Source organism: Temnothorax curvispinosus, unplaced genomic scaffold, assembly GCF_003070985.1.
Source record: "Temnothorax curvispinosus isolate PA1 unplaced genomic scaffold, ASM307098v1 QBEX01011250.1, whole genome shotgun sequence".
Lineage (NCBI taxonomy): Eukaryota > Metazoa > Arthropoda > Insecta > Hymenoptera > Formicidae > Temnothorax > Temnothorax curvispinosus.
In genome coordinates, this window is record NW_020221030.1 from 647,929 (window position 1) to 714,546 (window position 66,618).

The following is a 66,618-nucleotide window of genomic DNA, read 5'->3' on the forward strand; positions in this document are numbered from 1 at the left end:
AAATTATATATAATTTTGCAAAATGTATTTATATAACTATTAAAGAAAAAACGAAACTAATCTAGGATAACCAGCATGTGACATTACGTTAATACGTTAATTATTATAAAACACATGTATTCAATTAATTCTGCCACGTTTTGTCATAACAACTTTTTCTTGCTGCGCAAAAATTGTCTGAGACAAATAAATTATGAAAGCAAGAATCTCGCCGTCAAGTTCCACTATTTCTAATAACTGGAATGAAAACAAGAATTGAAAACAATCCAAACTTTAGACTCTCTCCGAACACATAAACATAATTAATTCTTACGCGAGATAAATAGCTTTCCATCATGACAATACCTTCTAATTAGCTCCAGCTTCTAATTAGACACGCTTCATATGCTGCCTGCAGCAAAAGCCTACATAAAGTGTCACAAAGTTTTGTTCACAACGTTCGCATTTGTTCGGCTGCCGCTTAACTTCGCGCGGGCGCATTCTCCCACGGCGTTCAGCACGGTCGATTATCGATCATCATCGGCAGGCGGGTGGGTATAGATTAATTTCAAACTCGAATCAATTATACCTACCTATACGGCAGTGGCGGCGGCCGGCGACGGCGGCCGGCCGACCGTACGGGCGGTACGCCGAATCTAATTAGTAATGCCGATTTAGCAAACCCTAATTGCGCGCCAACATATCACCCACAATTTATGCGACGGCCGCGTTATGAATCACCGCGCCGCGGAGCGGCGACCGTGTTTTCGGTGTGCCCTCGTGTATATACACCCGCGCGAGCGATTTGATATTAATTTCCATACTTATTATGCGATCGTTGCCCGTGTAACGTTCACCGGCGACGGCCGGCGAGTACATCCGCTGCCATAACTGCGGATGGGATCTCCCCTCGACATCGAGAGGTCATCTCTCTCTCCTCCGCGACGCGTAATTAATGCCGCGAAGTTATTAAACCGTGGAACGTACATGATACTTTTCTAGCGTAAACAGCCGCGCGAAACACGCCCCGCATAAATCTTATGTCATTATTTGTTAGCTTTGTATTAAGTTATAATTTAACAGACTTACACGCGATTTTATCAATGTACCTATATTACATGTTTCACAGAGGAATATAATATTTTCTTTTATAATTATACGTATAACAGATTATTTATTACTTATAAAATAATTAATTAACTTATTAAATGAAAATTATTATTTTATTATGATATTATTACAAAATTTATTATACAAATATTGGGTAATATAATCGTAATTTATCGTGTTTGACATGTATAAATAATTTAAAAACGAAAGAGAGATATAATACTAAATTGTCAAAATGTGTCAAATCACTCGAAACGCGAGTATCAATATTACTGAATTTTCGCAAATTAAAAATGATATCACGTTTCTCGCTTGTGACATTTGAAGAAGATCACGCGTGTTATCGCGACGTGCCACGCGTGGTCATAAAATCGCAGCATGCTGTATTTATGCACATTGCGCTGAATATTTAAACGATTGATTGAATGTCGGAGTATCGCAAGTGTATCAAGTTTGGTCTTTCGCTGCACCTGGGTGATCAATACGGGCACTGTGCTAATGTTGGTGACGTTGCTAATAAACACCGCACGCAAATCGCTCGAGCCCACGATGATTATTAATTATTGTTTGAGCGTTAATTATGCGACGCCGCCACTTTTGGATGGATCCGCTCGTGCTTCAGATAATTAATGAAATTAGTATCGGAAATACCCGTTATTAATTGTTTACATTGTGTTAATTAAACCTAAACTTGACATTGTATATTCCATGAAATTATATATACATTTATGGGTGCATCTTTTATTGTTAAAAATTATTGCGTTCAATTTACAATTAAAATTATTATCATAATTATTTTATGCATTAAATATAATAATTATAAATAGAAAGAAGAACAGTGAAAGATTTACAGTAAAAGTAATAATAAAGGTGGATATAGACAGAAGGGTACAGATAAAGTAAATAGTATGTATTTTTAGAATTGTTTTTAATTTAATATTTATAAATATAATATTAATTTTATACTTCTATTTTTACTTATTTCCAACATGTTTTATAACAATTAATTAGTGCATTAATAATGTTAGCACAACCTCGAATCAATCTCAATATTATGTCTATGCTTTAATGCTTCATATCAACGCATTAAAATTGCGTGTAAATATTATAACAACATCCTCGCTTTTTTACTATTTTGCACGTAAACTCATTAATTACGTATATATGTGCCAGTGCATCGGCCAATTTGAACAGCTACGAATAATGTGGTGCGCGTCGTTGAATAACAATCATGCATCAACGAGCATCAAAGCAAAAATTATAGCGTGGAGATTGACGTAGACCAAACCACAATAAAGAGCGAAGCAAAAAAAAATTGTCAAAGTTATGTCATTTAAACAAGTAACTTGCACTAAACTTGTTCATCACGACGTTATAACTTTAAGCATATTCTACCCTATTTGGATAGATTGTTGTAGAAGTAGGACTAGAAGTCACTTCTTGGTAGAACTATTGCATTAACCCAATTTTCTCACAAGTGCTAGTTAGTTCTGTTATCCACAACGTTGATTAATGCATCGTTCATGTAATTCGCTTATAATCCTTTTTTTTTAAGTGTATTGATTAAAAACCTCATTCTTATTTAAATTGTTTAACGCTACAATTATTTAACATTTTTCAGAAGTATCAAGCAATGAATTTCAGATATACATCAGCGCGATAATTTTATTCCTTCAAGCAGAAAATTTCAAGTCACGGTAGAAACGCGTAAAGCGAGAAACGCGAATTGGAATAATGCATCAATCTTTCTCAACACTACGAAAAGTTTCAGTTGGTTAAATTAAAAGCTAATTTCACGAAGTAAATTTTTTTATTCAACGTCGTCAAGATAGAAACGAGGCGAACTGCGAAGCGGTTACGTTTTCATCGCGGCCATCTAAAAATGTTATTACATGTCGGATTACACGATTTAACGATAATATTCAGACTACCACTACTCGCTAATTTTCCATAGTAGCCATTGGTTCTCACCAGTTTTCCGAGCCTCGAAAGCTCTCATAATTTCAAATAATGGGAAAGTTTGACAACGGCGAGGGAGAACTTTTCGCAATTCAATTTGCTCCTATCGATTCTCGAGTCTTGGATATTCGCGCGGAAACGTCGTTCAAACTCGGGAGATTATCCTCAAAGCGTCGAACAGGATATTTGTTTATTCGAACATTTCATCGGGGATCTTTGATAGTTTTGAACAATCTTGTAGATTCAGCCCCCTCCGAGAAAGATGCTAATCTTTCAATTTATCTCCTGCGAACTGGGATAAGTAATTAAGTCCTTAGCATTTATGGCGAGAACTAATTAAATATAAATTTTACTTGTGTAAAATATTTTTCTTATATCGAGAAAATTGCGAGATGTACATATATTTGTAATCTATATTTTCTTTTAAATTTATTGTATAATTGAGATTGATTCTTGATAATAAAGTTTCAAATTAAAACAATTGAAAGTAGCTTCTAATAGATATTTAGGTGCTTTATTATTTACGATAACACATTTCTGACGGTAAAACTGTTAACAAAAGATGATCGCGTATCTACGAGTGACGAAAGTAAGAAGGCGAAGCTGCATGTTCTAATTTATCGAGGAACTTGGGAACGCAATTACGGGCGGCAATAATTAGGAATTAATGCCAGCTGCTTCCGATCGATATCAAGAAGCTGCCGACACAAGAGAAGCGATGCACATTTGCATTTAAAGCAGGCTAGGCTCTCGAAGACATTGATATATCCTTGTCTATATCGTAGCTTAGATCGAGTTTATTTATGGCCGTGAGAGACGCATACACGGTTTCGCACGCGCCTCCGAAGAGAGAGAAGACGCGCGGCACGGCAAATCCTTTCTAATTTAAACTCGAAAACCTTATTTCGATGCAAAACTGCGACTGGCACTTCGACTTGTAGGAAACTGGCTCGCATATACCATACCGCCGAAAATATAATCGTTCCCGAGAGTACATCGTACCCGAACGACATGAACTTAACGATTTAGTATATGTATATAACCGAGCGTGATTCAACAACGGTGAGGATTACACAATCTTATTATTATACGCGTTAAAATTCTTATACTTTATCCACGCAACTGTCGCATTGTCACTTTTAATTCATAATCTTTAATCCATAATCCATAAATAAAAAAAGTATGTTTAATATATTTAGTTTTTTTTAAATAATAAATTGTAAAAAATTATATCACATTACAATTATCTTACAACTATAATTATAATTATTCTAACAAGAAAAATGATCAAAATTAAGATTCCACAAACAATTTATTTTTTAGCAGTCAAAAATGTAATAAAAATTCAGTAACTTGATCTGAAGTTTTAATCATGTTGACGCAATTAATTTATTTATCAATAACTCAACGGTGTACATATATATATGTATAAATCAATGTACATACAACAGAATCGGGGTTCTTCACAAGCATGTCCGATCGAAGCATTTCCTGTACTACTTAAGCTACGGTATATCGCGTGCCGACTGCGAACGTCCATTTACTACTTACCGAAGGCGTACCGCGCGTCCGACCATACATTGTGCCCCTCCACTATTTAATCACGACAAATCCATTAGGAAGTACCGTGTACTTCCATTGGATTGTCCATTGACTGGCTATCGGCCGCAATGACGGATTCATCATGCTAGATCATTCACGATATACGGGTACTTATTAGCGGTATTTCCGGGTTAATACGATTATCTGTTGATCCGCGGTGAATTGCTGAATGCTGATTGAAAGATTATGTCTCGCACCCATATTATCGACGAATCGCACATGTTCACATATTGTCAAGGGGATCATTATCCTGTACACGATACACCTCGCCACACACCTAATTCTCTCTTACAGAGTATGGCTGCCAATGTGTTCCCTCCCCTCTTACAATATAATTCAGAAGATAAGAATTAGCTTATATAACTTCACTTATATTAGACAGAAAAAAATCTGCTACAATTTTTCACGGCTTCTTAATTGATTTTTAACGCCACATATTATCTACTGTTAAATTTACTGTGCAATCATTTGTTAATAAAAAGAAAACACGATACAATGACACTTACGACTAACGTATTAAATTATATTTTAAATATTTCAAATTCATTACTAACAAAATTCGAAATTTTCGACAGGCGTCTAAATTCGTTTATCGACCATCCTAAAAAATAATGTCGAACGTTTCCAGATCTACTTTCACACATGTGACACGCGAGAGCTTTAATATCTGAGTTGAATTTCTTCCAGACTATCACGAAGAAAGTTCGTTTTAAACGTTACTCCGGGGAGTCATTCGCTGCCGCCGTACGGAATGCACGGTTGCCCGAGGTGATAAGAAATAAAAATTATCATCATATGTGGATACCGCCGTGAAATGGCCTGTCACACGAGCACTTCGTCTTTGCATTATTATTTCTTTTACTACGCTGGGGGCCGCTTTTATCGTTGACCTTTCCATAACACTTTGTTTCTTGTATACGACGCGATTTCCGCGCCGCAACCGCCGTTTTTCCATACAGACGCGCGTGTCGTTTCTTCAGTTTATCGACATTTCGTCGCCGAAACAATGCTTGCGAGATCGTTTCAACAATATTACATCGTAAAGTCTTTAGTTTTTCTAATAAATCCTTTTTCACATATAAAAAGAAAGCACAAACTTATACTTTTTATTTAGAGATAATAATATACATATAAAATAATTGTACTTACTGTACTTTTTTTTTTAACACAATAGATAAATATAATATTAATATATACAATTTATTTACTTTTATTTGATTACTTCTTTGCAAACTTAATATTGTCTAACGTAACATTTTATGTAACATTATCACCTTCAATTTAAATAAGTATCTTTATTTCTTAATACTATACCTTTCGTCGTTGGTATTGCTATCGCGATCACGTTTTATTGAAAAAAAGAGAACGGTAACTTTCCAATAAAAATAAATATAAATCTTATAAAAGGCGGGAGAAAAATAAGAAAACGTGTTATACACTGAAATCGACACGCGCATGGACAGCATTTAAATGTCCGAGTCGTACCGAGGCGCGGCGCGCCTTAGCGCTTTTCTCGCCTTTAGAAACTTAGTTCATAAACTGCAACGCGATTAACTGGCGCCATCAACGTGACCAGGGCATTCTGCCTCGAAGGCGTCCCGAGAAAATCCGAGAAACAACGGCGATGTCCCGGCTATAATGCGAGCTCAACGTATTTCCCCGACGCCCAACTTCCGCCAGGACGAACGGCCGACATCCGGAGGCGGACTGCGTTTCTCTACAACTTGGTAATTGGCTTAGAACGAGCCTTCAACTCGCGAAATTCCTCTCGTGGAACCGTGGAAACACATATAATGCACTCGTACAAGTGCGGAGTATAATATTGTGGTCGCTTAACAGCGGACAAAGATTGCGCGAATCGTAAGTGGATGTCAAACAAATTCTTGTGACATTTTTTCTTCACGTCAAAAATTGAGCTTAAACATTAAATTGTGTTAAGTAGATATTCTGGTTTAAACCAGATTATCTCCTTAATATAATAACTTTGATAATTTTCCAATTATTTCTATGTAAACAACAATAATATAACAATTGTACAATATGCGTGGCATAATAAGCAAACTTAAAATTGAGCTAAAGATTGCCTGTAAATTTTTTTCTTCTGCAAAAATCCGTAATTTACTAGCTGTTCATTTTGCTCTCTCTTACGTCTATTAAGTAAAAAAAGAAGTCAATATTGATCTTCCATCGAGGAAGACGGTGTCACGATGTTCCTCCGCGCTTGAGAGATCGATTCGAAATGTACTTTTGCCTGGAGATTCTTCATGTAAAATTTCTGCAGGAGCGATGAATCATAGAAACTCTCGATATCAGCGATCCCGTGATGAATTGCCGCCTCGGTTTTCGTCAATAACAGAGAATTCCAGGGTGCCCATTCGTGCTCGCGTCGAAAGCGAGTCAGTCTCAGCTCGTCGAGGTCGTCGCACTCGGAGATGCCTGACCTACCGTGCCAGACTTTATTCACCAGGCGACAGATGACCTTAGCTCCGACCACGAAGGCCAGACTGCCGTAGCAACCCATCCTGGCTTCGAAACGTCTGACTTCCCACAATATCCTCTCGTAGGGCTCGTACACGATGCGAGGGCTTTTCCGGGTTCGCATGGACGTGCAATAGACGCAAGAAGAGGAGCGCAATCGCCGTTCGCGGGGGAACTTTTCCAAAGATAAGAGCCTGCCGCAGGTCCTACAGAGGCGCGTGATGCTGGTGTCTGACCAGTCGAACAGATGCGCGTCTTCCTCAATATCGCCTGAAAGAGACGAATAAAGATTATTAATTTATATTTTAAAGGAAAAGAACAAATTTGTCCGCCAGTGATTATAAACCAAGATATTTTATTTATTCGACTATAGCGACTAATATATCGAATAAATAAAATATCTTAGTATTTAAAGACTAACTTTAGAATTTAAAAATAGTTTTGCATATGTAAATTTTTCGACTTCAAGTTTTTACCCATTGTTTTAATGAATTATTTAAGGAAACTATTGCATCACCATCATAAACGAAGCAAAAGATTGAAAGACCTTGCAGAGTGTTGCGCGCCAGTCTGAGGAAGCTCAACTTCAGTCGATTCCTAAGCCAGTTGAGTCTGCTCGTGTCCACGCGACACATTAAAAGATCCAGCTCTTGGTCGATCAAGTAAACGAGCTCGTGTGACTGGCTGCACGTGTGCATATCGGCGATGTATTTCAGGTCGTGCAACAAGTCAATCCGTTCCGGGATGGACAAGTTCTCGTTCGACAGCGAGGCGTAGACATTCTTGTGCTGGCGAGCTCGCTGAATGCGCAGGGTGTCGACCAGGATCGGTCGACCTCGACTGTCCTGCCAGGTGATCGGTCTGGATAACTCGTCCAGAAATCGATGTCGCTTCTGTTCTCTATACTTGAGACGGACAGCGGTCTTCATGGAGTCTATGGCGCGCAACAGCTCGACCTCCTTCGACAGAATCAGGCCGCAGTTGGCGACCCTCGATGACCCGAGAAGCGTGAGACTCGCTCGCTCGGTCTCGAGGATTTGCCAACGGTCCAGGAGATTGTAGAGCGACTCGAAGTCGGAGCTCGTACGCGGCGGGCAACGATTCAGTATCACGAAATCCGTGGCGCTGTAGACGGACAGCGCCTGAGAACGTCCTGCGTGCTCGGTCACGTTCGCTTCATCACGTTGAGCAACATGAATCACTTCGAGAGCGTTTGCTCTAGCCGCCACTCTAGCTCGATAAGCCCTGCGAACCAATCCGAATTGATAATTGCTTCGAATTTGTTGATCGTATCGTAATTTTCTATAATATATAAGGTGTATTTTCACGAATTAAATTATAAGCAAATATTAGGTTGATAAAAATTAAAATTCTTTTTCTTTAACTTTACATCACTTTTATATTGTTCCGACAAAAGTTAGGAATAGTTACAGAAATACTAAAAGTTGTATGTTTGTATAATTTGGGCGTTCACTCTTTAATTTGTCAAAAAAGAAATTAGCATATATGCATTATAAATATCTTATTCGTAGTAAAATCCGCGTTTACCTATAACATTTCTGTATTTTAACGACGCTGTCAAGAATTCTACTATTTTTCTGGCGGGATGACGATTTGACTTCTTCGACTGACGCCGGCAATTTCCCGAAGGAAGAATTTCCAGGCGCGATAATTTTGTCACGTATATCGGGCAAAAATTGCATCGCCTCCACCTGCACCGCCTGGTCGTGAACGACATCGGTGACCGTGTCCACGACCGCGACGGTCTGCGTGATCCTGCTCCTCGTCCCGCCGTCGGCGCCGCTGCGTGTCTGCGTGCAGGCATTATGATAGATCAAGCCGGTAACGGTATTCCTCCATCCGCCGAGAAACGGCTTTGTCCTTGAGCCATAATCTTGTATTCTCGCAACGACCGCCATGGAGCATCAGCGTCTCATCCCGCCGGGGATCTAACCGCCTATGTCTTACAAGAAAAAGGTTTCGATCAAGAAAGTCGGAAAACAAAGGCATAACATCGCATAATAATGGATAGATTACGTTCCTTCCTTCGCCGCTTCCCCGCTCCTTCCTCTAGATCGAAAATGTAAAGTGAAGAAATATTGGATATCAGGTATGAAAGCTCTGGCGCATTTAGAGGAATGTTACTATTGTAATTTCCGATTATGGTGTATAATGTGAAAATAATGCAGTCTTCGTAGAAAACCACGCTTTAATTTCTCGATAACAATTCTCAGTTTTCAAATTATAATTTTACAGCAAGTGCAATATTATTTCGGCATAAATTACGGTGAAACATATAAAAGCGAAAAATTCCAATGTTTCATAAAATTGTAAAACCAGAGACGATGTTATAAAAACACAGTTTAATATATATGTAAAGTACACGTTTTAGAAGTCATATTAATATAAAAACTGAATATTATAATATTCAACGCATTTACAATGTAATATAAAGCGAGCAGTTTCCTTGTTTTTATTAATTTTTATTTTTAATTTCTTAGATTTGAGCAGAATGAAATAATAAAAATTAGCTTTTTGTTCGCAAAAAAATAAAGAGAAATTACTTCAAGTAGATTTATTCAATTTCTTCGGAGATTATCTGATTATTGTTGAGCGCTTTATAGTCTCGATAAATTAGTTTCTTATCTTTTGCAAAACATCAATGCAAAAAAAATGATATTTACAAGATAGGAAAATTGAGTTATATGCGTTGAAAATAATATATACTCTCTTCTTATGAAAGAGTTTACTTGCCATTATATAAATTATATTATTAAATTACTTGATAAACAATTTGTGACATTTAAGATCATATTGCTCTAAATTGTCTTTACTCTGTTATGTTTGCAGAACTGAACAGTCATTGCACAAAAGGCATGCGTTATTATAAAAGAAGGAGCCCTTTCAAAAATTAAGAAAAAGCTTCAGCAATTTTTGTAATACCAGTTACTTTTCTTCCTAAGAGACATTGCGAATAAAATCCAATCTTAGATTTCATATTTTCAAAATTGACACACTACTTATCTAAGAGAACAAATAATTCAGTTTATGATTTGTTTGTAAAAAGATTGGAACTTTTTTTTGCAATAGCCGATTCAATTCTATCGTCCATGAAGGGAAATATGATACTTTGCGTCAGCTATTTTACGTTACGGTTTACTTTCTTCTTTTAGGTTGGTTGAAACTGCTCGCGATCCTTTATCTTCAGCATTGTAATGCGATGGTGGCCCATCCCGTGGGGAACTCAAACTCCTACGTTCATAGACGAGTAAAAACTCGCCAGGTCCAGGTCAAGAAGGTGGAAGGATAACTGCTGTAGCGACCTGCCGCTGGTATAATGGTAATACCCGACAGTAAAGGAAATTACCATTCTCTCCGTTTAAGCTTTAAGGGATCTGACAGCGTCAGGGAAACTGCGCCAGCTAACACTTTGCACTTTTGCGTGAGCTTTGTCGCAAAGGATGCATATGTATTGCAGTTGGCCCTTGAGCGAGGGCCAACAGGATAAGTATAGATCGGAATATGAATAATTTTTCTAATATATAATCGAATAACGTTATTTTAATCATATTTTAAATATAATTAGAATCATGAAAATAATCTTGAGATTATAATATGCGAAATTTTTTATTGAAATGTGTTTCATATGAGAAATTAAGTAGTATCATATTTTCTATTTCAATATCGCGTAGCCAGAAATTATAAAAAATATAATAATATTACATATTTAAATAGGGTTTTTTTATTAGAAAGGATATTTAACAATTAAGGGACATGAAAAAAAACTTGATTTTACGATATATCGTTCCAAATTCCGTTCCTTTCTTAAAATATTGACCTAAATTTACAGTATCCTGATTGTCAAGAATCGTTGCATTCATACTGTCTGATATCGAATTCTACTTTACGACAATAAAGTCACGTCGTTCTTGGAGAGCGTACCTCTCTATGAAATATTTGTTTTATATATTTATACGATATGCCATATACGCGAGAGAAATATTTTCCGCAAAACTGTATAAGTAAGATGAAATAATATATATTTCACGATTAAAGAGAATATCGAAAACTGCCTGTCGGGGCCTCGCGTATCGCGTATCTTATTATTTAACGCGACAATAAATCTTTTTCGAATCCAGTGTATCTTCGCTTCGAGCCATTATTTCATAAACACATGAATTTATAGGTCTTTGGTTTCGCGGACCGTTGGCTCCTCAGACATTCAGATTTATAGATCTCTTATTTCGCGGATTCCGCACGTAGCATCCCAGATCTTTGACCCCAAAATCTTTCTCTCTCGTTCGAACATTTGAATCCACATATTCTTTTTATAGTGCAGTGTTACAACTGAGTCTAACTTATTTATAGTACTGAGCTTTTATTTAACAGTAAATTTAAATTATCCTCGACGCGTTGCGGCACAACCCAGCATCACTTCGTAACACCGAGAAATGTCTATTGCCCTTTTGATCTCTCAGGAATGTCTGACGTGGCGTGGAAAAGAACACCAAAGTAACACACGAAGGTCTCAGAGAGCGTGAGGATCTATTTTAGATGCTTTTCCCTCTTTCACCGCGACAAAACAAGAAAACACTTTCAGAAAACCCTCGGCGAACCGGCTGAGTAGTCAAAGAGAACGAAAGGCTTGAGCCGAGGAAGAGTGACTTTTGTCGAACAGTGCTTTCGGCGAGTAGCACGCGCGACGACAATTTGCGGGCAATAATTATGAAAGATGTTTATTCCGGTCCGAAGGGAATGAGAAAGAATGAAAAGGGTAGGGTCGACACTCATGTGCAATGCGCGCGCCGGCAAGCTCTCATCGCGTGGCGGGAATCACACCTGGGTACACTTTCTCAGCCATGTATGTCGTGACGCGAGACACATTTTTCTATATTATATATTATAAATTAACGCGGAGATGCCGGAACAGAAGGACGCGCGAGGTGGTGTTGCTAAGAGACGGCACGGCGCAAGCACGGCAAAACTTTTCCGGAGATCGTCACCCGCGCGGAGCGGAGGAAAGGGCACGTATAATATTTATGCAAAGCAAAGGATATCGGGGGGGAGAGGGGCGGGGAGACGGAGGAGAATTTTAAGTTAGATATAAACGGACGCGAAAGTTTGCCGTCGTCGCGACACCTTCCTCTCATCCTCGTCGGCGGAAGTTATGCGCTTCCTCGCAGCGCAACGTAATTCGCCCGGTAAACTCCGCGACAAATATGGGTGAAACGAGAGAGATTAATGATCGCGATAAACGAAGGAGTTAGACCATTGTCGGGCGAGTGACATAAATTGCTTAGATATCGTAGAAATATTCGGAGTTCTTGTAACCCAGGATTTGTTTTCTTCTTTTTTTTACTACGAGCGTTGTAATCATTTTTTCCAAAGGTAGAATATATTAACGGAGTAGATTGTGTGCAGATAGCTTCGATAATCGGCTAGCTAGTGGCCACATAGTGGCCACTAATGGACTATCTCTTGCTCGACATTTTTTTTGGATGGGCAAAACGTAAAAGCCTACAAATGGCTTTATATAACTTTACTTCGATCCATTTTGATTTCACCTACAATATCCACCTGTAATATTTTAAAAAAAAAACAAGAGTAAAGTATTTTATATCAGTATTATAAACATTTAACTTTAGCTTGCGATAAATCTTCTACGCTCTGAGAATAATGCTGTAGCAACATGGGGATGCTATACGCGTATATAAACGTGACTCTAGAATTTCCATTTGTAAGGCTCTATAACATTTCGGAATATACAGCTAGCGCTTTAAAGGGAACGAAAGAAAAGGTCCAGTGAGATACGAAGGATTTTTGATGGAAAGCTGAATTTTATGAAGTACCGCGCCTTCCAGTGTACCCACATTGATAATCGATCGAACGAAAAATGGTTTCATATTACGAGTGGGGCTAATGCTTCTTTAATAATCTGACCAGCCATTTTCTTTTACATCGGGACTCCTCTACGAAGAAGGAGAGAAATAAAAATAAAAATGACGATTGGAAATCGTTTTACATCAGCATTACGCAACGCGTAAATAACATATCAACTGGCATAGCTTTGTTATCGCAATATAATGAAAGAAGGAAATAAATAAACGATTCGATCTCGATTGCGCCTCTCGTGAATGATTTCGCGGTAAGAAATGAGTTTCGAGGCGAACAGAGCGTAGACCGCGAGCAAAGTAATTAACGCAAGCATATAATAGCAAATGCGAAGAAAAAAAGAGCGCTTGTTTTTGCGTTTTTGTAAGAGCGCGCCCTTAATTGGACGCTCGAGAAGAGAATGAGAGCGTCAATGATGGAGATCCGAATATTACGGACAATCGTTACATTCGTCGGATTTAATTGCCGCACGGCGGTACAATTACTTGCGGGCACATAAATATTGATGCATTATATTTTCGTCGATACCCGCCGCAAGCGTTCATTATTACAGAACGGTTGTGTGTCCGCTTGTTATGAATTTATTAACAAAACTCTCAAAATAAATACCTTGGGAATTTACGAAAGAAAATTTATCGAGAGACTTACCTAGGGCAACGCGAGGCACTTCGTCACCCACCGCACAATATCACACGGGGGGCACTTCATAATTTAAGCACAAAATCTTAAAATACTTACTTTTCGTCTAACGGCTTTATAATTTTAATACGGTTTTCGTGTGATTTATTAAAATTACGTTATCGCGCGCCCCGTTACGAGCCCGGAAAAGTGCTTTTATCGCGCGAAGCGATTGCATTTCGCGAAAGATTGAACGATTTAGTCGGATTAAACTGAGTTGGTGGGCAAAGTAGTGCACATCGTCGATCAAATTTTGACACTCGCACGATCCTAGAGGGATAAGTAGATCGCGCGTCGAAGAGTAGCTTTTAATGCGTCCTATACGTAGGTATACTACTCCCATGTGCGATGCGAGACCTCCGCAGCGCGGCATGGGGCATGGCACCTGAAAGCTCAAAGCCTTAAATCCAACGTTGCCAGTGGCAACGTGTGCTTGGTCGATCGGTCAAAAGCCTTCTCTTGTCCATTATTTTTCGATTCTGTGTTCCCCGGGTTCAAAAGCCTCCCGCGCGCGACGGATATATGAATTCAGGACTGGTGTGCGGCGGGCATAATGCGCCCCGGGGCAGAGAATTTTCGACGGCATTCATACGTCTCTGCTTTTCAGCGCGCTGTGCAAGATGCATATATATATAACGCATTCGAGAGCCAAACATGCACCTTGAAACCTCAAGTGTATCAAATCTAATACACGTAACGTTTTCGCGATATATGGTGCGTTCCGGAGCTTTTCTTAATATTATAAGTTAAACATTGTTAAACTAAAACTTTCAGGTAGATTCGGACAAACCTATTTCAGAAATACACAAACCTATTTCAGAATTTCGGTAATTATTGTTTTTTCGCTTTTTTTTTAATTTTTGTCCTAACAAATCGCATTGAACGTAAATAATCGGTTCGAATTATTCGCCCTCGGGACCAATTAAAGGTAGCGCAGCTAACCGATATATTTGCAAGTATAAGCCAGATTGTATTACGGCGATAAAGTGATACGATAGCGACTGGTGCCAGCGCTGGAACAGCGAACAATTTATATCCCGTTACGCAATAACTTTTATAGTGCAAAAACCGCGCCGCTATCGTTCGTCGGTGTACTTTCCTTACGTAAAAGCTTTCACTATCGCCGCGCCGGTTGCATCCAGGAGCGCAATATCGCGCTCGATTCTCGGAGCAACGTTGCATATACGATATGGCCATAAAACATTTTCTGCTATTTCTCCGGAGACTTGAACAATAGGTATATTGGCAGCTCGGAAAAATTCATACACTTCTTAATAGTAAACAGATATACGTACGGTAGACGCGCATAAATATAAAATGTACACATACATATTTGCCAGAGCAATGTATATCGTGAAGATCTATTAATTCTATTAATTTTATCAACATCTCGTTCCTTCAAATAATGAATATAAATAAAAATACTTAAAAAATATACATATAATATAGATGTAATAATATAAATATCAGCACGATGCCACTTATAACACGCAATGAACACAAATTAAAATTAAATCTTAATAACATTAAAAGCACTCTCTGGTACAAATAAATTATAATAATCCTCGACATTGTTCATCTTTTATAATTTCGTTGGACACAAAATTTTTCTACAATCTTGTGCTTCTTGTTACTGATAATATATTTCTTCTTATTCTGATTCATGATCTAAATCTAATATAAATCATCTACAATAAATTTGTAAATAGTAATTGGAAACATTTTTAATAACGAGTGTATCATTATTACATGAGATTAGTAAACAATATCAAGACACAAAAGTGCTTTTATCAGTTATTAAATGTATTTTAAAATATTAAGTATCTCCAATCAATTTCCAAATTTACCGTAGTATACTGTGAAAACATATCAAATTTTTTAACGGCTTTTGTTTCATTTGCTCCATTTTACTTTTTTTCTCTTTACGAATTTATGTGTAGATGTGTATAAACCACACATTTTATTCAGACAATATTTGAACGAACAAAATACAGCGAAATCAAAGAATGAAACTTTTATGTAACAAAAGTTTATTAAATCTCTGACTAATCGCTATACCAATATATAATTCGTAATAGCATCGATTCGATGCTACATTAAAGTTGAACCGATAAAAAAATATGTTACGAAAGGATTTAATCGTTTATTAAAAGTTTATTTAATCGCTTATTCAATCGTTTATTTAAACATTTAAAATATTCACGGAATTTAGCGTGATACAATTCCTTCTCTTAATTTGTATTTTTTAGATGGCTCGTAATTCTCCACGGTTACCGGTGGTTTGTACTCTATCCCATTTTGAATCTTTGAGAAGCGAAAGGATTCGCAGAAATCTTTTTCGAAAATAATCAGCTGTCTAAAAATATATTTAAAAAGTCAGAAATTGTTATACTATTTTGATAAAAACGCGTAAATAGTGACAGAAGCGTTCAAGTACACGTACTTGAAATAATTCTTTGCAATCTGATGTCTCAAATCAATCTGGCTTATCAAATGCTCCGAATATATCGCAGCGAGATCGTCAATGTAATAATGCATGTCGGCTTCGTCCTTCGTCAGAAGAATGCAATTCCAAGGCGCCCATTCGACGTCTTTCTGATATCTGACCATTCTCAGAATAAAAAGATCTCGAGTCTTACTGACTGCCGATTGACCTTGCCAAATGTGATTAACCAAGTGATAAATATCTTGCTCTTGCATCATAAATGCCAAAGCGGAAGCGCTGCCCCGACGTTCCTCCTCAGCTCGCACGCAATTTAATATAAACATATAAGGTTCGTAATCCACATGCGCAATATTACGTCGGCTTAGAGAATTGCAGCCTTAAGAAAACATGTATCTAATTAGTTTTAAAAGTTTATTAGTTTTATATTTAGATATAAGAAATCAAAATTCAAAAATTAAAATCTTATCAGTAAATTTTTAGGTAAGAAGTTTTATTTACATAAATATCTAATACTATGTTCGATACTCACTTTTGCAAATTGATAGCTTCTTCATTCTAGTATGTATTAAAAATCTACGGATGGGGAGAAGCTTTAAACAATTCCGGCAAAGTTTAGTTTCTGTTTCTAAAGGTTCGCGCAATTCGTTGTCCTTAGAATCCCTAGTGACACATTCGCAGCCGCAAATTCCATACATTCTTACAAAATTCAAGTAAGTATCTATAATATAAGATACATTTATTATGTTATTATACTAAAAGCAAGCACGTTGCAAGATAAAATAAAAGATTCTGGGAAACTCTAAATATATAACTTAATTTTTTAATTAAACTTTGTGTTAAATGCAATTTATAAAAATATTAACACTCTCCTTCTTACGTCTTTTAAATTATATTTATCGTTCATGAAATGTACAAATATGTTAGCATTGTCGAGCGTGGCCTATTTGACAGCGCATTGGTCTATTGAGCCAAAGGTCCCGGGTTCGATTCCCGGTAGAGCTAGAAAAATTATATTCGCTCGTTCTCCTCTCGGAAGGCAATGGCAAGCCACCGAGAGTATGTCTTGCCAAAAGAACTTAAAAAAAAAAAAAACATTTGGCAAGTGAATTTTGAAACATTGCTGGATGAATTAATTGCAACACTGTCTGCAATTTATTCAGTAGTGTTTTCGAATTCACTTGCCAAATGTTTTATATATTTTTTCATTTTTCTTTTTTCCATTTTTTTAATTTTTTTTTTTTACCATACCATACAAATAGATATTAATTTCTGTTACTCGTTTTTAAATATTAACAGTGTTATTGACCTCATGCTATATTTTTGTTAAATCACTTGATAAGGACCCGGCGCGAAGCCTGGGTCGAAACGTCGTGTAACTATATGTATGGATTGCCAATTTGTCGTCGAAAGAAATATACTTAATTTTGGTTTAATAACATTGGCGGAACAAACACTTACTTTGTGATACAAATTATTATTATTATTAATATATTGTCTAACCAGTGCTATCAGTTGTTAGTAAAAATAGTTCACTGATAGCATCAATTATTTATTTTTTCAATTTTCGTTATTTTATCATCCGTTATTATTAATAATATATAATATTACATTATTTAATATTATTAATATTAATAAACTTACGCGTTATCCTTTCGTTTAAATAATCGAGCGATAAACCCTCAATCTTTCGATTCAACAACGCGATTTCTTGATCCAGCAAAGACAACAAATCAAGTGCCTCGACACAATTGTGCATCTCAACCGCCTTTCTCAATGTTATCAATAATTTCATCCGTTCCTCCGAACTAACATCGCGATTGTTCAATGCGTTATAAATTTCTCTGAATTCCCGAGCCTTCTGAATTTTTATAGTGATCATCTCCACGAATTTTCCCTTGTAACCGCTCCATCTTATCGGCTTGCAATTCACTGTTAAAAATCTGAGAACCCTTTGTTTCCGATATGATCTCTTGATCGCTTGTTTATGTTTATCGATGTGATTGAGCATCTCTACCGTTTTCTCTAAAATCATACAACTCTCGGCACCCTGACCCGCCTTGAACAGCCGCGACTTTATATCCTTTAAACGATCAATCCTCCATCCTTCGACCAGATTATAAAGCATGTCAAAGTCCGCTCTCGATCGAGGATATATTTGACGAAGAATATTCTGTTTATGCCGCAACCTGTACAAAAAGGATGTAATATGCGAGTTTATATGGCACGAATATAAGATGTGGAATAAGACTACCCGAGCATCCTCAAAAGTGCTGTAAACAAAATATATTCTACGAAAAAGAATATGAAAAAAATTACTCTGATTATATTCTTGAAACTGTGCAAAGAGTTTTTTTTATATATCTTCCTGTCTCCAATATTTTCTAAATATATTCGAAATATATTTGGAAGAGTATATCAGGTTTATTTCTTACATCAAGCAGATATTTTTTTAGTAAAAATTTATTCAATGCCAAATAAACTTTTGGTTTAACAAAATTTTGATTTAAGATTTTATCGCACATTTAAAAATGATAATAAATTAAATATAAAAATACATTTATTTTTTAGAAAAATTAAACGTTTAAAAAAAGATAATAAAAAATGCGGAGGACCCAAGACACTCCAGATAAACTTTGCTAGTGAATAAAGGCTCATCGCGGCATATTAGTAATTATCTTAATTATTAATTATTTTTTAAAATCAGACAATTATTCTTTATTATTATAAATACAGAACAGAGAGTATAAATTATCGTGTTTAAAAGTTTCAATAAACGTTTTCTCTTTCACATTGAATAGTTCATGTCAACTGAATTACTTGTTTGCAATAGCTTTCTCTTCTTCGTATCTTTTACATTTATCAACCATGTCACGATAAGCTTGCGCGCATTCCTTGATGTATTTCCTCCATCTGTATGCTCGATAATTTCTCTGAATTACACGTGCATGCCGATCTAAATTAAGTCGCAAGTGCATGTCAACGTAGCTCTCATAAGACTTTACAGTCTTGTATTTATCCGCCTCGTTAGGTACATAATAGTCTTCTCTAAATTGATAACGCGAAATATTCAGTTAGTACGATTTATAAAAGTTTAAAGCCATTTCTTGACTTCAAAAGAAATTCAATACATATAATTGAGTATATTTATTTTAATTCACTTATTTCTTGCAGAATTATTGTATAGTTTAATTACAAATTAATAATGCAGCTAAGTTAATATACAAAATGTTTAATTAAAACAATAATAGAAAATTATGGTACAATAATTATAAAGATTACATAAAATGGAATTTTATTCTTGCGTCAATAAATAAGAAGGCCTTTATTTTAATGAGTATTGAAATTTTCAATATTTTCTCTCTCCATTTCTCAGTAGGTAATCGACACAATAATTTGTAACTAATTACATATTGTTACAAATAACATATTATAACAATATATATAAAAGAATAATTTTATTATTATTGCATATAGCATGCTATCTCCATAATATGCAATTAGACGCGATGTTATATGCTTTGGAGAGACTGGACACGTCATATAAATTTATTTAAATATTTAGTACCGCCACATCTGCGTCGCACGATGACGCAAGGATTGTGTTGCTCTGTCATTCGTTTGCACACATTGCACCGCCCTGCTATATGCATTCTTCACGGGTCCTCCCTTTGACAAAGGTCCGGTCTGCGAAGTTGCATTTACATATTCTACTCCGGTAATTTTATGTCGCCATCCACCCAGGTAAGGCTTGAGAATCCTTTGTTTTTCTATTCCAACCGACGAGATCATCGCTAAGAATTAGTGGTTACTTAAATCGTTTTTTCTTTTATTTATATCGATAACAAATTTTATAAACACGACGTTACAAACATCCTCTAACTTCCTCTAGATAAACTTTTTTACATTACGATCCTAATCGCGTATATGTTATTTACTGGACTTCATACATGACATTTTCTATTTTGATATAGATTAAGTTAATATACAAGGAAATATATTAACATAATACATTAATAATATTATGTTAACATATAAGAAAATAAAAAATAAATTGTACATTTTCTTTCTATAGCTCTTTATTACTTTCATTTAAAAAAAAGCATTTAAATAAAATTTTATTAAATTATATCAGCAAAAATAAAAAGTAACTTAATATTTTCTATATTAATTTATGAAGAATACGAAGAAAACAGTAGCACAAAAAAGTATTCAGACTTGAATTTGAGACATATAGCACTTAATTTAAAAATAAAATTCCAAAAAGTAATAAATAATATATTATTAACCTTAGCTAACCATACTCATTTTCGAGTCCTTAATTCGCCACAGCCCAGTTCGTGAGATCGCTCGACTTCGTCGCACTGTCATTTTCATTCTAATTAATATTTTTAAGCAAATGTTGTAGAAATTGGAAATATAGCAGAATCGGAATACAGACTCCGAGTAAGATGTTTATGATAGTATCAGGTCAAGAAAATAATTTGAATTTAAACTGAACTTATTATAAGGAAACTAGAAAATTATGTTATTATGTAAAGACTAGAAAACCGAAAAAAAAAACAGCGGTCCATTGGACCGGAGTGCGGCGAGCTGGTTAAAATGGTGTGCGAGAAAATTGTATCTATGTTTGAGATTTTTATCACTTCCTATATTGCAGAACGTATTTACAACTCACATCAATTTGTAATTCTTAAGACTCTAATATACTTATTTATAATATTCATCATAATTTTTTAGTTTAATGTACGATTTCCTACAAAACCAAAAAATTTATGTACAAATATTATTTCCTTCCAGGAACAAGGCTGCACAAAAATAGCATCAAATGCATTTAAGATTTAGGTACAATGAATTTTAAGATTTACAATGTGTTCAAACAATGGAAGGAAATGCATAGAACAAAGAGATCATTTAAAGATACCTAAAAGGAAAAGGATCGAATTAAAGACAGATACTTTTCCGCATTTTAGTGAAATAAATAACGTGTCCTTTACATTGTGAGAAAAATTGATAAATATGTGATTTAAGTTATTTTAATGAGAGGAAAATGCCGATGGCAAGAAAAATCGAAGACCGGTGGTTCCTTTGAGTCTTTTTTGTGTCCGTCAGCCAATAGCTTCAGCACCACAAAATTTGTCTTTGCTACTTTTAATAAATTGTTGATCTACAAAACAAAAAATTAAATAGTAAAAATAAATATTCTAAACTAGTTCTCTATTGTGCAATTATAAATTTATATTTTTATAAACTTACTTCGTTTTCTATTAAATTATTTGATGGATAAAGCAACAATGCACGTTCCAACATATTTCTAGCTTGATGAAAATGTCGACAACCGGCAACATATTGTATTTCACTGGTAACTTTTTCCTACAAGAATAAAAGTTAAATTCAATTTATCTGTTTAAAACATTAATGCTTATAGTGCAATTTCTATGTATTATGATTTAAAAGATATAAAACTGATTAAATATTATACTTACATTTCTTTTATGCATTTGAGCATTTGTCATGTCCAGAAATTCTTGATAATGAACGGGCGGTGGCGTTAACAAAGATGAAAACGGCAATAATCGATGCTCATATCTCACCCGCTCAGAATCGAACTGTATTTCTGGAAGTGGAATTTTTTCATCCATGCGAAAACCGACTAGAGCCTGAAAATTTCATAACTTCTTTATTATACACCGAAAATTGTATATCCTTTATTTGCAAATTTTTCTTTAAAATGTGTGTAACTTACTTTATAATATCCGCCACATATATTTTGCAAAGCCTGGTACATTAATATCTCCAAATTATACGGTCTAGGCGTCGATTTTTTCTTCTTATTCTTAGAGCTCTTTTTGCTTCTACCCTTATGAGTATCATTGTGTACGTCCTGCTCCGCTAAGAACGTATCAGCCCGTGTAATCGCAGATACGAGCCATCCGTATAGAAATTCATATAGATACCAAAAGATATAGTGGTACTCGTGCACCGAATACAACTCGAGCTCGAAACCACTTAATAGATACATGACCATCACACGCAGCGTGTGATATAAAATCCAGGTACCAAAACAGGCCAAGTGAGGCCTTGGTGTATCACTTTTTAAAGATAGAGTGTGCAAATAGCCATCAACTCTCTCCGCCTAAAACATGTATTTCAAATTTTGAACTTATTACTATTTTGTTTAAAAATATGCTTTATTTAAAATGAAATTGCTAATGTTCTAATGTCGTAAAAAAAAACTCTTTTAGATAGAATGAATAAAAGGGCAGACAACGAAAGATGTTATAAGAAAAAAACATGTAAAAAGTATAACTTAAAAAATTCCACGATTCTTACTTCATCTTGCAGCGTCGCAAAGTCTTCCAATAAATGTGCCAATTTATCTCTTTGTCTTGCCCTATTATGTCCACTGAGCTGCAACAGGTTTCCGAATAAGCCGACACAATGCGACAGAAAGCTGTCGACGTACTCCTTAGCCTGGTGATTCTGAAGCAACGTACTTTTTGGCAACAACACAGGTGGTGCGATGAAATTTCGCGCCGCGTCTCTCAGAACATCGGCGAAATTGTGAACACCGAATACGCGATTAGTGATAGGCAAGTAAACGATTTGTAGCATAGACCTGGACAATATGCACGGACTCTGACGTGAGAATTCCAAGAAAAAATCCTAAAAAGAAATTCGTTTAAGTTCGATATAAATTCAGCACTGATGACGAAGCATTAATTAATCGCTAATTACCAAGGCCGCGTGAAATCCGATATGACTTGTGATCTTGGTAACCATTTTGAATCTGTTTATCAATTCGCTTAAATATTCTAAGGCATCTATCCTTGGCTTAATTTTCGTGTATCGAGGGAACGTCGGTGGCAACAATCTTTGATTTACCATCGGATCAAATCCCATAATGTTTGGATGATTAGCTGCATGTATAATTGAAAATAACAAATTATACCTTCTTGCATAAATATTGCTCCTCGTATAAGAGAAAGTCACATAAGTATAAATTTTTCATAAAAAGGTAACCGATTCTAAGTTCATGAAAATTATGTATAATGAAAAGGGAATTATATAATATTGCCAATGTATACTTACAAACTTCGTCAGCTTTTTCTCCGCGAACTACCGTTGAAATCATAATATTAAGCATATCGGAACAATTTGACAACAATCTCTGGCAATCACTTAAATTCTGTTGCAACTGCTGCTTCCGGCCCATCAATGTTAACACTTGATAGAACATTTTGGTAAATCGGATCCTCGCGTAAAGTGCAATTCCATCGTTATACTACAAGAAAATATTATCAATAAAGTCACAGTCATAGATAAATATAACAAAATAATAATCATACGTAAAAAGATAGATGTGAAAGTAATAAAGTAAGTATTAAAATTAAAGAATAAGACATATATCTTGAAATCTGAATCTAAACAAAATAAAAACTAAAAGTTACAAAGAGATTTATCTGAATCTATAAACAAAATAAAAACTAAAAGTTACAAAACTAAAAGTTACCTCCTTCTCAGATTCGACATCGACGAGTTTTATCCGACTTTTCCGATGAAGTTCCTCTTCAACTTCCCGCAACATCGATATCGTTTTTTGTTCTGTAATGTCTTGCTGTAATCTATAGCCATAGGTAACGCTCTGAAAATCCTCCTCTTCAAATACCAAAGCTTTATTAATGCAGTCCTTAATTATCTCTATTATCTTATAAACTGCATAACAGAAGGTCTTCAAAGGCTTATCTAGTATTTGCGCAGGCTGATGCAAATACAAGTTCGTGAATACGGTTTGCGCAAGACTATGTCCCTCCAACCAAGATACTATACACGCATATGTGGAGTCTATTATCCCTATAATTTCGGCGGGTGTAAAGTTGTCCAGTTTGATCGCGCCTGAATCGACCGCTTGGGTAAAAGTGCAAGGCTTGTTGTTCCCCCGATTGCACAACATGCCAGCATCCATTTTCGGATCCATCATCTCGATTGCAGACATGGCCTCAAATAACCCGAACAGCTCATCATGTAATAATTCTCCCAGTTCCAACTCTGAATGCAAAATGCAGAAATATATATTGGCGCGTCCCAAAAATAATAAATGTAAAATATTGTTACAATTAATATTAATTTAATATTATTTTTATTTTTAGAGATTAAAACAAGTTCATAATTCAATCTTGAAAATTTCTTATGTAATATAACAATTCTATTCTGATACATATTCTATGATACAGTGGTGTGCAATTTTTTATGCTCGTGACCCCTTTCCTCAGAAATTTGTCGCGATCCATTAATTTTTTTAACATTCATATAAATAAAAATAAGTTATATATAAGGATAATTATAATTTAAGAAATTAGTCGTTTTAATTTATGTAAAATTTAATAATTTTTTTACATTCTAGTACATGTAATTTTTATAAATGAAATTAAATTGTACATTAATACATATTAAAAGTAGAAAAAATTTTGCAATCTCCAGTAACTTTTATGCGACTCTTCAAGAGAATTATGCACCACTAATATATAGTATTCTATAATATATATATAGTATACATAAATATATTACTATCACATTATAAATTCGATACACGTTCCTCATAAACTTTACATGCAGGATATATTTTCTACTTATTTGCTTGGGCTTCTATTAATGCTATATTTATGTCAACATTTATGTGAAATAGATTTTGATAGGATTAAATCAGAAAACATAAACACAGAGAGGAAAGAGATTAACATAAAGCGAGGGAGCTTTTTTTTGTAATATTTATTATAATTTGCGATTAGATCTAACATATTTTTTAGAATTTACAAAATTAAGAAAAGCATATAAAGTATGCAAATATAATATTAAGATATCAGGCAGAAAAACACTAGGCAAAATGACATGATTTAGATTGACGATAAAGCAACGTTGATAAAAATCAAGACATTGTAACAATTCACAAAAAATTCAATGACTGTATGAAATACAAATATATATGTACATATGTTACAATTGAAATACGTTTTCTTCTCAAATGTTTTTTTATTTTTCTTGTCCTACATAGAAAAGATAAGAAAAGAAAAAAATAGTTAAAAATTAATATAATAACAAGATAGAATCACAATTTAAACGCTACGTTTACGATATAATAAATTGTTAAACAAATCTGGAAAATACTTAAATTTAAAGAGAGTAGCCTATTTAAAGAAAATATCTGTTTTTTCTTTCCACTTAAACCTTCTTTTTACTTCTGCTAATTTCTGTTTCCTTTTTCTCTATCTTATTTCAAACATGAAAAGCGTTTAGTATGTAAAAAAAACCGAAAATCAACAGAGGGGTTCGATTCTTGAAATCATTCGCAAGATAAATATATGTGCAGATTCTGCTCTTACAGAAAAGTTGCAAATTGGCTATCGCTTAATCAATCAACGTATAGATTGTTCGTAAAAACGGAATTTGCGTATATGTTTACCCTGCAAATGAATCAAGAATCAGGTCCCAGATCCAACGGGTCTGTTTTCTATCACTGAACTGGCAGTGCTAGTTCAAGAACTGTATATACATTGGGTCAGTTTTCTTTTGCTCAACTAGCTGTGCTAGTTCAAAGTTTGTCTCTTCTACTCCACATTGAGAGGAAAAGGATAAACTCTGAACTAATGTCAGTTCAGCAACAAAAAACTGACCCATTGTGTACATACACTAGCCATAAGAGTCTTTTACATACGTTTCTCACACTTCAATGTATATGTACATAAACTTCTCGAACTAGCAGCCAGTGTAGCAATAGAAAACAGGTCCCCAACGTTCATAAGACAAGGCCGCAGAGACGAAGAGAGCGCGCGGGACAGAGTGAACGATAGTCGAGTATATGACAAGATAACGATCGGTTTGGCAGTCAAGTACCTGTGATCGCCTCGAAGAACTCTTGAGTGATGTCCACCCAGTTATGCGCGACCTGGTCGAATCTACAAGACAAAAGCAGAAGGACGCAGTTAAAAAATACCGCCGTACGGTGTGCGAGCGGACACGGCGCGGTTAGGTTAAATCGTCATCGAGCGTCGCGACGCTGGCACGACGAACCGCCACGTCCATCGTTCGCCAGCGATCCGCGAACGTGGCTCTCCACCGCGATTCGTCCGCATCGAAACTTACGATAAATCTTTATCCTCGTTCATATCAATTGAATTCTGATCCTCCACCGCGGTCGCCATTATTGTGGACGATTTATATTCTGTCACCTCGTCGCAGATGTCTGATTGTACCACTCCGTTGCCAGTTGCGCCAAAAGTCCCTGAGAAACGCTAGCCTATCTCATGCGAGATTCCGCAAACGCCTGAAGTCGATCCCCATCTAGCGATAATGGAGGATTCACACCGCGTCCGGCGTTCGACCGATAAATCTTCCATAAAAGAGAGAAGAATGAGAGGCCGGCGATTTTCTTGGGACGCTTTTGCTAGGCCGTACAGTAGCGCCACACATCCACTATCAGGAATTAGAACTACGAGTCACATCCATTTTTCGATACTGTCGATGAATTTGGTTCATGTCCGTGCTATGTATACATCCATTTTTCGATATTGTCGGTCTTTCGTGTCCGAACTACCCAGCTGGAGGCGATATGGCCGCGGCGACACGCGCCGGCTATGCCACGATGCCACGCATTTCGGGTATCGTGTCTCGTGCCTCGCCTGCCAAGACTGGGACACTGAGAATTGAAAATTGATAATTGAGAATTGGGGATTGGAAATTGGGAATTAAGAATTGAGAATTGGGAATTGTGAATTGGGAATTGAATTCTCAATTCTCAATTCCCAATTCCCAATTTTCAATTCTCAATTTCCAATTCCCAATTCCCAATTTTCAATTCTCAATTCCCAATTTTCAATTCCCAATTCCCAATTCCCAATTTTCAATTCTTAATTCCCAATTCCCAATTTTCAATTCTCAATTCTCAATTCTCAATTCCCAATTGCCAATTTTCAATTCTCAATTCTCAATTCTCATAGAAAGAGATCCAGAGTGAGTTTAATCGGAGCATCGCGTTAATCGGAGACTGTGATGTCGGGCTTTATAATTAAGAGTGGGGTCGATTCTATCTTGGGACGAGGTGAAAATTACAAAAGTGAGGAAATTCACTAGAGAATCTACAATTTCATTTGTCGAAATCTAGTAAATCTGTTCACTTTTGTAATTTTAACCTCACGGATTGAGATTGGATTGAAATGTAATCAATCAGAATAAAGAAAACTAATTTCAAGTTTAGTGAACTTTGCTCTAATTGATCAAATTTCAATCTAATCTCAATCCCAATCCGTAGTCTGATCACGGCTTAATAGGAATAGACCCCTAGGTCTGAAAAGAAGAGCACATAACATACACATAGATTTATTTTCATATAATTTTTCTCAATTTTCATAAGCGTCATTTTATCAATACATATTCACTTAGAATCACAGTATACATAAGCACAGTGTTTGTTCGATGTGAAAATTAGGATTCGAATAGCTTAGATTGATAAATATATTCTAATTCAAAGATAAAGATTAACAGATAAAGAGAAGGACGTTAAACAAAATAATTGTGATTTGTAGATAACCATTGAGAAATTAAAAAACGAATTACTTCATTGTTTTCAAAGAACAAACACAAATTGAATAACTCATATTTATAATTGAAATTAAAAAACATGAATATAAAAAAATGTTAGACTAGACTAGAGTCCCTTTATAAAGGGACTCTATACTAGAGTAGTTATTTACAATAATTTTTTAGCGCTCTCAGCTTCTTCGTTGAGTTGTATTTCCAGCGCATTGGCTTCTACGCAACTTTCCTCCGCCACTTCCTCCGCAGCAAACCTCACTTCTTGCTCATATTTTTTAAATGTTTTAAAATCTGGATACGGAATGTTCATACATGTTAGTAATTTTTTGAAGCGTGTCCATCCTAAACCAGAATGTAAGATACCTGCCAAGGGGCGAACAATTCAATATACAATGTACACAAATGGTAAATAGTAATTATAAGATCAATAACAATAGAATAATAATCTATCGTAAAGTATTACCTAATGCTGCTTGCGAATTAATGTCGAAGTGAACTCTACGTTTGTCGACGGTACGTCGTTGGGTGTTTGTGCAAACTTCATTCACGACTTGGCACTTGTGACACAGCACTAGAAATAGAGAAGCCAAGCCTCTTCGCCCCTCACTCTGTATGTTCTGTAAAGAAAGGACCTCGCCACAAGAACAACACCACAACTGCTGTCCCAGAACGTTCAAATCGACAATGCGTCGTCCATCGATGACATTTGTTTGCTGTTCCATATCGTCCACAGTTTCGTTGGTTACGGGATCACCTTCCTCAGGTTTACTCGAAACTTTTCTTCGCATTTGTCCAGCTTTTCGTTGAGCGAGTCTTTTTTCATAAACTGCTTTTGTAACTAGTTTGCCTTTCCACCGATAACTTTGCGTTTTTGGCATTGTAAACCATCGAGATAACCTCGCACGGCTCGCACCAAGTCTCGCGCTGTTTTGATACCTCCGCAAGGCTGCTTACAGCCTTGTGTACACGGTTTAAGCCAATCAACTTGCAGCTCTTACAGAAAAGCAGCAGTTTCATTGGCTTAAACCGAGACGAAACTCGTGATCGTGATCGCGATTGTGTAAATCAAACCATACATTGCAGTGTTGTCACGTCTATTAGGGCTTTAATGTACGTGTACTGAAGTAAGATGCGACATTCCTTTATTCCTTTATCTTATTCCTTATTTTTCTCATTGTGACTGAGCCCTTATCGCATAACAATGGCCGCATTCAGCAGACACAACTGTTGAGTTCGTCTTATCAACACTCTGCGTTGATTGGTTGGTTCTAAAAGTAAGAGCCAATCACGTTCGACTGCTACTCAGCGGCTTGGTCTGCTGAACGCGCCCAATGTTTTAAATTTATATAATGGCCTAGTTTACACCGATCACTTGATACGCGTATTAAATAGTAAATAACTAGTAAATAAGTCTGATTATTGGCTGATCAGTTCAAATATACTATATGATACGCGTATCAAAAGATCGGTGTAAACTAGGCCAGTAAGTTAAATAATATTCAAATTATCGTGTTCACATGATACCTACTTATCTTTTTTGACATTATTGAAGTTACATTTGTTTATTAGCGCTGCTGAATAATGTTTTTAGTTTTTGGAAAAATTGACGTTATAAAGTTGAAATCAGGGCATTTTCACTGTCAAAAGTTTAAAGGTATATACGTGATACATCCTTAAAGTTTATCTTTAGATTCTCCGTAGCCAATGAAACGAGTCGTTCAACATCTAAAGATAAACTTAAGACAAACTTAAACTTAAATATAAATAAGATCTGACTATATGAATACTAAAGTTAATCAAAAAGTTTAATCGAGGTCGATCTGAAGCTTGCGGCGCATCTTTCTCGCGTTGGCATCTTGCCGACCGACGATCAATCGTTAGAAACTTCACGTTTGTCACTAGAAATCCTAATCGCGCGAATAATCCCGCGGTCGCGCGTTGCTTTTCGTCCTTGAAACGAAACGCGGCCTCCGGAGTAATCGGAGTTCGGAGTCGCTCGTCCACATTCGTCGTACATACACCCGGAGCTCGCTCGACGGTGGTAAGACGAGGGGGCAGGGGGGGGTAAAGCAGAACGGGACCCGGACGGAGCATCTGGGGGAATCTGGCGCCTGGCGCGGCGGCCGTGGCGCGGTGCGCGGTAGCGGTGGGTAACGGGTAACGGCGGCGGTAGTGCGTGATACGTTCTCGTATCGGTCGGAGTCGTTCGTCATTTCGCGGCGTTGAAAAACAGTGTATCGTAGTATACGTCGCGGTGTGTGCGTCGCGTCGAGACTCGAGTGTCGTTTTCCGTCTCGTCGGCATCGCCGCCGTGGGAGAGGGACGAGGAGAAACACAGTGCGGTCCGTCGCGTCGTAAATCGTCCGCGATCGCCCCGAGAACTGTTCGAAGCCGGTGTTGTTACGTAGTACCTCAGCGCGGACCTTATTGCGCGCCTCGCCTCGCCTCGCCTAGTTTCTCCTCCCGTCTCGTCTCGTCTTTCGTTTCGTCGGCCCGTCCGTCCGTCCGCCGTTGCGTCGCCGTCGTCTCGCCGAAACGCGTAAAAGTGCATGCTACCGTAGGTTGACAGCGGGATCTGCGCGCCTCACGGCACACGGCGGAGGATGTTGGATCGCGACACGGCGATACATCTCGTCGCCGGAGGGTGGGTATTATTTTCGACCAGCACGCGCGCGCGCGCGCGCGCGCTGTATGTATATGTTATGTATATGTACGGTACATATGTGTTTCGGGCCCGGCCCGGCCCGGTTCTGCGTTGTGCGTCACGCCAGTCTTGGCAGGTCCTCGGTTCGATCTTTCCTCTGCGGCACGTTCGATTTATTATTATATTACTTATTATTATTGTTATTATTATGTTACGCGATCCCGATGGAGTTCGGGGACGATTAACCGCCCTTCCAAGTCGCGATCGGCCTCAAAACCGGAGACCGCCTTTCCCGAGAGGTCGTCTTTAATCGGGAGCGCAGCTCACGTGTACACAGGGTGCCCCGAAAAAACCTACCGCGCGTATTTTACACTTGCGACCGTATTTTTCTTTTTAAGGAGGTTTTTAACTCGGTTTTCCTGACGTTATCGATTTTTCTCTTCGAGAATAAGTATCTGACGACCGATAACTCTCCGGGTGTCACTGAAGATTATAGGATTCTTTCACACTTCAGTCTAATCTCTAACGTGTAACTGCATAGGGTGAAGTCACTGAAACATTCTTAGTTTTGCATCAGGATTGCGTCATTCGCGAAAAGGGGACGACTCCCGTCATTTCTGCGTAATTTAGTTAGCACCGTTAGATTTCTTTGCCCTTCCATATTTTATTGGCATTGTATAAAAAGAAAGTCAGACATACACTGATGACTAAAGATTAAATTTAATTCAATTTAATAGCAAACAAATTTTACGAAGATATTTTTTACTTGCGTACACATGTATAAAAGTTAGGAAGGTGTATTGCTAAGTTCTCAAAAGTACTTTCAGATTTAAAAGCACTTTTGTATTTCTATATGTCAAATAAATATATAAAATAATGTTCCTGATAGTGAAATTGTAAGAAGTAAACAAAACTGTATTTCTCAAAAAGTTTATTTGTGCCAACTTTGTTTGTGGAAAGTTTTCGTAACAACTCGTTTATAAATAATAAGAGAAAACACTCGTTTATATTTTTTTCGAGTGTAGACACTTTGATCGATTTACAATCTGACGATAATTACAAAAAAAAGTTTAACATTTAACGTTAAAAATTTTTTTTATTAAATCTCGCTTTTATTTTCGCGAAAGAAAAGTAAACCACAATTTAATCAAAGAAACCAAGATTGGAACGTCCATGAAAGAACTGAATTCTTATTGATTAAAATTTTAAATTGAACACAGGAATTTTCAGCTTTTCTACCCATTCAAAAATTTGCATAAGGATCCCGGATTAAAATTTAAAAAGCACGGTGTGGAAAAGCAAAGACACTTCCCTTGAGTCTACATCGCGTAGTTTAACGAATATAAGTACCTACAACCTACAAGTGTAAATACAAGCAGGCATCTTCATAATATAAGCGCGAAAACGAGATAAACCGATATCACCGATTATAAACGTATTAGTCCCAGTCTACAATGGGTGTTTTAAGCCCTAAGAAATTGACCAATCACAGTCAATTATTCTCCTCAAATTCAACTGTGATTGAACAATTTCTTAAAGCTTAGGGCTTAAAACACCTATTGTAGACCGGGACTTATCATTAGTGCGATAAATCAACTCGTCTCTTCTCGGCGCTTGAAACAGTTATTGAAATGTATGTTATTGAGACGCTTCAATTTACATTTTTTTTATTTTAATCAGCGTGAAACAAAATAAACCTCCATCTTACGTAAATACTTCGGAATCTTCGTCGCAAGTTACAAATAATTATCAGTGAATACGGCAATAACACACGTATATGAAGGCCTGTTGCTGCGAGTGTCTGATGATCGTTATTCTTGTCGAGACGATTTTATTGAAGCGACGGGACGACGCGCACGTGGTCAACTGCGACGAAATTGTCGGGCAATTATCTTTAGCTTAATTAACGAGCTACATTCGATTGCACGCATGTCGTTTACGCAATCCGCGGTTTTTCTAGATCATGTATTTATATCATGTAGAAAATCCAACTTATATGGTGAAGATTTCTTTCGTTTCTAACAATTATTAAATTAAATAATGCTAATCTCTGTACATACGTCAGGTTCTTATCGACGTAGTAATTTATTTATTATCTCTGCTTTTTAGAATAATCGCACGATGTGCGCGATAAAAAGAGGTGCATACGTAAAGCCTGAGGCTGCACATTACTGATAACCTCAACTGATTGTAATTTAACGATTGTTGGCCTTTCCAGTTGTCGATAGATAAGACTGGTTTCTCGCCAATATCGTTTAACCCCAATCGGCCAAATCTGCTTTCTCTCTCTTTCTATCTCTTTGTTTATTTTATGTAATATCAGTATACTGTAGACTTTATAGAGAGATGTTGAATCAATATGATAACCGAGCAAACACAGAATATAATGCAGGAGAGACACGTAATAATTTTTTAATATGATGTTACATTTAATTAATTTATTAATGGTTAATAATGGATAAAGGGATTTTAATTGATTTTTGTTCATGATTATGCTACTCTAAATACAATCCTTAGCATAAGTGATTTTCATTAATTCATACTTTTAATTTCGTCGTTTTGTACGTTGAATCAATAGCTACGACAAACAAAGAATAATGGTAATAAACAATAAACGGAATATTACTAATTAAATTACTTAATAATAACGAATGAAAAGTAGACTGAACAAGATTATTCGCAGTAAATTAATTAATGTTGATCATTTGCACCCAGATCTATATTTTGACGTATTTGTATTGTAATAATATATATTCCAGTATATATATTATATATAGTAACATACATATAATAGTATATACATTCTTGTTCGTGTTATTGTTTACACCTAACGCATTTCGTAAACGATGCCAGATTAGTCGTCGGGTGAGCCCGCAACTGGCCTTCCCAATGCCGAAATACAAGACTGCTAGATCGCGTGTCAGGTCGCTCGGAAAAGGAATTCGACGACGTAGTTATGTTAAACGTGTTGGGCGTCACGTATTTACGTTTCCTACCTGTCCCTGTTTCTGTCCCTGCGCGGAGCACACGTGTCCACGCGCACGTAGACACATTTCTGCAAGCTTTCCTATTTCTACGGTGTCCTCCAAGCGGCTATAACGATCATCCGCAATCGAATCTTCGATCAGGGAATATCGACTCGAAATAATCCAGAGCAGTCATGCCTTGAAACATATATGACAAAATGGGCTTAGATTGCGTCATACGTGTATAGCTTTACGCCCAGGAGGGGAAAAAGGGATCATATTTTATGACACGACACGTACGATAGGATCATGTAGGATTAGGATACAGGATTCGGTGCGCTTAAGAAAGTAATTACAAAACTCGCGAACTGTTTTCTACAATTTAAGAGTCTACTTTTATTGCGGCACAAGGTTGTGTTTGTTAGTAGAATTCTATCCGATTAGTTTACGTCATCTTGAAAGACCGTAAGCACCCTAAACCATAGAATCGAGATTCGTAATTTTACGCTGGTACAGATCCAACGAGGAATCATCAAGCTTTTGACTTTCGACGCTAAATATCTTGATATCTTCAAACTTAAATTAAACTTCCAGTTAGATTTAGTCCAAAGTTATAATTCATGAAGGATCGAGTTTCGTCCTTCGCTCCACATATTCTCAAGATTTATATCACTGAAATTTATAATTTTCTGTAAAACTACTAAGTTTTTAAATTTTTATGATTCAGAAACTAAGAATTTAATTTCTGATACCTGTTATTAATAATTCTATAAATAATGTTATGGCGTGTTGTTTCTAAACCGGCATATCGATCTTACGATATCGAATCAAGTTTCCTCTTTTTTTATTCAGAAGTAGATCAATTGAAAGGTCAAGTAAGTAAACTTATGTATTACCAGGGACTAGCATTTCTCGATTGTCAACAGAGAATAGCTAAACGATTTATTTGCCGCAAAATACTACGCGTTGGAAATTCCACTCTACGTTTACGCGAGCGTTACTTCTATAGTAACTTTCAATAATTCACTCGTTTACGCGGAGTGAACATAGTAACTGACAATGAAACTTCGTAAGTCTACACTCTTTATATTAATAGTCAGAAACTATAGATAATAGCCGTAATGAATTGGAAGCTCTTGTTTCATTTGCCATAAATTGATAATGGTGTTACAGTTAAGGACTAATTGTAAGCTCAGAAAACTTCCTTATTGATTGAATTAACGGAACAAGCTTTTATTATATTCATCATATTGCAAGTTTTATATTTTTATGGAAAGAATTATGTTGCAAATGTCAACTAAAGGAGAACTGGCACTGGCGGTTATGGAAATATATCCGTTTCAATTTATTATTCCATTATACTTGCTCTCTAAATCTGAATCAGTGAATAGTCACTGATATCAGTGTAAAGTATGACTTTTCATGAATCGGTGGCATACTTTACACTGATATCAGTGACTATTCACTAATTCACAGTAGGTACTATTCACTGATTCAGATTTAGAGAGTGAATTTTTAAATAAATATATACAAAACAAAATAAGCATCGCAAAAATAAATGTTTTGCTAATTTCTTTTAATCACTGGACTTTTCGCATTTCTCTACTTGAAAGAGATTGAAACAATTTCTTGCATACAAATGGGGTAAAAGTATTTCAAAGAAATATGTTGCTATATACATATCGCTATTGAAATTTGATATTCGAATTAGCAGAGTTAGCATGCAAATTTTCGATTAGCCAGAACATAGATGCGCACCTTTTCAGCACGGAAAGATACGCGGATTTATTACGCGCGACATGTGAATCGGACGCTAATTTACTGTCACATTCCATTGGACTTGATAAAAGGTCGCGACTATGCAATAGCGACTTTGAGAGCGAATTAGGCTAGTTAGGGGATCCTCGAGGATCAAAAGTATTTTTCTCTATTGAATGAAAGTTATATGCCCATGAGGTATATATATAATTTGTTTAGAAGGCTTTAAATTTATTACAAGATGTTGTATTTTTTTTTAGCCTTATACATATACAATATGCTTTGATCAATTTCATCGTAGTATTTTTCCAATGAAAATTACACATTATTCCTTTTCAAATTTTTGCTGTTGAGTATTTTCTTTTATCTGAGGACGAGCGTGGCCTATAGTAGACAGCGCACTGATCTATTGAGCCGAAGTCCCGGATTCGATCCCCGATAGAGCTAAAAAAATTATATTCGCTCGTTCTTTTCTCGGAAGGCAATGGCAAACCACCGAGAGTATTCTTGCCATGAACACTTCTCTAAAAAGAATATAGCCGTTCGGAATCGGCGTTAAACTGTAAGTCTCATATACAATGTATACAATCTACGTGCGCAACACATGTATATGAAGAGAAGTCATAACACGTTGCAACGGTGAATACTTCACTAACTCTGCTAATTATTTTACGACGCGACCAGAGGTGACTACGATAAGTCTAATTGGAAAGATTCGCGACATCGTGTCAGTGAAGTTCTGCGTGAGAGTTGGCGCCAAATAAATATTGATATTTCTGCTTTGTACGAATCACGCGATATTTCTCATGCTTTTACCGTTATCTTAACAATTATTTATAGTTTTTATCTCGCTATAATTTCTATTCAGATAAGATAAGTTGAAAATTAAATTACACCTGCAGCGAACATTTTTCTTCTCTCGAGGTACACATTTTGTTCTGTGTTTGTAAACATTATAAATTATAATTATAATCAGAACTTTATTATAATTATCGCGTCGTAAAATTTAATTATGCAGACAGTTGTAACCTGCGTAATGAACGTTCTTTATATTTTCTGGGAGAAAATAACGACTTCTTTTTCTCCTTCAATTCTACACAAACTTTAACAAAATTAAACAGATAAAGTTGATAGAAAACATAACTGTATATATCTACACATTTACAAATATATATAGTATACGTTTATTATTGATCAAATATACATAAATACACAAGATTTAATTTTAAACCTTATACAATATCGTGTACAGTTGGGGACAGAAAGGTTGTCCGGTTGAGTTCTAGAATCTCCCATTTGGAAGTGGATGAGCACTAATGCACATAGCTTGTGCAGTGATTCATCATAAGAGCAGACAAACAAGGTGTCAAATATATTAAAATGTTGAAAGAATTAATTGGTAATTGCTGACGTGGTAGCTGGATATTAAATATAAATAGGATGCGTTTCGAAACTCCACCGGACAACCTTCTGTCCCCAACTGTACAGTTATGATAGCAAAATAGCGGTATCTTTATGGATATAAGAAATTGGCAATCATGATCGCAAATAGATAGCAACTGACGAGATTGTTATAAAGCTTACGCTAATCCCCACTAATCTCTCTTTTTTTATTTTGCACAGAGTGGCTGGCACGGCAGGAGCAATAGTAACTTGTCCGCTGGAAGTGGTAAAGACCCGACTGCAGTCGTCGTCTTCCGGCTTTAATCCGCCGGTGAGCAAAGAATTCACATCTGGTCATCCGACATGCAAGGGTTCACCGACGCCCGAACAACGCCGGAGGCTATGCACTGGATATCCCAGGTAAATTAATCGAAGAAAATCAATTCTCGATTAAGCTGATGTTGATTTGGTATTGTATGCGACGCGACAGTTCATTATAATTTGTCCAGCTCTACAAGTTGTTGTTTTACGACAAGCGTAATTATTTGTAATATAAATTTGCAATTTATTTCAAGGTTTTTTGTTATTAGCTAAAAACTCTTATCTGATATGTGGTATGCACGCGAGAGCGAACTATTAAAATTCTTGAGAGACTACACAGAACTCCGAAAAAAATGTTAAAAGTCAGCGGAAATTTTTCTCATCTTCGTGAAACTTCGGGAGACTTGACAATTTTTCGATAAATAAAACCTCGTCGAGACGCTTTGATTTTTTTTTTTATTTTGTCCGATTCGAGTGTTAAGAATAAATCGTTACAGGAGCTATCCGTAATTCTGAAGGATCTTTGCGAGAGATTTTTCACCCAGCTTGGAAAATTTCCACTCGAGGATTGAAAAATCGCCAGAAGATGTTCAGTCTTTATTTTTATCGTTTCGAATATCAATGTGAAGTTGCAAGTATAATATTCTCTTTGAATCTCGGAAACTTGACAACTCTTTCAATAATATCAAAACTCTAAAAATATAAAACGTTAACTTCAGATGTAATGTTTTGCCATATGTATATTAGGCTTGATCGTATACGAATATACAAAAGTTGAATTTGATCGAGCGGCGTGCGTACCCGCCGGGAAAAAAGAATCGTGTTTCTAAACGTAGCTCTCGGTCTCTTTCACCTCCAGGTATTCCAGTCACTTCGTAGCTCTCTCGCATTTCGGTGTCTCGACCTCACCCCCGGACTCCTCCCGGCACGCGCCGGGTATCTATCAGTGCTTAAGGTACATCATCAAGAATGAGGGTGCACGAGGATTGTTCAAAGGCCTTGGTCCAAATCTCATTGGCGTGGCACCTTCCAGAGCTATCTACTTTTGCGCGTACTCCAAGAGCAAAGTCGCGTTTAACGCGATTCTACCTCCCGATACTCCGATCGTTCACGTCTTCTCCGCGTCCTGCGCTGGTAAGACCACGCTATTCCAATATTATTATACTAAATATGTATGCCGCGGTATATATTAAAATCCTTGTCTATAAGGTTTAGTTTTGCGTTCCCTAAACGAATAATCGGTCTTAATAATAATTTTGATTCTGGGATGTATATAGGCGAGAATTAGCTAAGCCAATCGTTTTATTTTTTGACAATATAATTTTTATGATTTTTTAATACTTTATACTACAATTAGACTGCAATTATAATATTTTTTATATTAAATTTAATAATTTATAAAATACGAACTATATGTTTTTTACACTATAGCATTTGAGATTTAAATGTCATTCTTTGCGCTATGTTATCCTTCTATCTATTCGATTTTAATCTCTTCTACTCTATTCTTTGTTTATGTTAATTATTCGTACATTTTCTGCATTCTGTTTTGATCAAAATCGTCTCATTTAAATATAATCATGAAATGCAATCTGGCTTTCTTTTTTGAAAATCAGTGACAACGTATATCGACTAATGGTGAATATAAGATGAGTCACAGTATTAACATATCGCGCGATAATGTTATATAACGATTATTATTGAGCGCACATATTTATCCATAGATCGATATAGGTATGTCAGTTCAATACAATATTGTTACATTATGATCGTTAACACATGTAAAATTAATCTTTCCGTGTTGTCTACTTTGAACCCATTCGCGTTTTCGTCTATGAAACGATCGTAGAGTGTTTGCGCTTATTACGCATTTACTCCACTGAAAATTACACTACGCTACGTATATAAGTATCGCCGCTCTATATCTCTCGCAGCTATTTTTCATTGATTAACTACTATTTTAGTATCCATGCTATGGAGATAAACTATTTCTTTATGCCATCATGACCTAATATCCGCTAAGACTTGATAATTAAAATAATATAATTAGAATAAATCTTTAAAAACCTGAAAAAATGTGATATAAATAGCTTTTCGATATCAAGTCGCAATGTGATTTTATATTTCTGCCGCAGATTTGGAGAAAATTAATTGTTGAAGGAAACACGATTTGAAACTTATCAGATGAATGCTTAAAATACTGAATCTCTAGGATTGTCTTGCGATAAAGTTTGATCTCTGCATTAGATTACTTTTATTTCTCATACATTGTATACTATCTCATAACAATACTATCTCTTCTCACGATTTATATTCTATCGCGAGAAACGTAACGTGCTGACCTTGATGATAAAAAAAATGAGCAAAAGACTAAAAAGAGTTGTAAGCCAGATCCGTTCGCGCGAATATTGCGCCGTCTCCGTTATTATGTTTCCCTCGACAAATCCAATCATCGAAGCGGCGATAAACGCGCGATTAACGATGGGGGGAAAAGTATTCTGCGCGTCATTCATGCGTTTATCTTTAATGGATATATCGGAGCGCGGACATCGCGTCTGACGCCGCAGCTCGAACTCCCTGCTTGATGTCGATAACCTACGAGGACACTCGGTAGATACCTGCTGGTACGATTATACGCGCGCTTTACTCTCACTCTTCTTTATTCTTCGCTCATTCCCATCAAATGTCCTCGAAATAGATGATGGTCAACGCGGATAATGTTTTTTATGTATAATAAAGACCATTAAATTCCTTCTAATATTAGCAAGTCATTAATAATATGACAGATCATCTTCTGTTGAAGATAAAACAGTTGCTAAAGAAAGGATTGAGTTTTATAAATTAAGTTTTAACTATACGTCTAAACTCTATCTTCGCAAATTAAAATATTACATTTCCTTTCTAGTAATATATATAAATAAATAATTGCCAAGTAATTTATATATCTAATTGGAAGTTATGATTTTAATCGCTAAAACACAATGAAATATTTGACAGCTAAACGTTTTAAGCAAAATTTTTTCGAATAGGTAGCATCAAAGATTTTTTACATTTTCTTTAAGAGACAATTTTTATAATTGTTCCAAATATAATTCTGTTTATGATATATTGGTATAATCATAAAGAGTAAAGCATTTATACACTAAAAGATTCAGTTAACTATTATTTAGATAAATTCTTCTAATGTTTAACGATTGGTTTCACTCTGCTTTAATTGTTTCGTGAGCTCAGTGTTTCGTATATCGTTCGCATACGCTGAATTGTTATGCAACGAACGTAGCTTGAAAGAAACAGGAAATAAAACGATCGCGATGGAAAATTGAACCTAACAATCTTATATTATACATATTTATTATCTCATTTTGCTTCTCTCTCTCGAGATTACCGCCCGAAATAGCCGGCTCTCTCACAGAATGAGGGTATTGCATAACACGGCAATGCACTTTCCGATACGAACTTCCTCCTTCCATTTACCTACGTAATACGAATGGTTTGCGCTCGTTCAGAGACACCCGATAAACTATGGTCAATAAGACCATTTCGCGGACAATAAAGAGTTTATCATTCAGAATGCTGAACTTCGACCTGAACACGATCCGCTTATTGCAGATCTGTTCGCAGGGGAGCCACGCGATTGGCGCGTGTGATGCCTCTTCTTCTCCGCGATACGATTGTTTATCATTTGCGCCGCTTCTGCGTAGGTACAGACTGCTCAAGAATTTTTTAATCGCAGATTTTTTCACTCGTTCAGACTCGAGTTTAGTAGAAATTTGAACGTTATTCTCAAGACTTCTCCATTCTCGATATCACATATTTATAATCGATATCACATGGTTATAATGATAATTATACACATTATAATTTATTTATTATATAGGATATTTCAAAAAAAAATTATATTGAAAATAAATTGTTATACAGGATAAATAGATAAAAATTCTCATTATATAAATGTTTTAAAAACAAAAAATTTATTACATTTTGATTTTATAGATACGAAAGTTTACATGGTTGTGTCTAAATTTTGCTCCAAGCATGATTAAATCAAAATTTCCATTTTTAAATGCTTGTAATACAAAATCTAAATCTCGATGATTTGTAGAAATCCAAATCCGGTCCAAGGTTAACTTGGTAATAGCACTTGATATTTTTCCGATATTACCGTTATCATTTGTATGAATCACTTATATTCTTATATTATAGTTTCTCAAATAAAAAAAAAAAAGGAATTCCACTCTATTTTGCGACGGCGATATCGCCTGCTGCAGTAACTTCAACGTTCTCAATTCTTTTATTTCTATTCGCATTGCATCCAACGTTGATCGACAATCAACGATAACGACTGTTTGCTCTAGGATAGGATCTAATCTCTAGCACAATTACCGTCATTGACGGTCGAGTGTTATATTTGTATTATTCACATCTCGCATCTGCAACGAGAATATGGATTATGTCGACGAATCCGCGAAGAACAATCCATACGTACATTTACACACAGATAAGATATATTACACTAATATTACATAATTCTGTGCTAGCATATGTTTCCCGGTCAACTTTAACGGAGGGCTCGTAATAGCTCCTATCACTGTTTACCTTTAATAACTCGCAGTGGATTTCCAATCATTTTTCCTTTATTGGCTCTGAATTGTTCGCAAAATAAACCGAGGTGGAAAAAAACCTGGATAGACTGATATGTTTCGAGGACTGAGAGAGAGAGAGAGAGAGGGAGGGAGGGAGAGGGAGAGAGAGAGAGAGAGAGAGAGAGAGAGAGAGAGAGAGAGAGAGAGAACTAATGAGAGATAATATGTACAAGTCATTAAAAAATATAATCTATTTAGCAGCGTCTTTTTTTATGCAAAACGAAGAAATTTTTTTGTTACGTATTATATGTTATTATTAATAATTTAAAAGGTACACTTATTAAAGTTTAACCTAATTTGAATACATACAATTTTAATAGTAACTGTTACTCTATGACTATATTAAATCTTTATTTATAGGCAACGTATATAATATACGATCGAATCAAATATGAAAAATTGATACGTATCATTAAGCTAATAGAAATTTTGTTATTTCTTTAATTATACGAACATTCTTGCATTGCGTTAATATTTGTGTACGTATGAGTACTCCGCATATTATTTTTCCAATTAAAGATATAAATTGTAATAAAATTTGACAAATGTGTTTAACGGGAAGTCGGAAGAAAAATCTGCATATCTTCTTTTTTATTTTTTTACACTTTCTTTACTTACTTTTTTCTGAGACGCTTTTGCAGATTTGCTTCGACAAAACCTTTTGCTAGAACAATGCATTTGCAGAATTTGCAGTAATCTTTTTTAGCGCAACATGCATTTACCGGCGCCGAGATGTTATTTCGATCTGTTTACTTGCTTCCATCATCATTCACGGATGCGCTATTCAGCGATTCGTCATCAACATAAGAATATTTACACACGCGAACAATGCAATTGTTATTCGTACATGTTTAACCGGAAATTTGCGTAAACAAATGATGAAAACTGCCTTCGAACGGTTACGCATTTAGTTGACATTTTACTTAAAATTGGTTTCTCTTTGACAATACTTTATTTCAAGAATATTGTTGTATACATACTTATACATATCATATTTATTATCTGTTAATATTGTTCAAAATAATATTGGCGTTTAATTTTAGGAAGCAAGGTCTTACATATTAAAACACTGACATTTTAAAATTAAGATACCAGAGATGACGGTTTAGGACTTCGGAATTTTGAAAAAGTATACTTGTTTTTATACTGATGAAATGGTTGCAACCGAAAAACTTCAATGTCGGAGAGAGAGATAAATAACGTAAAGTCAAATAGTGAAATCCGTGGGTACAATTTTATACTTAAAATACGTCTAAATATCTACTTATTTATTGTTACACCCAACCTTGAATTGTTTTTCGGATTTAGGCCCAGTTTCACAAGTGTCGGTTAACTTTTAACCTTAGATTAACTCACTCTTCGTCTCCTTCTAACATCCTCTTTAGAAAGAGACGAAGAGCGAGTTAATCTAAGGTTAAAAGTTAACCGACACTTGTAAAACTGGGCCTTAGGAAGTCACGGCAGGTGCGCGTATCCGACGACCTTTCTTCTTTCTCTTTGACTTCCCTTCTTCGTCTTTCCCTTTTCCTCTCCTTTTCTCCTCTCTCTCCTCCCTTCTGTCGCGTCGCTTCGCCGGTCGCCGGCGAGCGAGAGTGCCTCTCCGACAGTGTACGTCTATTTTTAGACGTCCTCACCACGTAATTCAATGCCCGCCTTCCACGCGTCTTGCGGTCGTACGTGATCGTACGAACGTAAGCGGCATGGCAGTAGCTCTATCATCGAAGAATCATACGCCGCGCCGACCGCAACGGTGCGACCGAAATTGCGTCATAATTGAAGATAATGTGCTACATCAGTAGCACGGAGAGGAAAGAGGCAGACTCGCTCTGTGCATCGTTTTCGAAAAGCCGTTAATGATCATAAATAGTGCCATTTGTGTGTCGCATCTTGGACACGATATCGCGTTTTGTTTACGTACTATAATCTTACACTCTAAGATTTTAGATATTTGCTGCAAATCTTGCTTAGATAAGTTTGTTAGATAAGATTGTTTCTAGATGTTTAATACTGCAAATTTCAAAAATTTTCAGAAGTTTAGGAGTCCAAGAATTGATTTTTTAATCAGAATTTATTATTTCTAATTTATTTATAGTTCAATCTTCTATTTTCATGTCTGCAGATACATTTAACCATCAAATTTTCCAAACTTTTTTCATTATTTTTTTTTCTCTGAGAAATATATTAAGATCTTAATAACAATAAATTATAACTATCTTTTTGCAAACTCTTCTCTAAAATAAGAGTTTATCTTTTTTCGCTTTTGCAAAAAACTCAACTCTCATTTGTCTCTCCATAAAGTAACATCATTATTTCGGTCGTTATTGTTATATGTATCGTTTTAAAATAAAGTCAAGGGAAGAATTTATTTTTTAATTTTTTTTCAAATATTACGTCGCGTAATATTACTTACTTCGCGCAATCATAATTTTTGTGCCGCATTTGGCCTCAAATGCTTTTTGGATTTTCGTATTATCTTAATATTTTTGTTTAATATATTTTAATATTTTAATATATATGCTGTTAATATATTGTAGCGATTAAAATTTATATATATTATACTTTGATGATATACGCAAAGCATGAAATTGCAACAGAATTTTGCATGCAACGGTTGCATTTATTTCTAAATGCATTGATAATTAGCAATCGGTTTTTCCATACCGATAAATTTTTCTTTGATCTTCTCTTTAATGGTCGCTTTTGAATCTTACTAATAAATGATTAATTAACTAAAGATTCTCGATATTAAAATTAACAAGTAATAAGGAAAAAGAGGTTTTGAGAGTCAGACGTTATCAGTTGTGCGTGAATTAATGTTATGTAACATTTAATTAATAATTTAATACAAATTATAAATCGCCTTTCGGCTTTATTTTGAGCTATTTTCAGCGACGCGGTGATAGATAAATTAAATTAATCTTTAAGCTCCGACGAGCATTAGAATACGGAACTGAGAGTTTCCGATGTCTTTTTCAAGACTTCAGTTTGTCAATCTCACGTTCTCCGGACTTAATTTAGTGAATTTAATTTTCCTTTACCGGTTAGTTTTCCATTTTCAGAACATTTTGCAGGCTATAAATATTAACAGAATTTTCCTCTGATATTTTCTCTTGAAAATTACACTGTCTTTGTACATTTAATTTTTAAATATCTTATTCTCGTCAGAGAGTTTGAGATTATTTAATTTATTTATCACCACGTCGCGTAGAAGATGACTCGAAGTAGAGCTGAAATATACGGTTTATAATTTATATAAAATTATTCATTAAATGTCACATAACGTTAACTCGCGCATAATTAACCGCGTTTGACTCTTAAAACCCACTTTTCCTTGTTGTTTGTCTGATATTTTTGTCACGCGCGAAAGAGACTCTGTCTCTTCGGATTTACGTGAGAAATTTACGCGAGATTGCGTAATCACGATAACATAATCGATCTTCTGATGCGTTATCAAATTTTCGTTCCTCTTACAATTAAACCGGTTTCCAAACTCGTCGAATCTCTCAAATTCCGCATCGAGTGGAATTTCAGGTAACGCAAAAAGTAAATAATACATAAACAAGTCACCGCGCTGCTATAAATTGCGCGTTAAACGACGCGTAGTACTCGCGGTTGCATAACCTTCGTGCATTATCTACAATGTGCTCGGTATATACCTAGCTACTGTATCATAAGTGGTACAATGCCCTTGCGATCTTCCGCAAGCCGGGTCAATGGGAATAATATAAATTTTACATATTATAAAATATTCAAATATATAAACGCTGTTATTCTACGCATATAAGAGAAAATTAAGATTACTTTTTATCAAGACTGTACTAAGTTTCTTAGATCTTAATGAGGATTTTAATATGCTATAGGCGGAAAATTAAAATTGTTTACATATCGTCTGATATGTCAAAGGTGGTTTCAGCATGCTGATAAGAAATTAAAATTAGGAAAACTTATATCCCATTACTCTTCAATTCGGAGGATTGCTTTTATTATTCGGAACATCATAGATCTTTAAGTTTTATGATATGCATTTCCTGTAGATAGTTAACCCATTAAGTTCTACTCGGCAATAGGGTGGGATATCTGAAAAGAAAAAGATATCTTAATGCTCGAAAGTGGAGGACTAGATTTTCGGAAAGAGCAATTCTTTTTACCCCTAATTACCAATTGCGATCAGGATCGAGTTGTAAAGATTTAAAACAAAAAAGCGCAACAAAATAGGGGCCTCTTAGGATTTAATGGATTAATGAAGTAGATTTATTTTTTACGAAATCTCTCTCGAGCAGTAATATTTGAGATAAATTGCCGTTCTCTCTCCAAACGGGTTGACGGTAACGTAAAAAATATAAGGAAAAGTAGTGCACGTAACGATCCATTCACGAAACACCGTACGCCGTGCGGATTCAATAAACGGTCGTTCACTTTTACAGGTTTCACCGCGTGTACATTGACAAATCCGATTTGGTTTATAAAAACCAGACTACAGCTGGACCACCGATCGCATAAAGTCACAGCGATAGAATGCATGCGGAGGATATATCGACAATCGGTAAGACATTAGATCTTATTTTTTTATCGCGATTTACAATCCGAGGTACTCCATCGGAACTGCCGTATTATACCGATGACGTATCGAATCTTGTAAATGTAACTCTTATATTTGCACATTTCTTTAATAAATCGACAATTATACTTCCCCTGTACGATCTAGATCTCTCAAAAACTTAAACTAAATTTTCACCACGTGAAAAAAAATGACGCGAGGGAGATCTATCTTCAAAAATATATAATCGCGACGAGATGAAGGGTCAGTGAAGTGAATAAAATAATTCTTGCATTCTTCTTTAAGTACATTGTGCATGTTGCATTATTAATATACTATATCTTTTTACAATATCCTTATCGTATAAAAATGTAAATGCGTAAATGTCGAGTTTATTCTTGACATGAAACTCGTATATATTTGTTGCTACGTGCAGATGGAAATCAAACGATTGCGCAACGTTAAATACATAATGTACATACAGTACATACATACGCATCTTTTCCAGAACCGTTCCACCACAGAATTTATTTATTTTGTAACAGCTGATAATTACGTACGTTAATTTAACTTCAAACGGATAATTCTGCAGTACTAATCACGCCGAGATGAAGGATCAGTGAAATGAATAAAAATAATGTTTACATTCTTCTTTAAGTACATTGTGCATGTTGTATTATTAATATTCTATCTTTCTGCAATATTTTTATTATATAAAAATATCAATGTAATGTCGAGCTTATTTTTTATACGAAGATCGCATTGCTATATGCTGGAAATCAAACCATAACGTTAAATATAGAATGTACATATACAAACGCGTTTTTTCCAGACTCATTCCACCGTAGAATTTATTTTGTAATAGCTGACAATAACGTTATTTCTTCTACGACGATAATTCTCCTGCGTTAATTTCCCTTGAAACGAAAAATTCAACAGTATTAGATAAAATGAGACACATCGTGCACATTATGAAAGTAAGTAAGATAATGTAAAAGATATATAAAACGCTGCAATTATAAAACTATATGTAACTAAACTGGGTAACTAAAAAGCTTACTCATGCAGCTACTATTTAAAATAATGTAGCTTCATGTAAGGTAAAAACTTTGACTCACTTGATTTTTAAAAATACTAAAAAGTCGAGGTGAAATATTGTACACAAAAATATACCGCGCACAATCTTCTTTTTATTGATAATGACATTTTTACACACGAAGATAAACCCGTTGGAAAATAGATCTTTTATTTATACTTTCCTTCTGAATATATCTTGCAGCTGTCATTTCCTCTGGAATCGATAATTGTATCGAATTTCCTCTAAAAACTGAAATTTATGCTGGTAGCTTTCCAGACCGTCGCGGTCGTTCATATCGATCGGTTTCGTTAGCGTCGCAAAACGTCGGAATTGCGTCGCGCTGTTCGACGAAATAATTAAGTAAGTAGGTACGTCGCGCGGAAACGAATTGGGAGAAAAATCTAAAACGACTAAGGGACCCGTCGCGAAATATCAACGACGATATCGCAATGGCATCGATAAGTATTTAGTGAACGCTAGTTGCGGCGCCAAGATTATTTTCTCGGTCGGCGATAGGTATAGGCGCTTATGTTGGGGCGAAGTGTGACTTCGTCGGATATAGAACTGATGTAATCATCCTTCAATATCTCGTTAGATTGCAGATATCAAAGTTTTTTTTATATCGAACAAGTTTTATAGCCCGAAATTCGCGAGATATATTTCAAGTAAGTATTATTACTTGAGGATATGTAACTTCGTAAATGCTTGATTTATAAGAATCCATTTTCTAAGAGATCTGTTATAAAGGAAGGATTACATTTAACTAATTTATAGAGATTAAACCATGCGAAAGTAATTTTTTATATATTTAACGTACAGCAAGATAATAACGACGTGCGATATAGTTTGTTGAAATTATTTCCGGTAAAACGAACTAGGTAACGACTTTTATTGACAAGAAACAATTTGCTTTCAATGTACGAATAACAAATTGTTCACTCTTGTCGTTTCGTCTTGTGGACACGTGTCAAATTGAACGTGTTTACTTGGAGAGAGAGTGACTGCACAGTTTATAATGCATACACGTACTGAGATTGCGTTCGACACGCCGGAATCGGGCCAGCTTCAAAACTGGCACCATGAATAGTACATCTGCGAATAGCATATCCAAGCAAAAATATCTTGGAAAATTCCACGCTATGTTGAGCAACGCTCGCGTGTAATAAATAGATTTATATATCCCGTCATCATCTCGTACATCATTGCGTGGATTCGTGCATAAAACTGGAAATACAAATTGACGTAAATCTACAAGAAACAGTTTTACATAAATAACTTTATGTAATTACAGTTTTGATATGATTACAAGTATATAGGAAATAATTAATGATGTTGAGGATTGAGGTCAAACTTACACGTTACAAAGAAATATGCATATAAAGTATGAAAACTACATCATTGATATAATAAATTAATATGATAAATAGTGTATAAAATAGTGTTATTAATTAGAATATGACAGTTGGAATAATCCTATAACGAAAACATTTCGAATATACAGGAAGGAAATATATGTGTAGATGTTATACATATTTTTCACATTAATTGTTATAAAAATAAATTAAAAATTAACATCGCAAAATTTACGCGCAAGTTAATAAATCATAGCGATGCATATTAAATAATTCGCACACTTGACGATTTGGATGCTAAGTCGAGTTGAAAAGATGATAATTATCTGGTTATTGATGAGACCCCTCTCTGTTATCGAAATATCATTTTATCTGTTTCTTTTTCATATCGATTTGTTAACAGCGATACACACCTCCGAATCGCTAAATTGCGAGTAGCATCTCAGTTTTCAGCTTGTCTTATCACTGATATGAACACTCGATTTAATGTTGTCTTTAACCGGGCATGCAGATATCACGTGTTCTCTCTTTCGGACCCCTTGGAGATTCCAGACTTTGAATATATCATTGATAAGTGATGTCATATCTTGATCGTATCACTATTATTTTATTATTCAAAGATTTGATTTCCATGTACGACTATTGGGTATAATTTTGCGATATTATTAATAATTAATTAATATTGATATGCACATGGTACAATAATTATTATCGTATGTTTAATGTATAATGTTTTTACATATATTCTCATTAATTATTAATTTATGAATTAGCTATTTAAAACCTTTTTATTTTGATAATTCGATTGTTTTATTAAATACATTTCAATTTTTTAATTTTTCTTTACTTTTTTCTTTTTTTCGGCTTCTTTCTTTTATATTATATGGACTTGGAACAAATAGCGTGATATCGAAATTATTAATGTGTTTATTACATATACATTATCGAAATAAATTAGATTTAAGATATCATGACGTTTATATGTGTTTTAATTATTTTCTTACAGGGTATCCTGGGATTCTACAAAGGTATCGTGGCATCCTATGTAGGCATAAGTGAGACTGTGATACACTTTGTGATATATGAAGCTGTGAAGGCGTGGTTAGCTACACATAGGTCGCGAGCTTCTCAAACGGACGATAGAAAGACGTTCCGCGACTTCATCGAATTTATGGCGGCGGGCTCATTTTCAAAAACGATAGCGTCAACTATTGCCTATCCTCACGGTAAGTACATTAAGTATATGTTATTTCGTGGTACGGACTTGCGGGACTCCCAATTAAACTCACATTTTTTCAAGAAAACGAATTTTTAAAATCTTGTTTAATGGATACTACTATTTGCAATTTTTTTTAATTACAATAATTTATTCATTTTCGTGTGCTTGTACTTGTATTAGTTACTTATAGTCTGATATATTGATTTCGATATTCGAGAAGTTCAATAGAAGTTAATTTATATCAATAGTTAAGGATTTTTAGTCTTGTACAAATTAAGAGAATCACTATCTACTAATCATTTAAAGTTATAAGTGGAAAAAATACTGAAAAAATTGTCTTTGCACTTATAATGATATAGTCTGAAGACTGCTACCAAAATACAACTTTTTTAGGATTACTAGTAGGTAACATCTTATTTTTCAATAAAATTGCGTTGTTCTGTATTCATATTTACCGTCAAACGTATTTTAGCTGAGTTTTGTTTACGATTTTTAATTTAAAATTAAATTATTTTTATATTAAAAAGAACACCAAAATACTTGATTGAATTTACAGTATTAAATTACATAATAATTAAGATGGGATGTTTATTTGACGCGGATCACCAGTGTCCGACGAGGCGTTAACGGAAAACTTAGTAGAAAATATTTTTTTATAATGCTCTGATTTCATTGATGAGTAGTAGATTTCTTTCTCTGCCACTGCCTTGCAAAGATTCTCCGAGTTGGTCTAAAGATAACACCAGAGCTATATCTGCAATGCGTGCCAGACACTCGGTATGTAATTAGGCGTTATATCTATCTACAAATATTCGTGGAGTTCTGGTTTGTCTTGTTTGAACGAAATAACATCAGGATCTAAATTACTATTATACCGTACTTGTTTCGAAATTGTTTTTGCAAATCATCATTACCATGCAGAGATCGCGTGCATCTTTCCGCAGAAGGCCATTGCATGAAATCGGAGCATTTCTATTCAGAGAAGAAGACTGCGTCATCATATCAAGCTATTTTCCAATCGTTACGCTAACAGGAAATCAATTTTATGATCACATATTTCCGATGTACTTTAGTTCATCCTGTCATTTAAATATGAGTAAAATCATGTTTGACGCAAAGAACAGAATTTTTACATACAGATCTTCTTCGATTACACTTACCTACAAATATAATGATTAAAATTTCAATCTGACAAAACTACGGTATTATCATATGAAAGTTATTTGTCTGAGAGTTATTGAAGACTTAATTTAAAAATTAATATAAACACATTTATGCGAGCAGAATATATTCGCCATCCTTAGCAGTAACTTCATAAGTTAAACGTAGGAGAGATGATCAAGAATGGATATAACTGTATCTCTTATTCTGTTTAGAGGTCGCGAGGACCCGGTTGCGGGAAGAGGGCACCAAATACCGCACATTCTGGCAGACCTTGAACACGGTGTGGGTGGAGGAGGGTACAAAGGGTCTCTACCGTGGTCTCGGAACTCAGCTGATCCGGCAGATTCCGAACACCGCTATCATAATGGCAACGTACGAGGCGGTAGTATACGTGCTGACCCGACACTTTCGGCCGGTTACGGTGACGACATCCAGCACCGATGTGACTTCGGAATTCTACAACGAGGCTAAAGCGAAGAGAGAGCTGGCCTAGGACTTGCTTACGGCCCCCGAATAAAGGGCCACCTATCAACAACCATTTTCCCTTCTCCAGTAGGCGAATACCGCACGTACTCGGGGGGACAGCGTCCTAAGATCCTAATCGCACGTCTAGGCGCATCGAGATCAAGCTGGAAACGCGTTCGATGCCCTAATCGTTTGCTCCAGGGGTACTCAAAAAGGTACCAGCTCTTTGGTCGCACTGTGCTCTAAAAGTATAGCAAAAAGTAGTCCTTCCTCCTTTCAGATAGCATGTACATATCCAGACACGGACCCGCTGTATCTCGCAGGGAGAAAATGAGAGAGGGGTGAGGGAGAGAAAGAGGGGAATTAAGGAAAGCACATTTTGTTTTGCGTCGGATAGACGAAGGCTGAGACGTCGCTTCTCATTTGCGAAAAATGTGGACGTGCGTGAATACCGCTTGTATTGCGTTATGAAATTTATTCGAGGCAAGATTTTTCTCTGCTCCAGAAACAAAACTTACTCCAAATCCAAAACGTGTGAGGCTCGTTGTAATAGTCACTTTAGGTCTTTGACCTAGGTTTTGATTGCTGTTCTCTGTTTCACGATTTGCAATTTTTCTTTGCATCTCGCTTCTTTTTCATTTTTTGTTTATACAACATGAAAAGAAAATAAAAAACAAAACCAGACTTTGAAATGGATCCCTATTTGTTACTTTGCTCGGTGAGAGAGCAGCAAAAACACAATAGCAATTTCTGAGTTTGAATTATGCCAGGCGTTTTGATTTTCCAGTTGCTTCAAGTGAAATGTTTTTGCTACAAATCGATTACTTTAACTGGTCCTGGTCGTAAATAGAATATTATACATCCACTCCTCTTAAAAGCTTCCACTCTAGGGCTCTAGTAAAAATCGTAATTTGCGTTTGTAAAATTATGTAAAATTGTGATAAGCATTGTATTTCGATATATATTGAATTTTATGAAAGAATTATTTTTTGTTTTATATATCCCAGAGTTAAATTTTAAGTGATATTATATCAGGCTTTAAACAGCAATAATGAAAACTATAGAAACTATTTTATTTTGATATTAGCATATCCAAGAAACGTTACCAGTAAGTTTGTATATATTTGTTATGCCAACATTCTGTTACATTTGAATTATGTACGAGGCAATTTCAAAATATTTCCGGAATTAGGTGATACAAACTGATTTGTGACTAAACAATAATGCACATTTGAATTTCTGCAGAAATGCGAGCAGAGATATTAATTATGTTATCGCAGCATATGATGACAGAGCAATAAAAATAATTTCGAAGCATTGACAAAAACAATGTTATTACTGTTGGTATTGTATGTATGCGACGGCATAGCTCTTTTTTTGTAAAATGACTCACAAGAATACTTTCAATGACTTTGAAGAAGTGCATAATCATGAGACAAGAAAAGCAGAAAGTGTTTTCTTTAAAGAAAATATAGCATAATTCTTGAGTATAAAATTTTCTTTTGTAGAAAATGTAGTATAAATGACTAAGTATTTTGTATTCAGAAAAATGAAAAAGTTCCAGAAACCTTTGAAACTGCCTTCTACACTTTATAAAGTTTTATAAAAAGTTTTCCAATAAATTCAATTTCACTTTATTACAGCGACAATTCTGTTTGATTTGTATTCTTTATTCTACCATAATTTTACTACATTTCCTCATATGTTTCAAACAACGATGTTTCAAACGATTTTGTCAGATTTCGATCTTGTAGATTTCCTCGTCGATATTTCGCTAATGTGCGATAACACGCGATTAGTTCTTAACGAACCGATATACGTTTTAACTTACTCTTAGAGACAAAAAGCAAAAATGTTAATGTTAGAATATGTATCGGAGGATTAGCGCGCGTTAGGCTGTTCTTATAGTTTCCTATTTTATTTACGTAGAAAAATATCGCGACGTTGTGTACATATCGAACCGTAGGCTCTAGCTGTCTACATTTACGGGCGTTCATATATTACATTAATCAGTTGTGTAATCGCATGATGTACTACAATCTTTAGCAAGAGAACTAAAAAAGTATTACAAGAAAATGAAATCACCGTCAATACACTTGTATCTCTTACAGATCAAATACGCGAAATAGTTAACGACTCCTCACTATATTTGTTTCTTGGACTACCTCGGGATACCATATATGGCTATTTTTGGAAAAGTACTAAAAAAGCAGGTTTGTTGACTTTAAAATTCCTATAGAGATTGTTTCATAAAAGAAATGTCAATTTTTTGTTTTTTTCAAACAAAACTGTAACAGTCGTTAAAAAATAATTTTCTCATTTTTATTTATAAGTAATCTTCAATTTTTGTTCATCAAAGCATAATAAACGATTATAGTTTTAATTTAAAACGTTTCAATATTTTATTACGATATCTATGTTTTCAAATGCGTGCCATCTCGTTATATGATGTGTTTTTCTTTCTGCACAATGGCTATGTAATTCTCTAATAATGAAGTTTATTAACATTTTACGTCAAATGTTCTAGAATTAAATTTTATATGTTCAATATGTTCCGCACACTTTTATGATGTTCAGAAGTATATTTATATTATATATTTACATATTGTTTCTTAGAACCAATCGTATACTTATAACGATCGGTCCACACTCGATTTATGCCATGGTTCCGATCAAGAAAATCGAGAATGGGAATACATGGTTACATATGCGTACATTTCTGGTTATCTGGTTATCTGGGGGGAAGCCTTTCTTCATATTATACGTAAAGAAACTGTGATTTTATTTTATTCATTACCAGTGGAGCTTGGCGCTTATCAGTACAGCAGGTTGTACAATGTTCATATAGTGTTTATGTACTTTGTCCTATAAGTCGTATAAATTAGATTTAGAAGTAATTAAGAAAAGGTAGAGACTTTTCGGAGGATAACAAAAAAAATGTTCACTCGCTTATCTTTTAGTCAATTCTGGATGATTTTTAATGAAAATATAATTATCACCGACAAAATTAGTACCTACAAGTGAAAGATGCGCGACAGGCGAGTCTGTCTTTCTCAAAGATGAAGCCTAAGAGAAACGTCTGATTGTGAGAGAAATATGCGACTTCTAGAACACTGTATGTGATTGATATGTTAATTGTTAACATCTTGTTGAGACTTCTATGATATACCGTTGTCAATTGTAAAAATGTAATGCTCCAGGAATACAGATTCTAAGTGCCAGGCTGTTATTAGTCGTGCATAGTCATTTACGCAAGAGTATCGTGCACCTCTTAAAGGAATCGCGAAGGTAAATGAGAACCGAATGCGTGTGTGCCAAGTGTAAAGCGTGTATAGATATTAGATAAGGAATCATTGGGATAAGCAATGAATTTTTTTATTGAAGTCAGAGATGGCGAGCGACGAAAAATGCAAAGAGAATGACAGGAGGAGAGAGAGAGAGAGAAAGAGAGAAATATTTCGTGTACGAGAAGCGAGTGTTTCGTTAAAGACTGACGTTGTACAATTACTTAGCGTAGCGTGAGAAAATCAATGCGTATACAAGTATATGCAAAGGTCCTGCAATTGCGCGGAAATCGCGTTCTCGAAACCGGAAAAATTAATTTAAGTTTCAGGAAATACATGTAAAATACCAAGCGCGTCGTTATTTTTCTAAATAAAGCATTTTATTCGTTTCTCAACTTTTCATTCGTATTCGGGTAGGATATTGCTGGAACGAGAATTCAATGAGATATTCGCAGCGACAAACGTTAATCAAACTTAACAAAGTCTAACAAAAGTCTAACAAGGAGAAAAGCCGTTGCTGAAGTCCGGCTTTCTCCGAAGGAAACGAAGCCTCATACATGTAAAAAATTTATTGTACATTTTCAATTTATTTTTTTATGTAGGATTACCTTCCCGATTGTATTATCGATCACAGGGTATCCCGTGTATGTATATATAAGCTTGCGGTACCCAGTAAGAAAACTGTAATGGATAAATTTATGTGTACATAGATATCTCAATAAAGAGTAAAGTAAAAAGTACGTCGCGCGCGTTGTTCGCTTCACAATCCTTTTTCGCAATCAAAAATCAAGAATGAGATTTTTCTTTATATATATGTATATATATTCCCAATTTTATAGCGCCCTCCGGTTTACTAGCAATTTTCTTCCATTCAACCATTTCGTGTGGGCTGTCCGGCTTTTTTTTGCTAAATTCAGACAAAATAATAAAATTTTCAGATTTTTCCCGTCAATACATATGTATTTGTAAAAATCTGTGCAATTTTTCATAAATTTTCATTACAGATACTGAAATATTCCGAAAATCTCCATCCAATTATTTCTGAAAGCATCTGAAAAATTGTACATATTTCTTCAGAAGTTTTCATAAGCCTCAATTCTTACAAAATTTCGGGGAAAATATGAGAAATTTTTTCATCGGAGTTAACATCGGTTTAACTAACTTTTGTTCTTTTTTTAGTTCAAAGACTTAGAAAATGACAAAAAGTAAACTTGGTAGAAATGGGCATTATATAGTAATGCAATTAGTTTAATTATAACGCAATTAGTTTCGAATAAGATATTAGCTCTTAATAAACCGATTTTTATTTACTTTTAGAGATAAAAGGAATAATAAGTCTAAATTGTGTGTAATCTACCCTCCGCTTTTCTTCGCGAGAGGAAGCGAAAGTTCCCGCGACCGTCGGGTGGCGTCGATCTATCGCGAGATCGCTCGCTCGCTCGCGGTTGATCCGCGATCCGCGTCCGAGCAAATGGCGGCCGCGCAGTGGCACGTACAACGTTGCGACCGATCACCGCCGTTGTATCGATGGCAGTCCCGAGCGATGACGCGATGGTGAATAGCACGGTACGCGCGGAACGGCTCGTGGGCAACGAGTGCCGTATCTGCCTCAAGCCCTGCACGGAGGTGTGCCAGCTCTTTCGCGACGATGGCGGAATACCGGAGAAACTGATGGCCATTGCCGCCGTGCAGGTTAGCGCTCTCCTTTTCTCCCTCTTTCTTTCTCTCGCCAGCCTTGTTTTGAAAACCGCCTCCGCGTCTCGGACATCTCGCCTTGGAATTTTTCTGCACGCTCGACGGATGTTCTTGAACCCTGTTCGACTTTTCGAAGGTTTTTACGCTTCTGCCCCTGCCCATTTGTCAACCCGCCGATGCCAACGCCGTTGTTTTGGACGGACCAGTGTTGTTCTCCGTTAACACCGACTCTCGGAGAATTATCGGCGGTTTCGAGGCCAGGGATCGTTCGGGGCAACATCCCGCGACCTTTTTCCATCATTTCAACGTAAAATTAATCCCGCGGAAGCGATTCTGCTTTGTGGTTTTACGTTCTTTAACTTCTTACTGCGATGTAAACAATGGGTTTGTTTTCCATCGCTGAACTAGTACAGCCAGTTCAGCAACGGAAAACAGACCCCAATAACATAGGGAGCTTTCCAGCAAGCGACACAAGTCGACACAAGTATCATTTTGTCTTTGTTACTCATTGCCAAAAAAGAAAGATAGAACGACGTTTGTGTCGACTTGTGTCGCTTACTGGAAAGCTGCCATAAGCTAGTCACAATGGGCACATTCCATTTAGCGCTCGCAACGCTTATAGAATCATTTCATTCTTTTGTTTAAGAAATGTTAAACAGGAATGAATGACGCTCACGAGCGTCACGAGAACACCACATGGAACCTACCCCTACCCAATGTCATTTACAGAGATATACTTATGCCTATATGCATCACTCTTCTTTCAATATAAATATACCTTTGCGAAGTGAAACTATTGAGATTTTCGCAAATTGCAGGTGGAGGAGGGGGACGGTCTGCCAGCTTACATCTGCCTGTCCTGCAATCATCTGCTCGACGTGTCCTACGACTTCAGGTGCCAGATTCAGAATTCCGACATCAGGCTACGTCAGATCCTCAAGTCGCAGGTTCAACCTATGTTGCACGAGAAACATACGAAAGACATGAAGACCATGATGAAAGATATCACGGACGCCGTATCCGACGTGATGTCTTACAAGAAAGATGATCATGTCATAGAGCAGGACATTTACTCGTCTCACGATATCGTTACGTTCGACAGTACTGCCGTTCAGTCCGATTCGGCGATTAATGATGAATCTCACATGAGTCACAAGTTCATGCAGAAGACGGATGAAATTATCGAACCGAGTGAAAAAGATTCGTCATACGATACATTTAAAGAGAACGTAGACAGTGCTGAAATGATGGAAATAGCTTTGTGTCACGAGGCAAACGTGGACGATGCGGCTGCCGATCATTCGGATCGATTGTCCAGTTCGACGACGGAAGACAGATGCATCAAGCAGGAGCAGTTGCTGCTACCTGAAGACCACGAGACGTCGGGGAGTTTAACGGACGAGAATCGGGAAGATTCGTTGAAGATTGAAGTTAAGAATAACGTATTATTGGAGGACTTCAACGACCACGAAGTTTCGAGGGAGATCGCGGTATTGAGAACGGACAATCGGGATACGAGGGGCGTCGCTAACTGCAGCGACGACGAGGAGAAGCCACTCATAAGCAGGACGACCAGGCAGAAGTGCGCGTATTGCATCAAGTCGTTCGCGACGAAGGTCGCGTTGCAGCGACACATGAACGTGCACAAGCACACGAAGCTGCGCTACGTGTGCGTCGTGTGCGACAAGCAGTTCTCCAACATCGACAAATTGAAGGGCCACATGCTCACGTGTCACGAGGGTCAGACTACGGACGGTAAAGCGTCGCAGGATGACAGGAGGACGAGCAAAGTTACGGCGAAAGTCACCAGAAGCGGCAACCTGACGGACAGCGTGCGGGAGGAGAAGAAAAACTTCAAGTTCACGTGTAAAGTCTGCTCGAAGCAATTCATATATCAGAAGTCCTTTGTGTCTCACGCCAAGAGCCATGCCGAATACGATATGGAAGTGGACGACGTGCTCGATCAGTTCACGAGTAAGACGACGGACGAGCAGAAGGATAGGATGCCGACGTTCAAGGAAAACGAATCCGAGGAGGAGGAGGAAGAGGAGGACGACGACGACAGCGACTTGCCGATCGAAAGTCTACAGTGTACTCAGTGCGGCAAGCTTTTCGCTACGAAGAGGAACCTGAAGAGGCACATCTCGACGCACAGCGGCTTGAAGTTCAATTGTTCGACGTGCGGCAAAGGATTTTCGAGGCTCGACAAGCTGAAGGATCACGAACAGTCGAAGCACAAAGAGGAAATATTTGGCAATACTGACGACGAGGACGATGACGAGGAGGATAACGAGAGCAAAATCAACGAGAATTCCGAGAACCGAAAGAAGGCAAGTTCTATGCACTTATTGTATTTGTAAAAATATTAACCACGGAATAATCATTACAACTCTTATTCTTCAGTTATTTTATAATATCTCTATTTGTTCCTACAAAAAGATGCGTATCTCTGACGACACAGCTTTAACGCAGTTTCTTCTCTCGTTGCAGGACCGACACAACAGGCCACACAAGTGCGCGCTCTGTCCAAAGGCGTTCGCGCAGGCTCAATCCCTGGCAAACCACGTAGAGAGGCATAAACGGGTGAAGGATACGCAAAAGCGGTTTCTCTGCGAAAAGTGTAGCAAGTGCTTTGCTCAGAGTGGCTCGCTGGTGGCGCATATGCGCACACACACCGGCATCAAGCCGTACGTATGCAACACGTGCAGTCGCGCCTTTACCAAGAGCACGTACCTGCAGCTGCACCTGAGAACTCACAGCGGTGAGAAACCGTATATCTGTCAGTACTGTAGCAGGGCGTTCGCTCGGGCCAACACTCTGGCGCGGCACATCACCATGCACACCGGTGAGGCCAAATACCATTGCAACATCTGCACCAAGTCCTTCCGGCGACTGACCTCGCTGAACGAGCACACGTACACGCACACCGGCCAACGACCGTACGCGTGCAAACTCTGCACGAAGAGGTACAACAACGCCGGCTCGTTATATGCTCACACGAAGAAGTGCAAGGCGCAGCAGTTGTCCAGCCCGACCACGACCACATACGCGGTGTCCACGGCGGACAATGCGCCGCAGCAGAACGACACGACCATGCCCCAACTGCTGATTTATTCCCAGAGGAAGCTGGTGGAAGAGGCGACTATTGGTCAAGTCGTATCCACGCCGCAATACATGGTAACAAATGTGCATAATCAAAAAACTGTGCCCGCGACGGTGCCCGCCAACGTGATTCAGCCCTTCACCGTGGAGGATCCGAATGTATATAATTCAAAGCAGTTTAAGAACTCGTATTACGCTATTTATCCAAATAACATATAATAACGCGTTGATCACGTTCGATTGTCGATTGATTGTCTTCGCCCAGTGATTTTATTTCAGTTTGATTCACATGATTTTTAGACAAGAGTTGGTCTAACAATCTGACATAATATTACAATAAGAAGAAAACAAGAAAGAGAGATAAATAACGTTCTGTCGGTGAGGCTCAAGAAATATATTAAGCGTTTAAAATTGCTAGTATATATAGAAAGAGGAGATTTTTCGTGAGTAATTTGAAAATCGAAGATTGAATTCATTAACAAAATTAATCAAAAAAATATTTTTTATTTATATGAAATATTTGAATTTATTGGTTGAAGAGTTACACAGAGTAACATACACATTACCGCGAGAGAATTTGCTGAATGGCGCGTATCGTGCTCGAACGTCAAGCATGCAAGTGTAGTAGTATTTCACGAATGACTCAGGTTATAGAAGTTAGAGGAGGTCTCGATATAACAATGTACAAAATATAAAAAGAAAATAATGCCGTTGAAATTAGAAAAAGTTAGAAATATCTCAGTAGGTATCTCTATATATAAATTTTGTATAAATGAATTCGTGGACATGAGAAAATAGATTGACTTGCACCGATTTTAAAATGTCTATTTGAAGAGGAAGGAAGAAGAGAAGTTATAATTAAATGGAAAGAATGAGCAGTAGTGAGTATAATCCTGATTGCGCTGTGTTATTAACGCAGCTTCGAATGTGTCAAACAGAGTGCGATATATTTCAGAACAATGGGGTAATGTATAATAAATAAAATAAATTTGAATATATTTTTGTAACATCTACACGTTGCGTTGCTATTAGATAGGAAAATACTGACAATGAGCCGCACACAAATACAATTGGAGAAAAACAATGTTTTATGCGTAACTATCGGATTACACCGAAATATAATTTATAATATTAGATTATGAGATGCTAAATTAAATGAAATAACTTATTCTTACTTCGCATTTTTTTAAATTTAGGTTTTACAACATAAATAATATCAATAATATATATACAGGCGGACCCTGTTCTACAAATTATTTTATAATCTGCTGTTTTTTATAGTTTTGAATACTTTTGTTAAAACTATATTGAATTATGAACTATTGAAATTTACTGTAATATTAGATTTTAGTCAGTCTAGCTATTTCTTATGTCCACGAATAAATTATGTAATATTGGATAAGCAATTATATTTAAATAGTTCTTTGATTGAAGATATATATACTATACATATATCTCTTTGATTAAAGATTAATCATCCATACGTGTCTCGCCATCATTGTTCAAAATTGTAATGATACATATTTTTAATCGCTTTTTCTTAGCAATAGTTTTATGGGAGATTAGAAAGAGAAATTAGTTTCATCAATTTTTTTATATTTGACATTATAAATTATTTATTGATTAAATTTCAGAAATAAAATGTCTTTCAAGATTTATATGCCAATTAAATTAAATAATAAAGATCTGTCTCGTTGAGAAAAAAGGGGATATCAAATTTACTAGATTTACTAAAGGATCAATTGTTTAATTTTTGATAGTGATAGTGATAACTGATAGTAATAAGACAGTCTGGATAATTGTAGTATAATAGACATAAAATTTTTAGTATGAAGACTGGAATGCTATAGATCACTATATTATTAAAACAAAAAAATAGACGATAAGGAAATTGTTTACTTGATGGTAAAAAGAATATTTTCGCTGAAATTACTATTAATATTAGATACGTCCGGTAAAAAATTAATTTTCCATTATACTTTTATTGTATTTTATTGTAAAACGGTGATCGACTTTCGTATGATATTTACAAAAATGTAATGTACAGCGTGTTCTTTGAAGAGATTGAAAAAATATATATTTGTAAATAAATTAAAATATATTATAAATTATATGCGTCTTCGTGTAAAAGTAGCAGATGTCCCAAAGGTGACTCGCTCATACTTTTACGCAGCATCGCGAATGTCGGTAAAGCTAACACAATGCAATATTTTATAATAAAGTTTATATAAAAATAATCATGTATGTGTGTTGTATGTTTCTTTCTGTGCTGAAATAACTCGTAAAATAGCTCGTAAAAATAATACAATTTAATAATGGATGTAAATAATAATCCTGATCAAATTATTAATATAAATGGATTGGGATGATTCGAAATATTAAAGTTTTGTCAAAGTTCCTTAATTTATACATATATTTTTCGATTAAACGCGATGTTATTTTATTTTGAATTTATTGATTTTTTACTGATTATTATTTATTGTTAAGATACAACTAATAGCATTTTATTTCTTTCACTCAAGTTTCTATTTAAATGCGTTTTACAAAGAGATCAGCTATTCTGGTTTATAAGATAATTGAACTTGTCTGAAAAGTTTTGAAATGTCTATGCATGGCATAAAAAGTCTATGCATCTTATTTGTAGAACATTTCCATTTCTACTCATTCTATTGTCAAACCGGAAGCATCTTATAAGCTCGACTTATATACCACTTGAACTGTAAAGGTCCCTTTATATGGATTTCCCTCGGAGACCCGTGGAAAAATCGTTAATTTCCGATGTGCCCAGCTCGCATGAAAGAAAAATGATCGCCCGCTGTGTTTTCAGGCGCGGAAATATTAAATTGTATTCCTGCGGGTCTTCGCGGGGCCGAAAGGCGATGCTGGGCCGCGGAGGGTGTCCGAGATCACTAACCAATATTTAATCAACTTTGCAGGAGAGAATATTATTCTCTGGACAAATCAAGGACATATGTATCAGACCCGCAAGGGGAGAGGCCGACACGTTCGTGCGTATTGATACCAAAGACACACACATCTCGTGTACGCGTTGCTCTTTCAGCGAACAATGGCGTAATTCTGAGAGCGAAAGTACGCGTTTTCTTTTAGAAAATTATAAAATTTTATTGTCTTAAATTAAATATGAATTTGGTTAATTTTTTAAATTGAAAAAAAATGGATGCGTGAATAGATACAATATTATTTATATAATTTATACATGCGAAATGCTGATTCATTCTTATTGAATATTGTTTATTTAATAAAACGCAGTTTATTTTTTTTAGAAAAATGTAAATAAATGCATTTTTATGATTTTATAATTTACAAGTACATTATTTGCTTCAACTAAACTATTCTTTTGATTTTATTTCAAGTATTTTTCAAAGTTACATGTTTCTATATACGCTGATTCATTTATTTGCCAGCGAAGAGGCCGTGCTTCCGGCATCGACACGACGTCTCGTTCATTATACACAGGATTTATTCAAAAGGATACGCCTATGTAACATACGGTTGTATGTGTGTGTGTGTGTCGCCCGGAGATGTGCACGGTGGCAGCGTGCGACACACGTTCCGCGTGCCGGGAACGGGATTCCCCTGGGATAAGATTCAGGAAAGAGGGTGGAAGCTGTTCTCATCGTGGCACTCTCTCTCTCGTGAGAACAAGTGCAAAACAAATGTCGCACAGGAGCCGGTCGACCGATGTGCACCGCCGCCGTGCCATGCTCGTGAAAATTGTTTCTCTAGGTCGAAATAAATCATATTTTTCCTTGCCCCCCCTCTGCTGGGGCTACCTCTCACTCGCACTACGTGAAAGACGTGAGAAATTTCAATTTGTTTGGGTGCTAGGGTGTCTTAGCTCGCGTGAAATATGCAGTGTATATCTCAAAATTATCGCATTATTTTCTAATTAATAGTTTCATTATTTGATGAATTTAAGCCTGATGAGTAAATTATATTTAATGAATTTGAATCTTTTCTTCGCAAATCGAATGAGAATAATAATATTCTGCGCCATAACTTTTTAATGTTTAACTTAATTTTAAACTTTATATACTTCAACTATCAAAACTCGTATAAAATTTCTATTAGATTAAAGCTTGAGATTAACAAAGATATCATAGGATATTTTTATTAGTGAAACCGGTGAAAAACAATGAATTTATACATTTTTCAAAATGATCGCGCAGTATTAATCATGATAATTTAATAAACATTAATATGAATAATTTTATCGTAAAATTGAGTTTAAACAATAATTTTTAACTGAGATTTGTACAATATATCATAGAGAGATTTCATATGTAACATAGGATTGTTTTTTTAATTAATTTGAACTAAGAATTAATCATTTAAGAACGTGATACGATGTAGCTGGTGAGAGAGATACTATTAATTTGATTTAGAATATTACAACCTGTATATTTCCTTGTCTATTTTCTTCTGCTAAGAACAGATAACAAATCGTATCGAAGTAATAATCGAAAGCCATTTAACAAGTATTAACGAGAAATTTGTAATAAAAAACCGTGTAGGAATTTTTGCGACATACTAATATACAATGGTAATTATTGATCTATTTTCTTCATCGTATATTTTTTATTTGTTAGCGTTTAATTAGCTGATATTTCTGGGGATTCTTTCAATCCTTAATTTCTGTCTAAATCCTATGTTAATAAATTGACGCGATAAGAAATAACATATCAAAAATACCGTTAGATAAAATCTGAACATTAAAACAGCCGAATATTCACAAAAATAGTGTCTCACTTTATACATAGAAGACAGTTATAAATTGATTTTTAATATAGTTGATAAAAAACTTGGTTTTTCTTCCACAATTTCTGTCACTAATAATGAAAATTATATAATTTTAGTGAGCTTAGTTTTCCATACGACGGACATGATAAAATATGCGTCAATCATTACATTTAGCTTACAAGATCAAGATTATCTAAAGATCTAAAGTCTAAAGCATAGAGATTACTTAGCTCTCACCAAAACTATACCACCTTCCATTCGTAATGAAAAGTATTAAGTACTAGAAGAAAATGTGACGTTGTTTTTTAACATTTTTATTAAATGTGTCAAAAAAATCACTCTTTTAATACAGATTTAATATAGATAGTAATTGTCATATCTTTTTCAAGAATATTGGTATATTTAAGTATACTTTTTATATATTTTGTAAATAATATTCTTTACCTTTTCATTTAAATAAAAAATATTTTTAAGTTGCTTTTAAGATTTTTATTACCGCTAAACTTTTTTCCAACTGAGTAATACTATTAGGATCTTAGAGAAATCGATTAATTTAATCAATCTGACAAAAATGAGATGTATAGGAGAAATTTTGTTTGATGCAATGTTGCTGCTTGAAACAAATGAGAAAGAAATTGCTTTAATGGCAATTATTATGTAGATTAAATTTGTATTAAAAGATTGATTTTGATACACATTCGATAAATCTGTTAAAAAACAATATTATATATTTTATCTCTTTTTCTATATCTCTCGCTGCCTTTCCATCTCTCGTTCTTTGATTTAATATTTAGCGGTCTGGACATGACCAGTTTCAGGCGTTTTAGCGTCGACGCGCGACGCGAATAATTCGGCCTGTGTGATATCCTTCGCACGGCACGGCACGGCACGCAGGTGTAAACAGCTTCCGAGGATCTTCGCCGCCGCGGTACGGGACGCGACGCAGCCTCCTGCAGGCTCCTCGCGTCCACTGGAGCCTGTCAGGACACAGCGGCGGCGGCGTCCTCCGTGGCGTCGTCGCCGGCGTCTCTGCGTGGGATCGATCGTAGAGCCGAGGGTGGGGCGGCCGGAGGGGCGCGTCATCGAATGATAGCACTCATTCGGGCTGATGGCCGTTTGGGGAAGAGGGTTGTCTGGTACCTCCGGTAACCCGGAGGTGGTGCCGCGTAAATCTCGAGAGAGGGGTGGAAGTCGGCGTTACCGACACGGGGCGGTGTTTCAACCCCCGTTCTCGTCCCGGGGATGTTCCAGTCGCCGGCGAATCAGCTTCCGCGCCGGCGAGGACCCCTACGGAAACGCAACCCCTGCGAGTCAGCCACGGCCACACCCACGCTCCTACCCGCGGCACCGGCGGTTATTGAATTAAGCTTATCATTTGATTTTGAGGAGACCCACCAGTCGGTCGTACGGGGCGCTCTTAAGCGGGCCGGAAAACTTCTTCCTATCCGCGGTGTAATCGCAATAATTTGATATCGCTGATCCGATTACGCGTCATAAGCCGCTATCGAGGAACCCAACCGGCGGCCCGGCACGGTTCACGGTTCCCTCGCTGAAGCGTCGCGGACGAGAGAGCGGCGTGCCGCTCCTACCGCTCGCGTCTACCCGGGGTCCGCGGACGAGCGGGCCCAAAGAGTACGCGCGGGTACAAACGGGCCCGGATAAGCCGCCGCGCTTACGTGACGCTTCTATAAATCTCATTCGTCGCATTCGTCGTCACATTCGCACGTTTTCGCGCAGCGAGTGTCTTTTTTTTCCCGTAAAGTTTGCAAGGGACATTGTATACATCCTACCTATATCTCCGGACAATACCAATGTGTCAGACGTCGTGACTTTTAACAGCCAGCCGTCGATTTTTTTTTCGGGTGCGCGTAATTCAAGGCTAACACGCGTGGTCCCTCACGGTCCACCGGAGTGCGAAGAAACGACTCTCCGAGCACCAAGTGTCGTCGAAGTAACACGCAAAGTGGATTTACTTGCAACCAGGCCCGCGGCATTATGGACTACTCGTATCTGAATCAGGCCGCGGCCGCGGCAGCGGCCGGTTTCGAGGCCTCCAGCTGCGCTTTGGCCGCCGGCGAGATGCAGTGTAGTTACGGGGACCTGAGCTCGTGCTCGCAGATGAGCCAAGCGGCGTATCGTTACACCGCGGCACGGGCCGCCGGGTATCCCGGTAACGCGGCCGCTGCCGCCGGCGCCGCGGCCGGCGGCACGCCGCTGACGGCCCATCACACCGCCCACCCCCATGCCCACACGCACCACGGGGCCCATTCGACCCCCTGCTCCGTAATGGCCGCCAGGTCCCAGGAAGTCCATCGGCACGCCGCCTCCATCTTCCCGTCGGCCATCAATCTTCAGAGTGAGTGACGTTTGAGCGTATTTTTCAAGTGCTCAATCATTGGAGCTTTTGATTAGTGTAACTTTCGGGTAATTCTCGAATTATGTAATTGTTAAATCTGTAATTGCTACGATGGAATCAAAACTCGAGTCCAAATGTTTTGTCTTACAATTAGTTCAAA

The 66,618-nt window shown here is 36.4% G+C and overlaps 7 protein-coding genes across 8 annotated transcripts; 3 read left to right on the plus strand and 4 right to left on the minus strand.

The window, feature by feature from the left end:
• Positions 1 to 6,820: 6,820 nt before the first annotated feature.
• On the minus strand, positions 6,821 to 9,047 carry LOC112461298 (IQ and ubiquitin-like domain-containing protein). Its single transcript, XM_025026494.1, has 3 exons — positions 8,677 to 9,047; positions 7,676 to 8,373; positions 6,821 to 7,398 (listed from the first exon to the last, which is right to left on the minus strand). The coding sequence occupies exons 1-3, from the start codon at positions 9,045 to 9,047 to the stop codon at positions 6,821 to 6,823; spliced, it is 1,647 nt and encodes a 548-aa protein (XP_024882262.1).
• A 6,859-nt stretch (positions 9,048 to 15,906) lies between these two features.
• LOC112461299 (IQ and ubiquitin-like domain-containing protein) lies at positions 15,907 to 20,132 on the minus strand. The gene is made up of 6 exons (XM_025026495.1): positions 19,710 to 20,132; positions 18,962 to 19,189; positions 17,786 to 18,330; positions 16,674 to 16,862; positions 16,142 to 16,520; positions 15,907 to 16,054 (listed from the first exon to the last, which is right to left on the minus strand). The coding sequence occupies exons 1-6, from the start codon at positions 19,931 to 19,933 to the stop codon at positions 15,907 to 15,909; spliced, it is 1,713 nt and encodes a 570-aa protein (XP_024882263.1). The 5' UTR covers positions 19,934 to 20,132.
• A 143-nt stretch (positions 20,133 to 20,275) lies between these two features.
• LOC112461304 (N-alpha-acetyltransferase 35, NatC auxiliary subunit) lies at positions 20,276 to 26,481 on the minus strand. The gene is made up of 10 exons (XM_025026503.1): positions 26,282 to 26,481; positions 26,033 to 26,094; positions 23,655 to 24,190; positions 23,234 to 23,426; positions 22,880 to 23,061; positions 22,475 to 22,807; positions 21,888 to 22,277; positions 21,628 to 21,801; positions 21,398 to 21,514; positions 20,276 to 21,308 (listed from the first exon to the last, which is right to left on the minus strand). Exons 1-10 carry the CDS (start codon positions 26,338 to 26,340, stop codon positions 21,168 to 21,170), a joined length of 2,187 nt encoding a protein of 728 aa, XP_024882271.1. The 5' UTR covers positions 26,341 to 26,481; the 3' UTR covers positions 20,276 to 21,167.
• Positions 26,482 to 27,498: 1,017 nt separating this feature from the next.
• LOC112461303 lies at positions 27,499 to 28,672 on the minus strand. The gene is made up of 2 exons (XM_025026502.1): positions 28,194 to 28,672; positions 27,499 to 28,093 (listed from the first exon to the last, which is right to left on the minus strand). Exons 1-2 carry the CDS (start codon positions 28,606 to 28,608, stop codon positions 27,885 to 27,887), a joined length of 624 nt encoding a protein of 207 aa, XP_024882270.1. The 5' UTR covers positions 28,609 to 28,672; the 3' UTR covers positions 27,499 to 27,884.
• Positions 28,673 to 29,884: 1,212 nt separating this feature from the next.
• LOC112461312 (mitochondrial carrier protein Rim2) lies at positions 29,885 to 55,284 on the plus strand. Of its 2 annotated transcripts, XR_003041535.1 has the most exons (7): positions 29,885 to 30,374; positions 36,722 to 36,901; positions 37,662 to 37,936; positions 45,870 to 45,988; positions 49,419 to 49,638; positions 51,008 to 51,475; positions 51,541 to 55,284. XR_003041535.1 is itself a non-coding variant. In XM_025026513.1 (6 exons), exons 1-6 carry the CDS (start codon positions 30,334 to 30,336, stop codon positions 51,286 to 51,288), a joined length of 1,116 nt encoding a protein of 371 aa, XP_024882281.1. In that variant the 5' UTR covers positions 29,885 to 30,333; the 3' UTR covers positions 51,289 to 55,284. The 2 variants fall into 2 exon arrangements, 1 of the variants encoding a protein (XP_024882281.1); XM_025026513.1 differs by having other exon boundaries at positions 51,008 to 55,284.
• Positions 55,285 to 56,011: 727 nt separating this feature from the next.
• On the plus strand, positions 56,012 to 60,515 carry LOC112461311 (putative zinc finger protein 730). The gene is made up of 3 exons (XM_025026512.1): positions 56,012 to 56,236; positions 57,058 to 58,569; positions 58,730 to 60,515. The coding sequence occupies exons 1-3, from the start codon at positions 56,072 to 56,074 to the stop codon at positions 59,558 to 59,560; spliced, it is 2,508 nt and encodes an 835-aa protein (XP_024882280.1). The 5' UTR covers positions 56,012 to 56,071; the 3' UTR covers positions 59,561 to 60,515.
• A 5,002-nt stretch (positions 60,516 to 65,517) lies between these two features.
• Positions 65,518 to 66,458, plus strand: LOC112461300 (the record flags this gene model as incomplete). Its single annotated transcript, XM_025026496.1, has 1 exon — positions 65,518 to 66,458. A coding segment is annotated over exon 1 (361 nt), but the record flags the coding sequence as incomplete, so codon positions are not given.
• Between the last annotated feature and the right edge of the window lie 160 nt (positions 66,459 to 66,618).

Excerpts from the sequence above, each read along its gene's own strand:
- LOC112461298 (XM_025026494.1), bottom strand. The coding sequence starts at position 9,047 with ATGGCGGTCGTTGCGAGAATACAAGATTATGGCTCAAGGACAAAGCCG. Across the intron at positions 8,374-8,676 it reads AAAATACAGAAATGTTATAG|GGCTTATCGAGCTAGAGTGG; the intron begins GTAAACGCGGAT and ends ATTGGTTCGCAG. Across the intron at positions 7,399-7,675 it reads GGCGCGCAACACTCTGCAAG|GCGATATTGAGGAAGACGCG; the intron begins GTCTTTCAATCT and ends CGTCTCTTTCAG.
- LOC112461312 (XM_025026513.1), top strand. The coding sequence starts at position 30,334 with ATGTTGGATCGCGACACGGCGATACATCTCGTCGCCGGAGG. Across the intron at positions 37,937-45,869 it reads CTTCTCCGCGTCCTGCGCTG|GTTTCACCGCGTGTACATTG; the intron begins GTAAGACCACGC and ends TCACTTTTACAG. Across the intron at positions 49,639-51,007 it reads AACTATTGCCTATCCTCACG|AGGTCGCGAGGACCCGGTTG; the intron begins GTAAGTACATTA and ends TATTCTGTTTAG.
- LOC112461299 (XM_025026495.1), bottom strand. The coding sequence starts at position 19,933 with ATGATCTCGTCGGTTGGAATAGAAAAACAAAGGATTCTCAAGCCTTAC. Across the intron at positions 18,331-18,961 it reads GAGAAAGCTATTGCAAACAA|GTTGCGGCATAAACAGAATA; the intron begins GTAATTCAGTTG and ends CTTTTTGTACAG. Across the intron at positions 16,055-16,141 it reads ATTGCAAAGAATTATTTCAA|ACAGCTGATTATTTTCGAAA; the intron begins GTACGTGTACTT and ends ATATATTTTTAG.
- LOC112461303 (XM_025026502.1), bottom strand. The coding sequence starts at position 28,608 with ATGCCAAAAACGCAAAGTTATCGGTGGAAAGGCAAACTAGTTACAAAA. Across the intron at positions 28,094-28,193 it reads TAATTCGCAAGCAGCATTAG|GTATCTTACATTCTGGTTTA; the intron begins GTAATACTTTAC and ends GCCCCTTGGCAG.
- LOC112461304 (XM_025026503.1), bottom strand. The coding sequence starts at position 26,340 with ATGGCGACCGCGGTGGAGGATCAGAATTCAATTGATATGAACGAGGAT. Across the intron at positions 23,427-23,654 it reads ATGTCGAATCTGAGAAGGAG|TATAACGATGGAATTGCACT; the intron begins GTAACTTTTAGT and ends ATTTTCTTGTAG. Across the intron at positions 21,309-21,397 it reads ATAATTTAATAGAAAACGAA|ATCAACAATTTATTAAAAGT; the intron begins GTAAGTTTATAA and ends TTTGTTTTGTAG.
- LOC112461311 (XM_025026512.1), top strand. The coding sequence starts at position 56,072 with ATGGCAGTCCCGAGCGATGACGCGATGGTGAATAGCACGGTACGCGCG. Across the intron at positions 56,237-57,057 it reads TGGCCATTGCCGCCGTGCAG|GTGGAGGAGGGGGACGGTCT; the intron begins GTTAGCGCTCTC and ends CGCAAATTGCAG. Across the intron at positions 58,570-58,729 it reads ATTCCGAGAACCGAAAGAAG|GACCGACACAACAGGCCACA; the intron begins GCAAGTTCTATG and ends CTCTCGTTGCAG.